At 38.4% G+C, this 72,089-nt stretch overlaps 1 protein-coding gene across 1 annotated transcript; it reads left to right on the top strand.

Annotated features, from left to right (window-relative positions):
- Nucleotides 1–24,630: 24,630 nt before the first annotated feature.
- On the top strand, nt 24,631–58,960 carry LOC120780448 (transmembrane emp24 domain-containing protein bai). Its single transcript, XM_040112722.1, has 5 exons — nt 24,631–24,857; nt 24,917–25,037; nt 25,090–25,160; nt 58,560–58,686; nt 58,756–58,960. Exons 1-5 carry the CDS (start codon nt 24,687–24,689, stop codon nt 58,875–58,877), a joined length of 612 nt encoding a protein of 203 aa, XP_039968656.1. The 5' UTR covers nt 24,631–24,686; the 3' UTR covers nt 58,878–58,960.
- The last annotated feature ends 13,129 nt before the right edge of the window (nt 58,961–72,089 follow it).

Here is a 72,089-nt window from a genome sequence, read left to right as displayed (position 1 = left end):
CCGAAAAGCCTGTAACGCGACAAGAACAGGCGGGAATACTCTTGAACTTAGAGAAACTGGAAACGGCGGTAATGGTTGTTGTGTGGGATGTTTTTTTGGAAAGAATAAACAAAGTGAATATTCAAATTCAGGCTTCCGCCATAGATTTGATCACCGTTGCCGATCTTTACGAATCACTTCATAAGTTTTTCGTAGCTGAACGAGAGAATTTCAACTATTTCGAAGAAAAGGCGATGGAATTAAACGTATCGAAACAGTACACAACAGAAATCGGAAAAAGGAAACCGAAAAAAAAAGATGTGATGAAACATCAGAAGAAGTTATTACAATGACCGCGAGTGAAAGTTTCAGGGTTAACACGTTTCTCGTCCTCGTAGATAGACTGGTGACCGAGTTGGAAAAACGACAAAACGCCTACAATGAATTTAACGAGAAGTTTTCATTTCCAACAAAAATGAGTGAGTTGTTTCCGTCGACCCAGACGGAAAAATCCCTTTTCTTGGAAAAAATGTATCCCAATGATTTAGAAACTTATTTAGTTTAGGAATGCGTACACTTTCAATGTCACCTTTCTTCTGAAAGAATTTTGATAAAACCTGATTCTGGATCATTAAAAAGCCTATCTTTGTTTCTACGAAAACAGAATTTGGAGAACATTTATCCAAACTTGGATATAGCACTTCGCATGGCTCTATGTGACAAATTGTTCAGGTGAGAGAAGCTTTTCTTGCTTAAAGCTACTTTCTCTTTTGTGCATAGCTCTCATACGACGACATAATTAATAATTTAGCGAATTTAAAATCCCGCAAAAAGTTAATGTAAAACTTAATTGATATCATTGTCACCATTAACCTAATTGTTAAAAGATTATTTAATAGATATTGTTCGTGTTGTTTTTATATTGTAAGTGGAATAAAAAATATTTAACAATTAAACGTTTACCGACTACACATTATTTTGTATAAGCTGTGTTCATATGGTGTATAAGAATTTTTAAGGCATACCTTACTCCACCTTATAATTAGTACATCCCTCGAGCTCTGTGGTTTATCCTGCTGTGTTGTAGCTCAACACTAAACACTCTTCACTGAATCGTGGGTTGTAAAAATAATCTAGAAACTGACACAACTATCTCCTAGTCCAAAATCATACTGAAAACAAAAAAAAAAAACCATGTAAAGAGGACAAATCATAAAGTTGCAATTTCATTAACATAATAAATGTAATTAATAATGATTGTGAACTAAAGTAGCGCATGAGGTTAATAGGGACGGCAAAAATTGAATAGCCTAATGGCGGCAAATTTCTAAATCCGCTACTGTGTGATATACATAAGTACAAATCAATTTCAAATCAAGATATTATCATTTATCAATAACTAGCTGACCCCGCAGTCGTTGTCCTGCGTGAAATTATGTGTTTAGAAATGAAAAAGTTGAATTTATCATTTCACTTTTTTTCTATGTATCGCAGCTTGATAAACAACATTTTTTGGTTTCTGTTCCGGTGTATAGAAAAGATGGTTTTCCAACTCGTGAGCAGGCCACGTATATCTGGCCGAGTGAAAAACATAGCATTTCCAAATGTATACCATACACTATGCGACTATCCTTGTGTCTCAAATGCAATTTTCACTGGAAACTGAATACGTTTGAACTGAAATGGCAAATCTTTAGAACTCAGAGGAATTCGTAGAATCAAGCATTCTGCCCCTTTGTATTCGATAGCTGCGTCACAATCAGTCAGGTTCCATTACACAGTTTCGGGGCCTGAAGATTGTGGAACATAATAACGACAGATCCAACTTTGAGACGCAAATAATGAGGTGGCATACCAAGCCTATTCAAAGAATTTAGAAATTCCACGATCGATCAATTTGTATGAGCGCAAGTCTCCCGGAATTTGACTTTCAATCTTCCAGTTTAAGACAACAACATCGGTATTTTTGGCAGCTAACATTGCGCGTGCACTTAAGCAATTGTAGTTACGATAATTTGTCCAATGTCCGAATATTCATGATGAGTTCATCTTTGGTGAATTGGTAAAGGGAAGATGGAATTCATATCAAACGACGGAAGTATCAACTGGAATTTACCCATTTCCAATTTTTAGCGAATACGATGTAAAATGTCTTCGGGAATGTCATTTTCGTTCGTATTCCATAATTAACGCTAATTTGATGGCTGATCATCGCGAAAAGTGTGCGAACTTTATTCCAGTGATTATCATATTCCAGCAATTGTAATTGTATGTATAATATCAAGATATTTCCGAATATAGCAAGTTCTCGCCAACGGTTCACTGACGAAAGTTGAGAAAAAACTCGTAAATGTTAATTTTGTTGCTGGGGGTGTTTTCTCTGTCTGTACTGTATTCTCTGTGTTGAAATGGACTATTTGGCCATTCTCCAAATTAACTGCAAGACGCACAACAGTCGGAAAACGTTCATGAATCGCAAAAGTAAATATCATACAAAGCGCTTTATTGCAGTTCACGTATCGACCGTATCGTTCAAGATCAGTAACCGCCATGTTGCTTCCTTTGGTGACGTATTTACACACGTATTTTATCGATTACACCAAACTGCAATACGCAACATTGACATGACTTTTGAATGTGAGTTAGGCAACAGTGGCGAATATCGTACGATCCATATGTTGTTGACTTCGATGTGTTGTTAACTTCGATATTCACGCCTCTAAATTGAATGCTAAATGTTCTGCCATTGTCATCTGGTGAGCGACGCTGATACATTGGATATCCATCATTTCTAGTTTGTGTTTCCGAAAGAAAAGCACCTGGATAGTGTTTCATACATTTATTGTCAGACACACAAACCGAAGTGGTATTGTGATGTCCATAAGGTAAATGAACCATATTGGTTTCGTATAATTCTGATTCTATCTCTGGATCAGGAATTTCCGCAGAAATTATTTCATCAATTTGATTTGGTGTAACCACCATCCACCATCTAAAGAAGAATATGTGCGTGCGGCAAACCTTTCTTTTGCCACTCAACAGAGTACATCCAGCATATAACAGCACCACATATACGTTGATTTAAGATAAAGTTTACAAAACATCGCAACTGTTGTTTGAAAAGTTGTCCTCTGACATGTTGTTGTTGTTGTTGTTTTAACGGAGATTCAATCCCCGTTGGGATGGTAAATATCATTTGTGTTGTCGTCGAGGTCATCTAACGGTAGGCCCAAGAAACGTGCTGTTTCGACGGGGTCGGACCAAAGGGAGGAGGGTGTTAGATGGGTAGGGTTTGTGGGGCATGCAAAGAGGTGGTCAGTGTCATGCGGAGACTCGTTGCATGCAGGACATACATCGAGTATGTCAGGGTCTATTCTGGATAAGTAGGAGTTTAACCTGCTACAGTATCCAGAACGAAGTTGCGCAAGGGTCACACGCGTTTCTTGCGGCAGCTGGAGCTCTTCGTCTGCGATGGGTGGTGTTTTAACTCCAAGAACGCCATTCACGGGAAGGGAGTCGGTGAAGGTGTTGATGGCTCCACTGTGAATGGCGGTCAGTACCTGTCGAAAGTTAGTTGCGTCCGAAGTCCGGTCGGCGTACTGTACGACGTCGTCGACGTAATCCAGGAATGACCTCTTGATGCTCCTAGGAGGCGGTTCCGCTCCAAGCAGATGGCTGCAGGGGTGATTTCTGCGAAAGCATCCCAGCAGGAACTGCCTGGAGAGGAGTTCGTTATGCTCCTTAACCGGGAGCATGCGCGTCTCACTATGGAGGTGTTCAATCGGAGACATCAAGAGACATCCTGTAGTGGTCCGGAGTGCAGTATTTTGGCAGGTCTGAAGTTTCCTCATCTGCGTGCCACTGCATCCAGGCGACCATATGGGCGCTGCGTAATTGAGGACCGAGGTCCTCTGACATCGTGACGATCGCTTGCTGATTGCCCGCGATCCATAATTTCATTCGTATGTCATCGCATCCTGGGAATACTCGGTCATGTGAAATGGGCTGTCAATATACATATGTACTTATGTTGATGCCAAAACGAACGCGACCTCTTGTGTGAAACACACATTACGTTTTCACGGAATAAATTTCAATAATTTTTTTTTGAATAACCGGAATAAAGAAAGCAAACGACAAATTTGACAATTGAAAAACAAAAGGAAAAAAGTTGAAAAAAAATGTTTATATGAAAAAAAGTTATTTTTTTGGAATTGTCCAACTTTCCGACTTTTGCTCACGAAAAGCAAACGGTTTTTTTATTTCTAAACTTTCCTCGATTCCCAGCGAACAACCTCTGAAAATTTCATCAAGATTAGTTCAGCTGTTCTCGAGCATTAGCGTTACTAACAGCATTCATTCGTTTGTATGGGAAAAAGAAAAGGGCTCTTTTTAGGGGTTTTCCGACAATTATTCGAACTTTTTTCGCCATAAAAACCATCCTTGAGCCCCTACGAACATTTTAAAAAAAAAGATTGGCAGAATTATTTCCTTTTTAAAATCGTATTTGAAAATTTACTTTCTTCATAATTTTTTTTTCGGAAAATTTTCCAGAATTTTCTTAAGTATTCTCCTTTTTTTCGGAAAATTTTCCAGAATTTTCTTAATTTTTGGGCGGAGACCTGTCCGAATTGGTGGTAATCACCGAAATCGGTCCAGGCGTTCTCCAGTTATAAGCGTAGTAACTAACGTCACTTTCTTCTATTTATATAGATGTAATGTGCGCGCGCTGCTATATATGTGCATACACACATAAGTGACAACCTCGCAAATATAAGTATTAAATTATATTAGAATAAAATTGACAACATAGTTTATTTGACGATTTTCAAGTCAAGAAATATTTCAAAGAAAATATTGAATATTTCTCTGATTTATATGTACAGTCAATCCCGGTTAAGTAGTACTCTGCTTAAGTGGCATTCCTTCTTAACTTCATGTATCTTGCTGCATTTCAAGTTTTGTTTTTTGATATACATATAGGGGTTTCATATAGCCTCATAAAGTTATAAGTTATAACGATCTGAAAACATAGCGTTCATAGTAGTATTTGCATAAACTTATTTTAGTATGCAATCCAGCAACAGGAGGATGGAGTCATGTGTAGAAGTTCACGCAAGTGAGGAAAGTTCTCTGATCGCCATTCACTTGGGAGTAGCCAGAAACGATTATTTTACACATGGCTCAAGCAGCTCACAACTTCCGGTCTTTGAGCAAGTATCCTCTGGGTAGCCTAAGAACATCCGTTCGAAGGCGAGCTAAAGTGATAAGGCGAAATATCCCCTACATAGAGATGTGCGCTGGGTTTGGGACCCGCCACGTAAAAAAACACCCCCAATAAATAGTAACAACCAGCCTCGGATGAGAGACCCCCCTTTTGATGACGACCATGGCAAACGAAATAAGGACTACGATTTGAGGGCATGCACCTGGAATGTCCGGACCCTTAATTGGGAAAGTGCCGCTGCCCAGCTGGTTGATGTCCTCGTGAAAATAAAGGCTGACATCACCGCCGTCCAAGAAATGCGGTGGACGGGACAAGGACAAAACGAGTAGGTCCTTGTGGCATTTACTACAGTGGCCACATAAAGGAGCGCAAATTTGGTGTGGGATTCGTGGTGGGAGAAAGACTACGTCGCCGAGTACTATCATTCACTCCGGTGAATGAACGTCTAGCCACAATCCGCATCAAAGCGAGGTTCTTCAACATATCGCTGATTTGCGCCCACAGCGAGTAGGACGATGTGACCAAAGATGCAAAGATGGCTTCTATGAGCGCTTAGAGCACACCTATGAGAGCTGCCCCCGCCACGATGTCAAAATCGTGCTTGGCGACTCTAACGCCAGGGTGGGCAAAGAAGGTATCTTTGGCACTACGGTCGGTAAATTCAGGCCCGATTTATGGTTATCTGTAGTACTAGATTCCAGCTTAAGAAGATTCATCATGCTACCTGGCAGTCTCCGGATCGAAAACCTAACAACCAGATCGATCATGTGATAGACGGAAGACACGTCTCCAGTGTTTTAGATGTGCGTGCGCTCCGAGGTGATAACATCGACTCGGACCACTATCTTGTTGCAGCTAAGATTCGCACCCGCTTCTGTGCAGCAAAAAACGTACGCCAACAAACACAAGGAAGGTTCGAGAAGCTGCAATCACAACAGACAGCCGAGCGATTCGCTACTCGGCTTGCACACCTGCTCTCTGAGAACACTAGTCAACAACTCGGTATAAGGGAACTGTGGGACGGCATTTCAAACTCCTTACGTACAGCTGCAACCGAAACCATTGGTTTTCGGAAAGTGCAAAAGAACAGCTGGTACGACGAAGAGTGCCGTGTAGCAGCGGAGAGATAACTGCCTACCTCGCAACGTTACGATCGACCACTACACGTGCGGGATGGGATAGATACCGAGAGTTGAAGAGGGAAGCGAGACGCATTTGTAGACAGAAGAAGAAAGAGGCCGAAATGCGTGAGTACGAAGAGCTTGATAAGCTGGCCGGCAGGGGTAATGCTCGAAAATTCTACGAAAAAATGCGGCGGCTTACAGAAGGTTTCAAGACCGGGGCATACTCTTGTAGAACCCCCAAAGGTGATCTACTGACCGATGCCCAGAGCATACTTAAATTATGGAGGGAACACTTCTCCAGCCTGCTGAATGGCAGTGAACGCACAACGCCAAGAGAAGGCGAACCCGATTCCCCAATCGATGACGATGGAGCAGACGTTCCATTGCCCGCCTGAAGAACAACAAAGCGGCAGGGGCCGACGGATTGCCGGCCGAGCTATTCAAACACGGCGGCGAAGAGCTGATAAGGAGCATGCATCAGCTTCTTTGTAAAATATGGTCGGACGAAAGCATGCCCAACGATTGGAATTTAAGTGTGCTATGCCCAATCCATAAAAAAGGAGACCCCACAATCTTCGCCAACTACCGTGGGATTAGCCTCCTCAACATCGCATATAAGGTTCTATCGAGCGTATTGTGTGAAAGAATAAAGCCCACCGTCAACAAACTGATTGGACCGTATGAGTGTGGCTTCATACCTGGAAAATCAACAATCGACCAGATATTCACCATGCGCCAAATCATGGAAAAGACCCGTGAAAGATGAATCGACATACACCACCTCTTCGTCGATTTCAAAGCTGCTTTCGACAGCACGAAAAGGAGCTGCCTTTATGCCGCGATGTCTGAATTTTGTATCCCCGCAAAACTAATACGGCTGTGTAAACTGACGTTGAGTAACACCAAAAGCTCCGTCAGGATCGGGAAGGACCTCTCCGAGCCGTTCGATACCAAACGAGGTTTCAGACAAGGCGACTCCCTATCGTGCGACTTCCTCAACCTGCTTCTGAAGAAAATAGTTCGAGCTACAGAACTAAATGGAGAAGGTACCATCTTCTATAAGAGTGTACAGTAGGGTGGGTCGATTCCGGACTTTTTTCGATTCGGGATTTCTAATTGTGCGGAAAAGTAGCCTTGGTATTTCCAGATTCCAATGCAACTTTTTGTTTTAAGATCGGATTGCATCTTCAACCCCAACTCCGGCCTTGAAATTTCGGAAATTCGCCTAAAATCGTGAAATTGTCTACCTAGCGCCTGAAATACGCATCTCATGGCAACATATATAAAACAAAAGTTATTTGTCACGTCATTTGCTACCGAAATGGTAGTAGGACGAACCGTTCCCGAGATACGAGCGAAAAGGCGGCGCGCCACAGCGCAAGGTGAAAATTGTTGCAGCTCTCAGCTAACCTGTATTGGTCACCCAGAACCCACCGCGTGGAGGTGGCTGCTCTTCGGGTTCCTCCCAAACCCAACCCAACCAACCAACCATATGTCAGGCTTGTTTTAGTCTGAATCTGTGTCAAATTTATTGATAAAATCAGATTTTGTACTAAACTTTGGCACTTGTTGCCTAGATTTCGGTGTAGGGCGTATAAAACCATCACGAGATTGGGGGCCAATAACTTTAGAAGATGCCTCTGTCACCAGTTTGACGGTTCTCTCGACTGCCACGGTGTGAGAGGGGAATTCACTAAATTTCCATACCTCTGCAGTGTCTCCCGACAGCCTCTTTAATGAGTTCTTCGTTAGAAACTGAACAAAGAACTGGTGGCACAGTCAAGGTAATAGTCTTCCAGTTAATCATATCGTAATAATTATTAGCTTTGAAATTCAGCTGTGGTACTTTATTACATCTAACCCTTCCATTTACGGTGTCATACTCTACTTCTCTGGCTGCCAGAAGACGGTCAAGGGCCAACTTTCTGACTTCTATCCGTTCGTCAGTCATCATACTGGAAGAGCAAAGAAAGCATTCTGTTGAATGGATGAATCGACAACCTTGCGCAGTTTAGCAGGTAAGTTTCTCGACCTTTGAATTGCAGCATAGAGAGGCGCGAGGCGCGAGCCATCTTTGATTGAACTGTTGAATCTTATTGAGAACCACAAAAGTGAGTAAACTGTAAGTATGTACTTGACAAAAATCTTTATTTCCTTTGTTGGTTTGTCAGTAGAAATGTATAATCTCAGAATTCTATTCGCACAGGTGAGCCAGCGAGATTTGCACATGTTACCTGGATGCATCGACGCTAAATCTGAGGAGCATTGACCGGAAATAACAGCTTCGGATATTTTATAGAGATAAGCTTGGTCTGTGCTAAGCTGGGTCGGATTAATAACCTCAGCTGACCCGGAAGGAGAGGTGACGTGGCCAAAGTAATGACAACCAGGTTGCGCTATAAGAGAAATATGTTCCTCTTTGACAGTGTCGCGGTAGTACTTTTCACCTTCGCTGACTTGTGTAAGTGTATTGTCTTTGCGGCCGTCAAAATACAGCCCATATACAGAGTCAATACTTTCGGTGTTTTGGAGCTTAACTCCAACACTTTTTTTGCCCGACTAATCTTGCATTTGTCAGTGACAAAGCTAGCCTGATCCTCTGTTATCAAACCTGCTTTCTTGGCATCCAGAAAAGCAGATGAAACAATTAAGGCCGCTGCTCTATCACTTACTCCAAATCTTTGGGCAGCTAAAGCAGTGTGTTCTAATACTAGTGTGTTTTGTTTGGTTTTAGAGGATGGAAGAGAAAATTCATCATCAGCATCGTTTTTGGAAGAATCCATGTGCGACGCACCTACATTGTTGTCGTCTGTATGAGAGTCTGGCTGATACTTTTCTGGTAAGTGTTGATGTTGAATAACGTTTTGAAAGCTTTTCTTTACGTTCATTTTTCTTTGTAATCTTTTTTGTTTCAGGTAGATCAACACTTCCAATGCGACCAATTCTTCTGGTTCTCTGGTCCAAGAGAAATGGTTGTTCATTGATAGGAACTTTCCTTTCCTTGGGACAAGTGCAAGAAGAAAAATAAATGCATTTACAAGCAGCGATGTAAAATAATTTTCCGGCAGAAGAGACAAAGTCGTCTCTTTTAGAGCTCAAACCTACTGGGTTCCTTAAAAACATTTGTTTAAGAGTCAGAAATTTCTTATGATATGTGGTGAGCATTTGTACAACTCTGGTGTGTGAAACTATCGAAATAGATGACTTTTTGAAAGTATTTTCAACCTTTTTTGCAACTATTTCTGTAACCTCTTTACTCCTAAGTTCCTAGTTGTCGCCTCGGAGTCGCCCTATACGAAATCTTTCAAACTGATAACACAAAAGAACATCCTGGTAAGTAGATAACTGGGACTCAGAGAGATTGTGAGGATATATGCCAAACACAGGACATTTTTGTCTAAATTGAAATAAAGTTTGAGTTCTGTGTTCTGTTGAGAGAATATAAGTGATAGCACTCGGCGAAATCAACAAAAAGAGTGAAGGAACTCGATGAAAAAATAATTATGTGGAGAACAATCCGAACGTGTCGTTTGGCGCAGGGAAATGAATGTAAGTGATAGAACTCGGCGAAATCACCGACAAGAGTGAAGGAACTCGATGAAAAAATATTTGTGTGGAGACCTATCCGAACGTGTCCTTTGGCGTAGGTGAATGAATGTGAGTGATAGCACTCAGCGAAATCAACGTCAAGAAGTGTGGCCGCAAGCCGATTTGCACCTTGCGCTGTGGCGCGCCGCATTTTCGCTCGTATCTCGGGAACGCTTCGTCCTACGGCCATGATCACATACCATTTCGGTGGCAAATGACGTGACAAATAGCTTTTATTTTATACATTTTGCCATGAGATGTGTATTTCAGGCGCTAGGTAGACAATTTCACGATTTTAGGCGAACTACCGAAATTTCAAGGCCGGAGTTGGGGTTGAAGATGCAATCCGATCTCAAAACAAAAAGTTGCATTGGATGATATTGATATCAGCGGCTTCAACACCAGCGCCGTTAGTTCTGCTTTCTCCAGGCTGGACAAGGAAGCACAGAAAATGGGGCTGGCAGTGAACGAGGGCAAAACGAAATATCTCCTGTCATCAAACAAACAGTCGTCGCACTCGCGACTTGGCTCTCACGTCACTATTGACAGTCATAACTTTGAAGTTGTAGATAATTTCGTCTATTTAGAAACCAGCATTAACACCACCAACAATGTAAGCCTGGAAATCCAACGAAGGACTGCTCTTGCCAACAAGTGCTACTTCGGACTGAGTAGGCAATTGAAAAGTAAAGTCCTCTCTCGACGAACAAAAGCTAAACTCTATAAGTCGCTCATAATTCCCGTTCTGCTATATGGCGCAGAGGCTTTTTGTACAGACGCTGTCAAGAATACAAGTGTTTTTAAGATCTCTTTAATAAATAGTCGTTTTAATATTAAATATGGTGTCGTAATATTTCCACATATATTTATATACAAAGTTGTGTGTACACAAATTTACAAAGATTATGCGAATGATTCTTTCAAATTTGTTTACATGAACAAAAAATTACATACATACATATGTGAATATATGAGCATTATGCGTATGGTTTTTTAAAATCTATTTACAAGTACACATAATTATATGCGTATGACTTGGTCTTTTAAGATTTTATCAAAACTTCTGTAAGAACACCGTACTCGCGTACACTCGTTATAGTTGACAGTCAAACAATTAAAATCTAGAACTTTATTAAAATATATGAAAATATGACAGTTTATGCATTTTTTATAAAACGTTCTCAAACACTGCGTACTTGCTATTTTACGTTGTTCACTCGCTGACGGTTGCTTTTTGACTGTGTCCTTTTGGTTGCTGCCACTTGCTTCATTTCATCGGACACTTGTTGGGCAACGGAGTTGCCATCGCTTACAGTCGGCTTTCCTGACCCATTGTGGCGCCCTTGCCCATGGTGCTCTCATCTTTGTCGTCTATGTCGTCTGGATCATCTGGTGGTAACATGCACCAAGTTTTAAGTTGATCTGATGCAAATACGGCTTTGTATGGACGTTGTGTTCGTTCGGCATGAGGTAAGTCTTCAATTACATAACGATCATTTGGCAGGGCTTTGGTGGTGATGAACGGTTCTCTGAATCGTGGTTCTAATTAACGTGAAGTTTTTGTTTCGTTTGTAGTCAATACGAGACCACCTTCGTTGTAAATTTTCGGTTAATTATGCTTTGCGTCGTATAGCTTCTTGGCTTGTGCTCTTACGTCGTTTATTCGATGAGCGGTGTTGACTCGTAGTTGTTGTAGGTCGGTGTCGTTTATCAGGTCACCATCATCGTCTTGAAGTGCCTGGATAAGTTGATTCTGCAGAATGTCTCGTGGCACGTACCCATAAAGTAGTGGGAATGGTGTACAACCTGTGGTTTCATTCGGGATGGTATTAATCCTCTATTGTATTTGACGTAATTTGTCGTCCCATCGTCTTTCGTCATCAGTAGAAGGTAATAGCATGGATAAGATAACGAGGTTAGCTCGTTCAGCGTGTCCGTTAGCGCGTGGCGTCCGCACTGCGTTGAGAATATGTTGGACGTTGTTTTCATTGCAAAAATTTTGGAACGCTTTTGAAGTGAAGGCCGTTCCTCGGTCGGTTATGATACGTTCAGGCATTCCCAGATAGCTCGTGATCTCTAGCAATACCGGGATTACATGGTCTGTTGCGGTACTCTTGACTGCTCGTAGGATTGTGAATTTGGTAAATGAATCTACAACTACCAATACATGCTCGTTGCGTTTCGAACTTTTTGGAAACGCACCAAAATGATCAATGTGTATTGTCGTAAACGGTATTGGTATAACGTTGTCGTAGTGATATCGACCCTCACGTCGTCCGCCAGGGGTTTTATTTAAAGCACAACCCACACATGAGTAGATGTAGCTCTTTACGTAATTGCCCATTCGAGGAAACCAGAAGAGATTGAGAATTCGTTTTATTGTCTTGTCAACGCCCATATTACCTGCCTTATCGTGGCATTCGTGGAGTATTTGGAACCTTAACTGCTTCGGAACAACCCATAGTAGTCGGTTGTCGTATTTTCGATATAAGCGTCCCAGTTCAACAACGTAGTCGGGATATACTGGTTTCACCTCATTCTGTATTTCGTTAACGATGTTTCTTATTTTCTCATCTTGTAGCTGAACACTAAACAACCAATCTGCCTTGTCGATAATTATCTTGGAGATTTTGAGATCAGCGGTATCTACTTCGTGTGCCTCTTCGTAAGGTGGACGGCTCAACGCATGGGCCATACGAGCTCCTGGTCGATGTTGAATTTCAATGCCGAATTCTTGGATTCTCAACCACCATCGGGCAATGCGTGGTATGAGCTCTCGTTTCTCTATTGTTGTTCGTAAAGCGTTGCAATTGGTGATAACTTTGATTTTTTTTCCTTACGTAATATTTGAATCTTTCCACTGATTCCACAATCGCTAATGCTGCGAGTTCATAGCTATGGAAACGTTTTTCGTTGTCTGTAGTAGAGCGACTAAAGTATGAGATCTGGTGCAGTTGTCCATTCTCGACTTGCAACAAAACGCTTGCAAGGCCGATAGAACTTGCGTCTGTATGTAGTTCGTGTTCGGTTTCGATGCGGTAGCTGACCATGGTTGGTTTCGATGAAAATGCGTTTTTGAGTTCGTTGAATGCTGACTCTTGCTGTTGTCCCCATGCGAATGCGGTGTCGTTGCGTAGCAATTTGCGTAACGGCTCAGAAATAATGGAAGAACCAGCGACGACTTTTCGGAAGTAGCCACTGAGACCTAAGAATTTGCGTACTTCAATGATATTTCTCGGCTGTGGAAAATTTACGATAGCGTTGTTTTACGTTGCCCAGACTGATGCCTTCAGGAGTTAGCTGATGTCCCAAAAATGTTATTGTTTGCGTAAACAACTCACATTTGTTAACGTTCAATGTGAGTCCACATGTGCGTAGTACTTGGAGTATACGATAAAGCTTTGTACACATTTCGTCGAAAGAATTGCTGCCAATTAGGATGTAATCCATTTAATGCAGCATGTCGCCCGTCTCCACTCGTCTTTGGATTTCTGCCATGAGCCTATTAAACACAGCTGGTGCATTCTTTAGACCAAACGGCATGCGTTTGAACTCATATAGGCCATCCGTTGTGATAAAAGCAGTGTATTTCCGACTATCGGGTGCCAATTCGATCTGATAGTAGCCACTATTCAAATCGAGTGACGAAAAGTATCGGAAACGTTTTGCTTCATGTAGCCGTTCTTCAATATTCTTGACTGGAAAATTTTCTTTCTTTGTCATCTTATTAGTTCGTCGGTAATCGATACATATCCGATCACTTCCATTCTGCTTCTTGACTAAGACCACGGGACTTGCGTATTCGGCTGTCGATTTTGTGATAATATCACGCTCAAGTAATTCTTCAATCACCTTGTTGACAATATCACGCTTCGGTTCTGGGATACGATAAGGCGCTTGAAATATGGTGCGATTGCTCTCAAGTTTGATGCTAGCTTGAACTACGTCATTTGTCAATATCTTTCAGCCCACTGGAGAAAACATCGACATAGCTTGCCAGAAGACTTTGCATTTTATTTCGTTCTGCTTCAGTGCTGAAATTGAACATTAGTTTGGAAAAATTGCTCTCAGTTATTACCGTCGTCTGTACTGCTCATCTGCTTCCGAATATTGTGCGACTATTTTCAACTTTCAGCGTAATGTTTGCATTGATGATAACATCTTGACCTATTAAAACGTCTTGTTCTAGTAACTCATCATCAGCAATGTAGGCTTGGGTCTCGATGTTGATTCCGTCGATGGTGATGTCTATGGTAATAGCCTCCGTGAACGTACGCACCCCTCCGCAAATGCCTTTTACTTGTAAGCAGCATTTTACAGCTTCATCGTCGATGCATTTGGCTACTGACCTACGAATGATGCTGCATTGGCTGCCGGTGTCGATGAATGCGATATACGGTTACGCTTTTATGTAGACCAATTTCTTGAAACATTCGTCAAGGTATGTTGCTCCAAGTCGTCGTAACGCTACTGTGGTCTTCTCACAATTTCCTGTGTTTGAATGAACTTTGTTACACGTTGCACAGCAATTGTAGCATTTCAATTGTGCTTTAAATTCATCATTTTATTTCGTTGACCCAGCATATTTTAACGTATACCTAGTGCCGCCACTCGAAAACAATATTCTCTTACGATTTCTTTTGGCTTCTCGTTGCATTGGCCATCACGAAATGAATTTCCGCCTCTTCTCGGTCTGAACCAAATTCGTGTCGTAACGCATTACCTAAATTTTCCGAAGTTGTGTGTAATGTGGGTGATGCATCCAACCACATACGTGCAACTCCTTTTAGTCGTGTATAAATAGCCAACAATAAAAATTTCTCGTCCCATCTATATGCTTCAACTACTCGATCGACTCTGTCAATAAATTGCTCTACCGTAATGCTTGCGTTATTCGTTGAATCAAATTCCGGCAGGGTATTTGCAATTTCTTTTACTGACGCGTGTCGCATATTCCCGTTCGCAGAAATAATTCCGTTGCTTTGAATGCGTGTTGTAACGTTGTTGTTAGTTGCCACCGTGCTGACTTCGTTTGCTAAAATAGCGTCAGTGGCGTGACTGCGCTATCGTTGCTAGCTGCGTTTTGTACCGTTTGTACCTCTTGCGTGCTAGCTGTACCAGTGCCGTTATTTTGTGCTTGTAGTAGCTGTACCATTATTTCGCGTAACTGCTTCATCTCCTGCTGCAGTTGTGCCTCCGTTGATATCTCGGATGACTCCTTCGTAACGTTGATTTCTTGGAAGTCCACCTCGTCGGACTCCTCATATGCGCTAAGACGTTGCAACAACTGATCTCGCGTGCCAGTCGTCGCTAATTGCCTTTCCCGGAGCGACCCCTTTAGTTGCTCCACCTTCAAATCACTAATTTTCGCCATCGTATCGTTTTTATGTATCGTTTATATATGTATATCTGCAGGTGCCTGTAGCCCTTCACCAACGCACATGTACTTACATATGTATGTAGACGTGTAGGGGTTTATCATCCCACTTCTGAACTGTAAGAACACCGTACTCACGTACACTCGTTATAGTTGACAGTCAAATGCTCAATTCAGCTATTTTCTCCCCCTTCATGTTAAATGTTGGTGAAATGCGCTAATAATATTTTTGGGATGAAATCCACTAATAGAAAAGAGTACCCCTTCGAAAAATGAAATATCGCAAAATTCGGCAGCACCGTGAACATTCTCTATAATACAAGTTCTCTGCCCTAACAGAAATTTTAGTAACAAATACTTCTGTTATGTATAACACATAGGTAGACTAATTCACAAACAATAATGTCAGCCACGACTAACCACTTTTCTCAGAAATTTCAATACGATGACACAGTTTTTCTTCATGAAATAAAACCAAAGCACACATTTGGATCATTTTTTTAAACCTATATGTGTTAAAAAAAGATTTGCCGAAAATATTTGAAATTAGATATATAAAATATGTTACTTGTTCTTATTAAATGAGCGCGAATAAGAAAACATAGTTGTCATTAGTGCCAAAAGATAATCCCAAAAAGGAAAATCTTTTCTTTCAGTTATTATTATTATTTTTATTTATTATATTTCTTTTCAGAGTTCATCACTATTTTTAGATAATTAATAATTTTTTTTTTCTTTTAGATATACTAATTCTATATACATATTCTTTATTTTTAGATAATAATAATATATGTATAATAAATATTTAGGTAAGACTATAATTTCGTTAATACTAATTATTAGAAACTATACACTTGTAATTTATTCTGTTAAAATTGTATATTAATAAAGAAGAAATCAAAAAATTTAAATTTTAAATGTTTGCTTAGTATTTTGAAACTACTTTATATTAAGCAACAGAAAATGCAACCCTGCATCAGCTGTCCATATTCTCTAGCAAAAGTATTGGTTACCTTTAGGAAACTGTAAACAGATTTGATAATCAATTCAAGTCATTCTCTTATCCAAACACATAAGATATAACTAATAACAAGACAATTGGTTTGTGAGGTTTATTTGGTGAGGTTTGCTGTAAGGTTTATTTTGTGAGGTTATTCTTGCTCAAACACTCACCACATGAGGTGAGAAGCACTTTGCTGTGAACCAGCTATTTTACAAAAACAAACAACACAAAATAAAGAAATGAACAACCAAGAAAAGTGAGTATTTCTGCAAATCTATAAAAATTGGTGCATATATATAATAATTTTATTTCTTTTTAGGATTTCAAAATGTGATAGAACAACTCAGTAGCAGCTGCAGCATTACAGGGTATAATTTCAAGATAAATATCTTTTTGTCCGCACATGTATTAAATACATATAATACATAAATAATTACAAATAACATCTTGTCCGAATTATTTAAACATTCATATGTTTATGTCCTTTTGTTCATTGCGGGTAAATTTTAGAATAGCATCCCCCGATTTCGGGGTAAAAATGTGTTTGCGCGAATAAAGGGGGTCCCCCAGACCAAGAATATATATTATATAGTGCAAATATATATTTGCCGCTGCTTCAACTATTTCAAATGCGCGTTTCTCGCATTTATAATGAATTTTATAGTTATATGTTTAAATTTTATTTCCCCTTACTCTTCACGAATTCGTTTCTAACCACTTATTTTATATTTAATAATGCAAAAATAAGTTTTATTCAACATATAACTTCTGTTCAATTATTTTTGTTCACACAATAACTAAAGGGTTGCATTCTAACTAATAATCAGTGTTACCTAACGTTCATATTTTACAGAAGAACCAAAAAAAATAAAGAAAACAAAGAGTACCCCAATGTTAGGAAATAACTAACATATTAGTTTTCCACACAGAATTCCTTTCTGCATTGGCGGCCTTCGGCCGCGCTTCAAAGAAATAACTCGGGTCGGACCAACACCTGGACGTGCTCAGTTCTTTCACGTTGAACTTTTTTTCTTGTTTGCACCCCTTTTTTTATTGTATAAATAAAAGGACTTCAATTAAGATTTGATATGGAATTAAAGTTATTTTTGCTCTATTTAATATAAATTAAATGATTAGAAACGAATTAGTGAAGTGCTAGTGGATAGAAAAAATAAAAATATAATTGTAAAATTCATAATAATTTGGAAGAATACTTCCTCCATTCTACTTCAATAAAATAATTGCAATTTCGTTAAAAATATTGGTATTATCAAAACAAACCCAACCGATTATGTATTGTGAGGTTAATAGTGCCCATACACGAGCACACAAGTGCGTTCGATCGGTATGAATTCGTTTGCCCATACACGACACACAAATCCATTTTGCGTTCGTTTTTCACAGAGTTAACATGTGCGACAGGCAAGCGGAACATTTCTTGGAATTTATTTCTAATGTAGCATTTTTATCTATTTCATTGTATTTCGTTAATAAGTTATTCCAACTTTTTTTTTTCTTACACTATGTACATATATGTATGAGCGCTTAGGCAAAAAGCGAAAACTTTGAAGAGTGATTTCTCGGTTTTTCATTTTTACGATTATTCTTAATTGGCGGGCAGGATAGAAAAAAAACTAAACGTCGTATGGAATTAGGGCAAATTTTATTATCATTGACATAAAATTATCTTTTTTAAACAGCATAAAATAAAATTCTTTCGATCAAAAGCCACTATTTATTCAATTTTTAATAAAATTTTAAATTTACACTGTTTTTGGAATTTTCTTAGTTTAACTAAAAGATAAATTAATAAAAAATATGAATCTCTTTGAAGTTTTTGTTTCCGATAGAAATTGCGACCTGCATCCTGCCCGCCGTCCGAAAAATGTACATGCGAGATGCATCGGGTAATTGCTTCCCAAAGGCAGAATATCAAAGATTTCGTATCCAAAAAATTTGTGAATGATGTTCAAACATATAACTATAAACCCTAGAAACTTCGCTTGAATCAATTATTTCTTTCCCTCCCAAAAAAAATCCTCAAAAAAATCGATTTTTTGAAGCCTCGAAAGCAGGCTCTCCCCTTAACACTTGCCATTTTCCGCGATCATCACTGTTCGGCGACACGAGAGAAATGAGATTTTGTGCGCCGACAACGCCATACACGATAAACATGTTCCCCCACCGATCGTAAAAAATCAAATAATTTCGCGAACATGGATCGGTACGCGAACAAGCCCATACACGATAAACCGCAAGCGCACACATACCGATCGAACGCACTTGTGTGCCCGTGTATGGGCGCTTTAACTTTCATACATCACAAATTTGTGAGGTAATTAGGAGTATTTGAGCTTTTGAAATCACCTCAACATACGGAAAACATCACAAATAACAAAAACCTCACAATAGTGACGATGGAGCAGACGTTCCATTTCCCGACTATGAAGAAGTTCGAATAGCAATTACCCGTATGCAGAACAACCGAGCGGCGAGGGGCGATGGATCAGAGAACTTAAAGCATAGAGAAGGTTCAGGTTCGATGTAGAACATTTTGTAGAATTGAAGTACGGAATTCACCTCACAACCACAGAATTCACGCTGTGAAATGTTAACATTTTTAACAGTTCTCCAAAGATCATATTAATACTGCAAACGTTAGGGCGGAGGGAAGTGATTGGACCTCCTCGGAAAAAAAGTCTCTGGAGGTACTAATTACAACGCACTTCCCCGGGAGTCAGCAAACACCTTCAACGAGGGTTCAACCAGAACCACCGTTGAACGCAGCTGATTAACGAAGCCAAATAGTAGACAAAAGCAAAATCAAATATGCCATAAATAGTTTTGCACCATTTAAAGCGGCAGGCCCTGACGGGATTACGTCCATAATGCTGCAAAAACTGGTAGAACCAATGGTTCAAAGGCTTGAAAATATATACAAAGCTAGCATTCAACTATCTTATATCCCAAGAAGTTGGAAAAGAAGTAAAGTTGTGTTTCTTCCAAAACCAGGCAGAAGAACACACGAGAATGCCAAGGATTTTAGACCTATAAGCCTTACCTCCTTTATGTTGAAGGTACTAGAAAGGCTAATAGATTTACACTGAAGAACAAACATGGCGGAGAAGTTATCGAAGACCCAACATGCGTACATAATGGGCCGATCAACCGAAACTGCCCTTCACGAGGTGATAAGTGTAATTGAAAAATCACTACACCACAAACAATACGCCATGGCTGCTTTTCTAGTTATAGAGGGCGCCTTTAATAACATAGAAGTAAATGCTATAATTAATTCTCTGGCACATGATGGCATAGATGACACTGTGTGCAGATGGATACTAGCGATGCTTGAGAATAGGAAGATTATAGCTTCAAACGGCGCTGCAACACAAACAAGTTATGTGAGTAGAGGGACGCCTCAAGGAGGGGTCCTCTCACCGCTTCTATGGGTTGTAGCGCTGAACGAAATACTACTCCAACTAAATGGTGGAGGAGTGAAAGCAGTAGCGTATGCAGACGATATAGTGTGATTGGTATCAGGCATGTTTCCTTCAACAGTCATCGAGATTATGAAAAGAGCACTTCGAAGGTTAAACCTGTGGGCTAAAAACAATGGACTAGGAGTTAACCCGAACAAAACAGAACTGATGCTATTCACAAGCAGAACCAAAATACCTCAGTTTCAACTTCCGGTACTAAACGGTGCAACACTCACTCTATCCCCCACAGCTAAATACTTGGAGGTGGAGATTGACACCAAACTGTCCTGAAAAATAAATATAGAAAAAAGAAAAAACAGAGCATACATGGCCTACTATACTTGTAAGAAAATCGTCAACAAGAATTGGGGCCTCAAACCAAGTATAATAATGAAGATGTATACGGCTGTAATAAGACCTATACTTATATATGGAGCTCTAGTATGGTGGCCAGCGCTAAACAAACAATACAACATTAAAAAATTAAATGGAATACAGAGAGCATGTGTTACTGGTGCAATCAGGTCATATCCGACTGATGCGCTCAATGTGATCCTGCATCAACTACCAACGGACATTTTTATTCACAAAACAGCAGCTATTGCGGCGATAAGAATAAAATAATTGGGAGGTTAGAACCAGCAGAATTATGGACATAGTGTAATCCTAAACAAGCTCACCATTAGTAAGTCAGACTACATTCTAACAAAGCTGGATTTCAATAGACACTTCCAGGTCAGGATACCATCTAGACGAGAATGGAGAAGAGGTTCAATAGGAGAGGCGGATACCATCTCAGTCTATACCGATGGGTCCAAAATGGACTGCGGAGTAGGCACGGGGGTATTCTCTGCTGATCTAGGCATATCTCTCTCTCTACGTCTACCGAACTTGGCTAGCATCTTCCAAGCAGAAGTACTAGGCATAGAAAAAGCCTGAGAAGTTCTATTAGAAAACCACGGGAATATACATAAAACAACTATATTTACGGATAGCCAGGCGACGCTCCTGGCCTTGTCTTCACCCATGACAAATTCCAGCATAGTTGACAACTGCAAGAGAGCACTAAGCTCAATAAAAGACCAGCTCCAACTAGACTTGATCTGGGTTCCCGGCCACAGGAACATTTTCGGTAACGAAAAAGCAGACGAGTTGGCAAAGACAGGAACTTTCCTCAACGAATCCGAGGCGGAGCTAATACCAAGCCCGTCAATAGACAATTTCAACAAGCTGCAAATAACAGGTAGAAAAACATTACAAAATGCGTCATAACTAAGCAATTATGGCCAACATATGGCAGGAAAAGAACCAACGACTTATTAAATAGGTCAAGAAAAAGCATTTGCAGAGTAACAGCTATCACAACAGGGCACTGGCCATTTGGGGAACATGCGTCCAAAATGGGTATGCCCTACAACGACATCTGCCGAGGCTGCGGAGTAGCAGGGAACAAGGAAACAATTTTCCACTTTCACTGCGAATGCCCAGCTCTAGCACAGATCCGACACAAAACACTTGGAATCCATCAAGCACCAAACCTGGAATGGATTTCCACTAAAAGCAAATCAGACATAAGTAGTTTCATCAATCATCAAAATTGTTTGAGAGAGAAGGTGAATTGTAATAGCAGATACAAAAAGAGGTTCTACGAATTGTGTATCAAAATGGCGCATCAAGTGCTAATTGAGCCCGATAGGGCTGCACTCCTACTTACCTACCTAACAGTTCTCCACATACTCAAACAGAATATGAAGAGAAATAAATATATGTATGCATGCTCCTTATGATACTCACAACCACAGCATTGTGATATTTTCATGTCAATTTGTGCTTTGAACCAGGCAATCGCAATGTATGCTTTTGCGTTTTGCCGTCGGCATTTCTATATTGGCATATAAAAATAATTATATGAGTATAATTTTGTATGAATGCATGTTCAATGCAATGTTCTACAAAAACAACAATTGTCTCAAATAGCATAAGCATGGCAAGTCTATATGGCAGTCGAATTGGCACAGCTCAAATGTAGTAAATTTTACAACAAAAACGATTTCATTCATAAACGCAGGCGCATATTCCACAAGCGACCTCGCTTCAATCACAAAAACAGACGCCGTAACATCTCCCCGAGCATGCCTTTGCCAACAAGCCTCTTTGCGATGGCAAAAGCTAAAAATCATAAATTGAACATCTTTCTGGTGTTTGTTCTAAGAAAGAAGTGAGAAACGTGGCAACATAGCTGTTGTCGATTTACAATATTTGTCAATTATAAAATATTTTTCCGTGGCTCGCAAAAATCAGCGTCGATATGTATGCAAGCTCGTACAAAATTAAAATATTTACACTAGCTTGTTGGCGAAGCTGTTAGAGCAGCAGGGAAGCGGTAACAATCGGCGATCGTTTGTTAGTTTCGTTCGGCACAGCTCGGATTTTCTACCTACCAACAACACAATGTTTCTGCCATTGAGCGTGCCGATTTCTGCTAAATAGCAGCAAGAATGGTGAATTCCGTACTACAATTCTATCCCGTCCGATCGAACATCATACAGAATTCAATTTGCACCTTTTCTATGTTTTAAGTTTTCTGGTTGAAATGCCCGCCCGGTATATTCAAACACGGCAACGAATAACTGATAAGGAAAATATGGTCGAACTAAAGCATGCCCAACGATTGGAATTTAAGTACGCTCTACCCAATCCACAAAAAGGGAGACCCCACAATCTGCGACAGCCACCGTGGGATAAGCCTTCTCAACATCGCGTATAAAGTTCTATCAAGCGTATTGTGTCAAAGAGTAAAGCCCAGCCTCAACAAACTAATTGGACCTGGAAAATCTACAACCGCCCAGATATCCGCCATGTCCACTAAGTGGACCTTATCAGTGTGGTTTTGTGCCCGAAAAAATAACAACTGACCAGCCTCACAATAGCGAGGCTGGTGATTTATGTGAGGGCATTAGAATAGGGTTAATAGCTTAAGGTATACAAAAGTGATCAGAAACAAGTCGTCTACACGTTTTCTTACAAATACCCTCCTTGCAAAGTTGGCATGTACATGTGCCTCTTTTACTTTATTAGGACCGACATTGAAAACATTTTGAAAAAACATTTGTATGTTGTGGAATCTAAGTCGTTCGGACCGACAATGTGTGTTTTCGATGAGTTTTCACTGACAGCTATCAATAGCGGCATTCTCTTGCTCTTGCAAGATTGCACGATGACACAAAATGCAAAAATTCTATACCGAAATATGCGAAGCCAAGGGGACACCCATTGCAGAATCTAGTGCTATATATGACACATTTATGGCCATTGCAAATAATTTTCTGCTTGTGTTTGTTGTTGTGCCGTTGCACCAAGAAGAAAATTCTGCAATTTCTGCACCGTGCAAGGTTTTGCAAGAGAAGGAGAATTCCCCGAATATGAGAATATCAAGCGACAGCTGTTTTTGTATATGGAATGTAAACAAATATCAAGTGACAATTTAGGGCCGGCAAAAGAAGTCTTCCAAAAATATCTATTAAACTAGAGCAGGCAGCGATTACAATGAGTAGAATGTAAGTTTTCAAGTAGTTTTCACTGAAAACTTTGATTTCGTTTGACAGATTTTACATGGACGAAAACACAAGTTTTCGTGCGGAAATCAATTTTTCCCAGGAAAACATGTTTTCGTTGTCGGTCCGAATATAGTATGTAATAATTGTGCGGAAATCTGCATTTGCACAATAAGAAAAGGGTTGCCATGGTTTTTTTTCGCGCCGCGCCTCAAAAAAAAATAACCGTGGCAATCCTTTTCTTATTGTGCAAATGCAGAGAATTGTAACTAAAATAAAATAATTAAAATAAAGCTTTATTTACAACAAATATTAAAAAAATTAATATACAGAAACGTTATATTGAAGTGTTAGTAAGTGAAAAGTGCATAATATAAGTGAAAAAGTTATTCACAATATACAAATTATCAATGTAAAAGTTGTAAATTTTTCAACTTTAAAAGCAAATATCTTTAAAACTCTAAGTCAGTATTTTAGCATTTCATTCCTTTCTGCATTGGCGGCTTTCGGCCGCGCTTAAAAAAAATAACTCTGGCCGGTCCAACACCGGCTACGCCATCCACAGCATTTTAGCATTGAACACCTTTTCGCGTTCACTTCATACATTTGTTGCTAAGTGGGTTTAATGTATTCCCTTTTGTTCGTGCTTTCTCGGTAATTTGACAGTTCAAATTAGGCATTTTGGTTTTTCGCATTATTGAACTCAATGCAGAAAAAGGTGTATTTTATTTAAAGATTTACAAAGAAATTAACCGTCAAAAACTTTACTAGTGATTTTTATAATTCATAGGTAATATATGTGCGTGAAAATGTATCCATAATTGGCTTGGTACAATGCACAACAGATGAAAATACACTAGCATATATTTAGAAATTGGCAAAAAATAGCATATTTAAAGTGAATTTGTGGAAAAATTTGTGAACCGATTTTTATAAAATATGTTTTAAAATAAAGTTTGATAATTTAAGCATACATGCGTGTTTAAAATTTTCAATTTGGTTCTTTCGTTTAGGTACAGTGAACCAACATTAACCGGCGCGATACTAAACCCGACCGATCAATTGCACCGCAAGACGTTGCGCCCGGGGCGACGGCCCCAATACTTGCACCGTGCAAGGGTTTTGCAAGAGCAAGAGAATACCCCTAGTATCAACATTTGCATATTGCAGTCTCTCATTGGCAATATTAATAGCAATACACTCTTTCAGCAATCTAAAACTGACTGCCAAAATTATAGTAACCGATTGCTGCCGTCTTTGGGTGGCCTTATCGAATTTCCACTAATCGATAGATTTTGACTATCTCATATTTGTAACGCCAACTCACTAAACTCCTTTAATTTTTAGCAAACATGTTTTTAAGGTTATTTATTTTACTTAGCACTTATAATCTTGTTATAGGTGTGATGTTTAATATAAAGCCAAACGGTCAAAAGTGTTTAAAGGAAGATATACAGCCAAACCAGTTGGTTAAAGGAGATTATGAGGTGACCACTGTCCCTGGACAGTTGATTGACTACATTGTAAGTCGATTGCTAGCAAATATTGTCTGTTTCTTTGTGTATAAATTCTAATTTTTAAGGCTAGAGATACCAAAGGACACATATTGTCGAAAGGTGAACACATTACGAAAGGAAAGTTCACCTTCATGTCTGAGGTCTATGAAACTTACGAGATCTGCTTCATTTCAAAAGTTCCGCCACGTAAGAAGTATTAGTATCCTACGTACATTATGCTAATATGAACATTTTTTAGATCAAAGAGGAATTGAGCAGGAAATTAAGTTAGTTACTAAAAAAGGAGTAGAGACAAGAAGCTATGAAGGGGTAAGTATACATTTGGGGCACGCTTACGATTCTTTTACCGCCGCGTTTTGAGGGTATAATAGGAAAGAGGATGATCTCTGGATTAAAAAATGTATACACATATACCCTTCTCATAGTTTTCAAGATATTTGTATTTAAAGTTCCACAATTTTATATGCAATTCATGGTCGGTCCAACACCGTGGTGTTCATAGTTCTTTTGTGTCGAACTACTTTCTGCACTGGTGGCCTTCGGCCGCGCTTCAAAAAAAATAATACTCATCGATCGAACACCTATGTATATCAAAAAGAGAGAAATATTGAAAAACTTTGCATTCTATAATAAGTTTTGGTAAAGGTTCAGGAGAGCGGCTTTTCCGAAAACGTGCACCAATTTTCACGGGAAATGTCTTAAAATTCGTGTTTTTAATTCCAATTTACGAATATGTATGGCGCGTTATCTATTTTTATGTTTTTTTGTAGTAAAAACAAAAAGAAAAATTATGATTTTGCACGATATTTACGCTATAAATGGCATCACTGTTCGAAATTCAATTTGATACTAGTGATACAAGCAGCGATCGGTTTCGAAATATCGATACTCTCGATATTAGAGACTAAACAAGAATTGATAAAAATGAGAGAAACATAATAGAAAAACAAGAAAAAACGTTAACTTCGGTTGCAGCGAAGCTAAATACCCTTCACAGGTGCATTTCTGTTAGTAACTATGTGTTCAGTTTGTATGGAAGCTATATGCTATAGTAATCCGTTCTAAAGATTACATTGTTGCCTTAAAAAATAACATATATCAAATTTCGTCAATATATTTTGTCAAATGTGAAAGTGGTCCATACAAGAACTTTATTCCGATCGTTCAGTTTGTATGGCAGTTATATGCTATAGTTAACCGATCTGAACAATTTCTTCGGAGATTACATTGTTACCTTAGAAAATAACATATATCAAATTTCGTGAATATATCTTGTCAAATGTGAAAGTTGTCCATACAAGAACTTTATTCCGATCGTTCAGTTTGTATGGCAGTTATATGCTATAGTTAACCGATCTGAACAATTTCTTCGGAGATTACATTGTTACCTTAGAAAATAACATATATCAAATTTCGTGAATATATCTTGTCAAATGTGAAAGTTGTCCATACAAGAACTTGATTCCGATCGTTCAGTTTATATGGCAGCTATATGCTATAGTTAACCGATCGGAACAATTTCTTCGGAGATTACATTGTTGCCTTAGAAAATAACATATACCAAATTTCGTGAATATATCTTGTCAAATGTGAAAGTTTTCCATACAAGCATTTGATTCCGATCGTTCAGTTTGTATGGCAGCTATATGTTATAGTGGTCCGATATCCGTTCCGACAAATGAGCAGCTTCTTGAGGAGAAAATGACGTTTGCAAAATTTCAAAACGATATCTTAAAAACTGAGAGACTAGTTCGTATATATACAGACAAACGGACAAACGGACAGACAGACGGACATGGCTAAATCGACTCAGCTCGACATACAGATCATTTATATATATACTTTATAGGGTCTCCGACGATGGGGAATGTTTAGTTTAGTATCTCATTTTGAAGAGGTTTTGCGCAAAGGGGGAGGGGGCTGGGGGCTTGCTACCCCCCTCATTTGAAAGGTAATGAATGGAGCTTTTGAATAATAGCACCCTTCCCCCCCTAGGACCACGGGGGGCTCTAGGGCAGCCTCCTGAAAATGGTGTAAAATCGCAGTTTTTCCCTACAATTTTCGCTAATTATTATAAAATGTATGTATTTTTACGCATAGAGTGACTCTATGTTTATTATTATTATTATTTTTTCAATGAATTAAAGTGGAAATCCACTTTATTTAAATAACAAAAACACTGAAAATTAAAAATTGTATATGTATCGGTAATACCAAGATAACCCAACCAACCATTTATACAAGACCCTGAAAAGTGGGCAATATATTACGTCCATATAACGAAAATTTGGAATAAAAAATCGCGCGATTTTTTATTCAAAATTTTCATTATATTTTCAGTATAATATATTACATTGAAACAAGCGCCGCAGGCGAAAATTTGGAATAAAAAATCGCGCGATTTTTTATTCCAAATTTTCATTATATTTTCAGTATAATCTATTACATTGAAAAAAGCGCCGCAGGCGAAAATTTGGAATAAAAAATCGCGCAATTTTTTATTCCAAATTTTCGTTATATGGACGTATTTTGTTAATACTTTCAACCTTCGATCCGAAATGAGTCCTATGTAAAGTAACCCAAATGTAACCTACCATTTTGATTTGTTGGGTTATTACTGTATTCCTTTTGTGTTTATTTTCTTCGCCGTTTGACAGTTCATATTCAGTAATTTTGCTTACATTTCAAGGAACAGTATAACACGTAATTGAAAGCTGTTTTATTTATTAAATTGTACATAAAATTCCAACTTAAAATTCATAATTTATCATTAATTCAATTAAATATATTTCAAAGAATGTGTGTGTGTTAAATTGGTTAAATTTTTTGCAAGCAGTGTAACAAAAACCTCAAAAGAAGAGAGCCATTATTTGAGCAAATGTGAAAATGTGCGTTTTTTGCTTACTTATATCTAAAAAACAAATTAACATTTAACAATAAATTTACATTTAAACCAAAGTTTAATTCATTGGCTATCCGTGCTATATAAATTTAAAAAAATCCGTGCACGCATTTAAGAGGAATAAGCAATGAAAATGAGATACTAAAGTAAACCCAACCCGTTGGAAAAATAGAAAGAAATTAAAATATCGATATTCTCAATATTCGGGTCTGTACGAGAATTGGTTAAAAGGAGAAACACATAATAGAAAAATTTATAATTCATTATTATTGCAGAAAGAAGAAGTTGGACACAGAAGCGCTCGAAAAAAAATAACCCTGGTCGGTCCAACACCCCGGCGTTCATAATTCTTCTGTGTCCAACTTCTTCTTCTTTCTGCAATAATAATGAATTATAAATTTTTCTATTATGTATTTCTCATTTTTACCAATTCTCTTTCAAACTCAAATATCGAGAGTATCGATAATTCGAAAACGATCAGTGCATAAATCAATAGATTCGAATTTACAACAGCGATGCCATAATTTCGAACATAACCTTGCCATTTTCGTTGAAGTGAAGTGATTGTGAAGTTTTACATATTTTTATAAAAATAACAATAAAAACCATTTCTCTAATTAATTAATTAAAGAACATCAATAATTACGTGTATATAATTGATAGAAAATATATTTTTAATATCTAAAGGCTTGTAAAGTGCAAAAGTGAATTTTTGATTTCGGGAAATACGATGTTTTTCTATTAAAACAAAGAAAATATTGTTTTTAAAAGCACGCGCCTAACATATTCGTAAAGTAGAACTAAAAACGAGTATTTTAAGACATTTCCCGTGAAAATTGGTGCACGTTTTCAGAAAAGCCGCTCTCCTGAACCTTTACCTAAGTTTTTTCTATTTATTATTGAATATAATCCATATAAATATATGAAACAATAGTTCATTTCGAATCATTTATTTCTCTAAATATGAAACATAAAAATTTTTGATTATATTTTCAGGACACAAAGTATGGCAACACTGCTATTTGTCATAAATGTAAACACACAAATCTTTTAAAAGTTTGAATGTGCAAAATAATTTTTATACTCTCGCAACAATGTTGCTAACGAGAGTATTATAGTTTTGTTCACATAACGGTTGTTTGTAAGTCCTAAAACTAAAGGAGTCAGATATAGGGTTATATATACCAAAGTGATCAGGGCGACGAGTAGAGTCGAAATCCGGATGTCTGTCTGTCCGTCCGTCTGTCCGTCCGTCCGTTCGTCTCTCCGTCCGTCCATGCAAGCTGTAACTTGAGTAAAAATTGAGATATCATGATGAAACTTGGTACACGTATTCCTTGGCTCCATACGAAGGTTAAGTTCGAAGATGGGCAAAATCGGCCAACTGCCACGCCCACAAAATGGCGGAAACCGAAAACCTATAAAGTGTCATAACTAAGCCATAAATAAAGATATTAAAGTGAAATTTGGCACAAAGGATCGCATTAGGGAGGGGCATATTTGGACGCAATTGTTTTGGAAAAGTGGGAAACTACTATAGCTATGTCAACCAAAGTCTACAGAGTCGTTTTCTTCAGGTATTTCCATATAAATTTCAAAAACGGAAGAAATCGGATAATAACCGCGCCCACCTCCCATACAAAGGTTATGTTGAAAATCACTAAAAGTGCGTTAACCGACTAACAAAAAACGTCAGAAACACTAAATTTTACGAAAAAAATTGCAGAAGGAAGCTGCACCCAGGCTTTTTTTTAAAATTGAAAATGGGCGTGGCCTCGCCCACTTATGGACCAAAAACCATATCTCGGGAACTACTAGACCGATTTCAATGAAACTCGGTATGTAACATTTTCTTAACACCCTGATGACATGTACAAAATATGGGTGAAATCGGTTAAGAACCACGCCTTTTTTCAATATAACGCTATTTTGAATTCCATCTGATGCCTTCTCTGTATAATACGAGTATATACATTAGGAACGAATGATGATAGCGGAATAAAACTTTACACAAATACGGTATTTGAAAAATATGTAAATGACGGATAATGAAATCTCGATTATCATTTTATCGTGCGAGAGTATAAAATGTTCGGTGAGACCCGAACTTAGCCCTTCCTTACTTGTTAAAGTATATTTATTTTCTTAAAAAATACACAATTGGTATAAATTTTTGATATAAATACTAAAATGTGTACAGTTTAAGTAAATATATAATAATTGAAAAATGAAAAGTGGGTTATATCTCGAAAGCTATGAGTCTGAGGAGGGTATATGCGTATACATTTTTTAATCTGGAACACCTCCTCTATCCATCCGTACCATCAAATCGTGGCGCCAAAAGAATCTTAATATTGCTATATTTAGAATAGCATCCCCCGATTTCGGGGTTAAAATGGATACAAACGAAAATAGGAAGTTCCAGATTAAGTAAATGTATAATATATATATATTATATATTGGAGATATTTGTGGTCGGTTTTAGTATACCATCCCACGGTTTCAGGGTTAAAAGTTTATGGTTGGTATAGCCGCCGCAAACTTATAGTTTTCGAGATAAGAGATTAAAGTTGAAAATTTCGCAAATTTGATTTTGCAATTTCTCGATTTATAGTAACTTTTTCTTTCATATTATGCACTACATATATATATACACTTACACTTCACTACAATATTTCTACATATTTACTTTTCATTAATATTTTAGATATTTGCTTAAAATAAGCATTTTATATTTTACGTAGATATTATTACACGCACAATAACAATAAGTGTTCCGTGATGTCAAATAATAAGTATTGCCATATCTACACTTTTATCAAACGAATGAAAAATAGGTTTATACGCCAAATACATAAATCATTATCCCTTTTCTTGCTATATCATGAGTAAAAAGCCCAGGGTAATTTTTTTCCTGCATTTGATTTTTTTTTATTTATTTTTATTGCTTTCAATCGTTTGGGATATGGTAACACTTATTATTTGGCAACACGGATCATTTATTGTTATTGGGCGTGTAATAATATTTATGTAAAATATGAAATGCTTATTTTAAGCAAATATCTAAATAATAAATATAAAATAAATATGTAGAAATATTGCAGGGAAGTGTAAGTGTATAAAAAGTGCATAATATGAAAGAAAAAGTTACTATAAATCGAGAAATTGCAAATTTTCAACTTAAAATGCAAATATCTCGAAAACTAAAAGTTTGGGGCGGCTATAATTATATATTTTCTTAGTCTGGAGCATCAGCCCTATCCAACCATACCACTTTTAAACCTGAAATCGTCGGAAGGTATACTAAAGTTTCCCCGATATTTGCATTTAGAGTTCAAAAATTCAGCTAAAGGGCCAAAAAAAGTGGTGAAACAATGAGAAATAGTATATGCTATTAATACACATTTTTGAATTTAATCGGGAATATTTTGAAAAAATAGAAGCAACATAATTTTTGCATATTCCTCTGGAGAATCCCCCTCATTAGCACATACCCTAATTATCTCGATCAAGTTACCTCTTGATTTTATTTCCGTGGACATCCGCTCCTTAGTTAACTTTAACAAAGCTAACTGTATCGGCTTCACAGATTTTACTTTCATCGCTTTACCCATTACTACGGACGTAATTGTTAGAGACTGCTAATGAACGCGACACCTTACCCCATACCGATCCCTGTGAACCCCGAATAAGTGATCTCAATTTGGAGATTCGGCAAATGGTAAACCAACACAAGCGGACAAAATGCATTCAGCACCAGAAGTCCTGCAACCTCTCCACCGGATGATGACGGAGTTGAAATCCAATTCAATGGCTATGCCTCTTTGGACCCGAAGAAGTTCGCGAGCTATTTGTATATACACTGTACCTTACCCTAGACAAAGCCAGACGATGTGTTATCCGGCGGCTGCGCAAAATGCGAAAAGACTGCGCATCACTTACCGATGAGAAAGCTCACAGTGTCATCAACAAGGCAAAATCAGCCAAAACCATAAGCCCTTATTTAATTAACATGCTGATGATAAAGCTCCTAGGCTTAACGTGTGTAAGCCACCTCACCAAGGTCCTCAACCTGTCGCTGACCACTCTTTAAATACACTACTGAAATCTGGGAAACCCGCCAACGAAGGAGATTCCGTCTTAACCAAAAACCACACCTTGTAGCGTTTTTGTCAAAATCTTCTGACACAGTCAATCACACAAAGATACATAGATAGAGGTGGACTATAAACTACCTGAGCGCTATCAATCATCTTCTTTACTGGCGTAGAAACCGCTCACGCGAGCGTTCCAAGCGCTTATTTCGTCATAAAAGCATTCAAAATACGTTAAGCCAGCCAGCATTGGGCCTGGACCTTAAGACATCGGAACACCTAATACATACAAAGTTCGATTCATTTCATAATGTACATACATCTCACATAACGTACAACTGTGTTCGAAATAATAGCAGTGGCTTGAAGAGCACCTGCATTAGTCAGTCGAAAACTGGCGCAACATATTGTGGTCCGATGAAACAAAAATTGTTTTATTTGGTTCCCGAGGATGCCGACAGTATGTGCGAAGGCCAGTAAACGCCTCATTTGATCCTAAATATGTTTCACGGACGGTAAAACATGGAGGGACCAAAATCAATGTATGGAGGTGCTTGTCTTACTATGGTATATAGTAGGTCCGTTATTTTGGATTAAAGAAAACATGGATGCCAAATTGTACGTTGAGATAATGGAGTCGACTATGCTACCACACGCTGAATGGAAAAAGCCATTGAAATGGGTATATCAACAAGATAACGACCCCAAACATACCAGCAGGTTGGCAAAAAATTGGTTTGCTCTAAATAGAGTTGAGGTTATGGGTTGGCCGGCGCAGTCACCGGACCTTAATCCAATTGAGAACCTTTGGGCAGAGGTCAAAGAAGCTGTATGGAAAGAAAATACGAAGCAATTATGTAGTGCTGTGAAAAAGGCGTGGAAGGCCATTCCTCGAGAAATGCAAGCGTTTGGTGGATTCCATGCCTAGGAAATGCGTAGCTGTGTTATCTAACAACGGTCATTCGACGAAATACTAAATTTTTAAACTTTATTTTATATTATTATGATTAATTAACTGATTTTTGATGTAAAATCCTCAATACCGCTATTATTAATCACAGCTGAAATTTTCATTTACAAACTTCTTTTTTTTATTTAAAGAAGAACTTTATCTTATTCTTTAAAGAAATCATATTTCTTTTAAGCTTGAATATGAGCGAATTAAATATAATAATAATAATCGATAACAAAAATCAATTACACGATTTTTTTGATTCATTTTTGAATTCTTGGTTATTCCACTGCTTTATTTCGAACACAGTTGTACATACATGTCATATTGTATATGCTAGAACATTCGGAACAATGTTGCCACAAAGCAAAGTTTCCGTACCAAAATGGCTTCCAAATCTTGCAAAACTACCAAATTTTCTTTGCATCGAAACATTGGTTTTTTTTCAATTCACATTTGAGAAAATTTGTTTATACAAATAAACCTTAGAGTAAATCAAATTTTGCCACATATGCATTTTCTTTTCTTCAAACCAATCGAATTCTTTAAGAAATGATTACCCTACGATATTGTCACTTTTGAATTCAGGTCTGAATTCATCGAATACTCTTCGGATGATTCGGTACTGTTACAGGATGCCTCTTAAACTATATAGTGAGGCCTGCTTCCTTTCGGTCAAGGAAACTGTAGCGGCTTAAGGTCCTATTTATCCAGAATCGACGTAACAAATAAATGTCCTTCGTACAATGACATGAATCTAACCAACTTTTTGAATCCCACTCATCCAACACCCCTCTTATAGTTCGATCCGTCGAAACAGCATGGCCCTACCGTTAGGTGACTTGAACCTTGCCACTTAAGCGAGGCTACAAAAATAATAATATTGTCAAGTTTTCATTTGATATGTATGTCTCATTTACCTTACGTCCATATCATACAGCGGAAGTTTTAGGTACATTATATTATTGTTATACCTAAAAAATCAATTGAAGTACATGACTGACATATTACGTGACGATGAATACCTTTTTTTTAATTTGACATTCTCAGTTGGATTCTGAGCAATTTTGAAACCCTCGTGCACTCTGCTACGGGATAGGCAACCATCGCCATAAACTTAATTCATCAATTTAAACGTTTCGGTAAAAGTTTTACCAATTTTAAAACAAAATTTAATGTTGGCTCTTTGTTCGAAGCTCATTTTCGCACCGATAACACAAACATACTGAGGCAATAACTTCACTTCCAATAGATGAAATTCTCACTGGACAATCGATAAAAAGCAGATTCTAACGCACCAGTCGACACATAGATGGCGCTACAAAGGACTCTAGGTTCAAAGAGTTTTGGAACGCACCATTTGAACACATTGAATAGGTTCCCACTTATTACTATTTATAAGCTAGCTAGAAATTTTAAACAACCAAATCTTAAGAATACCTATCATTCTCAAACCTCAAACTAAACTATCAAAGGCAAATGGAACTACCATTTTTGGTGCGTTTCCGTTTCTTTACCCACGACGGTCGGGTCTATGTAACAGGAACGAACCCGGATTTGTATCCGCCCAAGGACAGTCAACTCGACAGAATACTGCCGCTACAAGAACAACAACGAATAATTTTGGTCCGAACCGATTCACTTGTGAGCCTCCGAAGAATCACAAAGTTTCGCGATTTTTTTATCGTTGAAATGAAAATTAATGGGTCAAATTTTTTAATAAATTAATACATTCATGACGAATACAAAATTAATTTTTCTATGTTTAAGACTTAAATAGTTATGGATAATAGTTAAATAAATTCCTGAAATGACATGTAAAAAAAGGTTATATACGATGTCCATGAGTTATACCATATTTTGCAAACTAATAAGAATAATAAAAACATAAATGAACGAAATTCTGAAAGATTTTGTGTTACTCATAACAAAATTATGAATTTTATTTTGACGGTATAACAATATAAAATTAATAATTTTGCGATTAGTAACACGAAATCTTTAAGAATTTCGTTTCTCTCGATAAATTAGGATGTTAGACCGTGGATGTTTTTTTTATTACTCTTAAAAAGGAGTTCTACGCGAAAGAACTGAAGAAATCGGTGCTGCACCGGTGCTGCAGCGACCACGGTTGTTTCTATAAAACGCAGCCGAAAACTAATCCACATAGACATACTTCAGTAAAATTTATATTTATTCATCATGTTTAGTTTGTTTTTGGTTTGCGAACTTTGACTTCGATTTTTTTATTATTTATTTTTAACAGGTAATTAATAATGATATTTAATAACAAAAATATTTACAGCAATTTTAATTATTTTATTCATTCAGAATTAATTTGAAACTTTTCTTTAACGAAATTTGATATTTGTGCAAAAGAAGGATTGTTAAATAAGAGAAACGAAATGAATTTGTATTTACATTCAACGTTTAAGCTGTTGATTAGTCACCGAATTTATTAAATTTTCAAACACGCTTATGTCGATAGCTGCCCAGTTCTCAACAATGGCTTCTTTTAATTCTTTTGAGCTATAAAATTGTCGCCCACCTTCGTAAATTTTAAGGAAATAATTTGGAAATATCCTCCAGCTGACCAATCCAATAACGGGATACTTTTTGATTCGAGAAATTATTTCGTATACCTTGAAAAGTGTATAGAGGCATTATCTTGTTAAAATATCCAGTCTTCGCCATGAAACATTTCCACAAATGATATAAGATCGGTTTCAAGGAGATCCATATACCTTTAATCAATCGGGCCAAAGAAAATCGGAAACTTTCCCAGTGTGCTAAAAGCTACCCATACCATGAGAGAGTCACCACCACGATTATACTTTTATATAGCAAGTCTGCCGAGGATACCTTGGAGCACGCCAGTATTTCTGATTTCCATCTGCCCCATTAAAATTAAATTTTTTCTAATCACTGAAGATCACTTTTTTAAACTAATTTTCTCAAAAATTATATTTTTCGAAAAATGCAATTCTTATGGTGTCATCGATCAAGTGGGGCGAGTTTAACGCATTTGGTTTGCTTTCCGAATGGCTTCAAATGAAACAATGTTCAAATGGTTCCAAATGGTTTTTTTCTAAATAACAATGTATAATAATAGGCATTTATAAATAATTACATTAGTGATTATTACTTACCGCAGTATGTCCTTCCACTTTCCTGGCTGATCGATGAATAAGGTCAAACACGTTATGCAGTGGCATATATGCACAAAGGCACTAGCATTTACCGTGCAGATCAGCACAGCTAGGATAGGAGAAAAACAAACTGCAGCTTACAAACAACAAGTATATAAGCCCAAAACTAATTAGAGCTTGCGCCTACCTGCTTATGCTTATGCGAAGAAGGGGAAATGACAAATATACAAATTGCACAAACAAATACGCAGAAGCTTTACAGTTGGAATTATGTATATAATATGAAGCTCGCGACAATTTAAAGAGAAATGAAAATGAAACATTCAACTGTAAAATAAACATAGAAATTGAATATTACATATTTATATGTATATGAGCAAGGGTTGCCAACATCCCCACCCCCGTGAATCAACCTGATTCACCACCATCAATGTCCAGAACGGCTAGTTTTGAGACTGCTCGTTGCTTAACTCCTGTGGAAGTTCGTATGTCTGCTCGTCGTGCTTCGCCATCAGTCCCAGGGTATACTTTCTCCACTCTACCGCGGCACCATTCTCGTCGTGGAATGTTAGGATCGCATATAAACACCAATTCTCCTTCTTTCAGTGGCTTCGTTCGACGGCACCATTTCACACGGCGAGTCAAGGTAGGTAGATATTCAGAAATCCACCTCTTCCAAAAATGATCCCTCAATTGACGAGCGATGCGCCACTGCTTGCGTAGCATACAAGTGTTTCCCAAGTCAGCGTCTGCTAGAGGAGTCTGGGTCGTGTTTTCTGCTCCCAGAATGAAATCGTTAGGAGTTAGAGGCTGTTCTTGGTCGGCAGTGATAGGCAAATGCGTCAGTGGGCGAGAGTTAACGACATTCTCAGCTTCAATCAGAAAACTAATCAGAGTATGCTCTCTTGGTGAAACTTCTTTTAAAGTGTGACGTAGAACTCGCTTAACGCACTGTACCATTCTCTCCCATGCGCCACCTTCCGAAGGGTTAAATGGGGAATTAAACACCCACTGGATATTTTTCTGTGATAATTCACTTTGTAAGCGACCGCAGTCGAACATTTCTGCGAAGCGTTTTGCTTCTCGGTCGGCGCCAACGAAATTCTTTCCACTGTCGGACCTAATTCTTACGGGCGCACCACGTCTATTCACAAAATTACGTAAGGCAATAATACAGGAATCAGTATTCAAATCGTGAGTCAGTTCTAGGTGTACAGCTCTCACTGTAAGGCACGTAAAGAGCGCAACCCATCTCTTCTCGGTGCTGCGTCGAACAGTCACAGTGACTGGGCCAAAGTAATCAAGGCCAGTGTAGCTAAACGGGCGTACGTAAGGAGTAAGTCTGTCTGACGGAAGCGGACCCATCCAAGGCGCTGACGGAGTAGCTTTATTCAAACGGCATACATTGCAGCTGACAATTACGTTGCGCAACACACTTCTTAGTCGTGGCACCCAATAATTGCGGCGGATGTCACCAATAGTAGCTTCTATGTTCTGGTGACACATGATGTTATGGTGATGTAACACCAATAATTTTGTAAAGGCATGATCTGGTGGTAAAATAATAGGACGTCGTGTGCTGGTTGGAAGCCAGCTGGCGGCGTCGATGCGTCCCTGTACTCGAAGAAGACCTTCTTCGTCTATATATGGTGAGAGTTGCAACAGTGTCATGGGCAATGTCGTGGCCATTTTTAATGGACTGGAACTTTGCTCCATACACTTCGCGTTGCACTATGCGGCATAAAAGGCGTTTGGCATCGTCTACTTCTTTGGCAGTTAAGCCATAACATTGATTTGGCTGTGTACGACGACGGCAGTGATCGACAAAGCGTAAGACCCAGGCAACGGTTCTTACTAACCTTTGAAAAGAAGAAAATCTATTAAAATCTATAATATTACAACTCACGATGACTAAAGCGTATTTGGACCGAAGCTCTTCATCAGATTCATCATTTCCAGAAACTGTTACGTCTTCAGAAGGCCAAGCCTGCTCGTCCTGGCGGAAGAACGGGGGCCACCGTGACCAACGTGCTGTTGGATTAAAATTGGTGCAATCATTTGCTCGCGTGGCTTCATCGGCTACGTTGTGCTTAGTGGGTATCCATCTCCAATTTGATATGCTTGTTTAAGCCAATATCTCGGCTATCCTATGCTGAACGAAAGGCTTGTAACGACGATGTTCACTCTGTATCCATTTGATGACCGTTTTTGAGTCACTCCACAGAATACAATCTTTGATGTTTAGAGAATGTTCGTCGCGGATACACTGCATAAGGCGAGTGCCCAAAATCGCTGCCTGAAGTTCGAGGCGTGGCACGGTGAGGGTTTTCATTGGCGCACATTTTGTCTTGGCACAAACGAATGCAACATCAAATTCACCAGATAAAGATTGAGATCGTATATAAGCAACGGCGGCAAAGGCATTCTCACTAGCATCAACAAATATGTGGAGTTGAAGTAGCTGAGGTGCACCATTTCTGAAATAGTAACGAGGTATGGCATAGTTGACAATCTCGGGTAGTTGTTTACGCCACTTCGCCCAAACAGCATTTACATCGTTTGGCAATGGGTCGTTCCAGTGGATATCGTGTTTCCAAAGCTCACGCATAAGCAACTTTTCTCCGATGACGAAATTGCTCAGAAACCCTAGAGGGTCAAATATCGACATGACGATACTTAAAAGTTCCCTTTTAGTAGGGCGTCTCTTCCCATTTATCACCGCTTCAGAAACGTTATGGGATTTCAGTTTGAAGCCGAAACAATCTGATGATGGCTGCCAAAACAAGCCTAGTACCTTCTCACCAGAGATCTGCAACGGACACACAATTTCCGTGCACACTCGAACACTTACCCAAAACCGGCTTGTATCGCTTTCTTTGAACGAGCAGAAGGATTGCTCGTTAGCGACTATGCGCAGGCGAACGTGCTGATCACAACACTCGAGTGTCGTTCATACGTGTTTGGGTTCGGGTGTTTTGCGAATCAATATGTTCGAGTGTCCGAGTGTAGGCTCGAGTGTCCGAGTTTAGGCTCGAGTGTGCAAAGCATTTTTTGTTTATGTGTAATCGTCAGTACAGTTGATTAATTTGCTTTGTGAGTGTTAAGAATTTTATATGATACATATTACATGATATATATTGAAAATAATGGCCGAAAAAGAAGATTCTATTGGTTGCAAAATTGCGAATGGCAGTTACAGCTTGTCTGGTAAGCGCAAAGGCCGAAGTTTCGTATGGAATATTTTATCAGAAATTTTGAAACCGGACGGAACTTTACTGGAAGGTTTTGTTTACTGCCGCACTTGCTTAAAAGTATTGAAACATTATAATGGTCAGACGTCTAACCTAATTCGTCACCCATGCTGCAGAAATATTAAAACATCACAAGAATTAAGAACCGTCACGGTGGAAGACAAGAATGAAGCTGTAAAAAAATTTACATCCTGGGTTGTTGAAGACTGCCGACCATTTTCGGTTGTGCAAGGCTCAGGCTTTATAAAACTTGTGAAATTCTTCATAAAGATAGGTGCATCGTATGGCGAACACGTCGATGTGGAGGATTTGTTACCGAGCGCAACAATTTCCCGCAATGTTCAAAAATGTGCAAATGAAAAAAAAGAAGAACTTAAAGAAGAAATAAATAATATTGTGAGCAGCGGTGGAGCTACAGCCACAATCGACATGTGGACGGATAACTATGTGAAGCGGAACTTTTTAGGAGTTACCTTCCACTACCAAAAAGACTTGAAATTCTTCGACTTGGTTTTGGGAATGAAATCTATGAATTATGAAAGTTCTTCGGGTGACAATGTTCTTAATAAACTTAGCAGTATGTTTAAAGAATATGGTGTTCAAAATATGAGCCAAAATTAATTCATTACTGACAGAGGAAGTAATATGGTTAAAGCTTTAAAACAAAATATACGTCTTAACTGCAGTAGCCATCTATTTTCCAATGTATTGGACAAATCATTCGAGGAGACAGAAGAGCTTACAGATGTGTTAGCTTCTTGTAAAAAAATTGTTAAATATTTTAAGAAAGCAAATTTACAGCATCTTCTACCCACTTCATTGAAATCCCAATGTCCTACTCGGTGGAATTCTAATTATAGAATGATTAAATCCATAATTGACAATTGGTTTGAAATTAACAATATAATGACTGATAATGAACAAAGCCAACGATTATTACACGTAAATGTATCCATTCTTAAAGTTTTGGTTTCAATGTGCAAAGATTTTGAAACTGTATTCAATAAATTACAACTTTGCAGTTCTCCATCGCTATGCTACGTTCTTCCGTCCATTTTAAAAATAAAAAACATTTGTGAATTTAATAATGGTGATATAGCTGCAATTTCAGTCTTAAAGGAGAATATAAGAAAAAAAATTGAGGAAATATGGGTTGTCAATTTAAGTATATGGCATAAGGTTGCAACTTTTTTATACCCACCTGCTATAAATATGCAGCCAAATGATTTGGATAATATAAAAAATTTTTGCATCTCTCAAATTTAAAATAATGCAATATCAGCACCAACTTCAGCAACATCTGCGGGAAACGATTCCTTAAGCCCAACCGCCATCTCACCTACTTTGACAACGCATTTTTCTTTCAATGAAAGTAACCAAATAGATCAAAGCCATTCTTCTTCTTTATGTTCAAAAACTGGAGGCGATACATTCTTTTTCACTTATTTGGTTAAACGAACCACCCCACAAGCCACAGAAAAGCCTGAAGATGAAGTTGAGAGATATAGCAGAGAAGAGGTAGAGATGACTGAAAATTTTAATTTGATGGAGTGGTGGCAAAGTAATCAGGGTAAATACCCCCATTTATCAAAGTTTGCATTGCAGATTCATGCAATCCCAGCCAGCAGTGCAGCTGCGGAGAGATCTTTTTCTTTAGCTGGCAACTTAATTACTGAAAAACGTAACAGAATAGCGCCAGGCTCTGTTGACAGTTTGCTGTTCTTAAATACATATTATAAAAACTATAATGCTTAATGGTTGGGAGTTATATCTAAAGTATGCGTGCAATGATAGTTTTATAAACATATTTTCCTTTATTTATATTTAATTTCAAGAGTGATAAAAAGCATGGAATGCGTTTTTTTTAATGATTGAATGATTGAAATATCTTTTGTTTATGCGAAGACTGATTTAATAAAAGTATATTGAAGAATGAAAACAGAAGTTTTTATAATTATATAAGCATATTTGTCGCCAAGAGGTTTGGCGGGACAGGTTATTGAAAACGTGGTCAATGCCCCCAAAAGTGGGACGTATGGGCATCCTACTCTAGGTTGGATATTTTCATTCATTTAAAAAGTATTATAATCTGCAATAATTCAGAATCACGATCGCGCAAACAAACAAAGAGTGTGAAACTTTGCATTATACACTTCAGAACTCAAACGCATTTTATACGGACATTCATCTTAAAATTATTTTAGTTTCGTATGACACTTTTATCAAGCTTAGGCAGCTAAGATATATACATTTATATATTTACATATATATTCCTTGTGCTCGCTATGATTAGGAATAAGCGAAATCTTAAATTTAATAAACTTATACTAGCAAAAATCAAAATATCATTGCTCATATAAATTCGTATATAAAATGTATGCTACAATTACTATATAGTAGTCCAAAAATATGAATTCTTATTTTTCACAGAAATACTTTTGCTAAAAAAGGATCTTTTTCTTTTCTTATTTTTCCCAGAAATACATTTGTAAAAGGATCGTAATCCTTTTTTTTATTTTCCTCATAAAAGATTTAAACAGTTCAAGAGCTCAAAACATGCGCTACATCAGCTACCTACTAAATTTTCCAATAGCTCAAAGCATGCGCTACATCAGCTCGAACCTACCTACCCTACGCCTTTGCGCAAATGATTATCTTATGATAACAAATGCCCACATATAGATTTGGCAATGGCAATAGCAATAGATTTGACAGTTAGCAAGACATAGATTTTATCCTGTCGAGATGCCCCGTAATAGCGCCCATACACGAGCACACAAGTGCGTTCGATCGGTATGAATTCGTTTGCCCATACACGACACACAAATCCATTTTGCGTCCGTTCTTCACAGAGTTAACATGTGCGACAGGCAAGCGGAACATTTCTTGGAATTTATTTCTAATGTAGCGTTTTTATCTATTTCATTGTATTTCGTTAATAAGTTATTCCAACTTTTATTTTTCTTACACTATGTATGAGCGCTTAGGCAAAAAGCGAAAACTTTGAAGCGTGATTTCTCGGTTTTTCATTTTTACGATTATTCTTAATTGGCGGGCAGGATAGAAAAAAAAACTAAATCGTATGGAATTATTATCATTGACATAAAATTATCTTATATTTAAACTAAAAAAATATTAAGAAAAGTCAAGTTTTAATTGTATATTTTTAAACAGCATAAAATAAAATTCTTTTGAAAAGCCACTACTTATTCAATTTTTAATAAAATTTTAAATTTTACACTTTTTTTGGGATTTTCTTAGTTTAACTAGAAGATAAATTAATAAAAAATATGAATCTCTTTGAATTTTTTGTTTCCGTTAGAAATTGCGACCTACATCCTGCCCGCCGTCCGAAAAATGTACATGCGAGATGCATCGGGTAATTGCTTCCTAAAGGCAGAATATCAAAGATTTCGTATCCAAAAAATTTGTGAAAGATGTTCAAATATAGAACTATAAAGCCTAGAAATTTCGCTTGAATCAATTATTTCTTTCCCTCCCAAAAAAATCCTCAAAAAAATCGATTTTTTGCAGCCTCGAAAGCAGGCTCTCCCACTAACACTTGGCATTGTCCGCGATCTTCACTGTTCGGCGACACGAGAGAAATGAGATTTTGTGCGCCGACAACGCCATACACGATAAACATGTTCGCGCACCGATCGTAAAAAATCAAACATTTTCGCGAACATGGATCGGTACGCGAACAAGCCCATACACGATAAACCGCAAGCGCACACATACCGATCGAACGCACTTGTGTGCTCGTGTATGGGCGCTTTAAGTAAGTATGAATGTACATATATCTAGACTAGCCACTCTCTTTATTGATTGGTTTTTCCCAAAACACAAAATGCAGTTGCAGTCAAGTCACACTGCTTGGAAACACACGTATGCATGTAAAAAAGCAACTATCATTATTCTTCTCTGATTCTTAACTGGGTCTTATGTTATGGTTATGCAAATATATTTTTAATTTTAAAATGCGTCATTCCTTTGATACATGCATACATATAGTTTAAATGCTGTATTTCAAAAATATTGGCTGTTAAAGTGTATACAGCATTAATAATTTCTCATATTTTTGCTCAGAAAAATGTGATACACTTCTTCTACATCCGTGTTCTGTCCGAGTATTCGTGCAATAGTTGAACAAATTTCGGGTTAGCTTCGGGTGTCGAGTGTGGACACTCGCTTGTGATCGTTTTGAAGAGAGTATGATCGAACAGACTCGAACACACAGAAAGCAGCTGCCGGGTGTGCCACTCGATCGAACCCATTGCTGCCGAGTGTGGCGCTCGCTCGTGCTCGATTTTTAATGAGGGTGATCGAACATGTTCGAACACACCCAATGCAGCTCTCTGCTTCTCACCAACGAAACCTTCTTTCTTGCCAATCGATCGTGTAACATCAGTACCACCAAGCGCGGTTAACACCTTCGAAGAATTGGATGTGAAATTGCGAAGCTCGAACCCAGCATCCATATGAATCGCTCGGACCTGTTCTGACACGGAAATTGCTTCCACTTCCGAACTGAAGCTATCAACGAAGTCATCGACATAATCGTGGTCCAATATTGCTTTTACTGCGCGGGCCGTGGTTCCTTGCTTATTTTGGTGCTCCAGCGCGTTAACTTTTTTTACATAATTTGCAGCACATCGTGAACAAGCAGCACCAAACTTCATCACGCACATTTCGTAAACATCCGGCGCGCCGGCGGTTGCGAAGCATCACCATCACGCCAGAGGAACCGCTGTGCACATTTGTCATCTTCTCGTATAAGGACTTGGTGGAACATCTCCTTAATGTCTCCACCTACGGCAACTGCGCCCTCACGAAAACGAAATAATACCGACGGCAATGGGCGATATTCTTGTAGACCCTTCAAGAGCTGTGAGTTGAGGGAGATTCCACTTACCTCAGCAGCGGCGTCGAAAAACATACGTAGTTTTCAGGGTTTGTTGGGATTAGCAACGGCAAAGTGTGGCAAATACCAAGTTGTAGGTGTACACACAGCAGCTTTTGCTGGCGGCAGTTTTTGTGCGTACTTCTTTGTGGCGTAAGAGTCCATGATGTTCTTGTATTCGGCGGCAAAATATGCATCACGACTCATCTTTCACTCTACATTGATTAATCGTTTCAACGCCATATTGTAGCTATCAGGTAAATTAACTTTGTCACTTTTCCATATAAGACCCGTTTTAAAACGTCCGTCTACGCGGCATGTGGTAGACTTCAATACATCTCTGGCACGGATGTCCTCCTCACTTTCTATCGGCGGTGCAGCTCTAACACCAAAACTCTCAATTTCGAAAGACACCATATTGTGAAGTCTCTGATCAGCTCGACTATTCACGCATAAACACGATACTGTAGACGGTTATGGAGAAGATGTTGGGCCGAATACAACCCAACCCAACTCTGTATTAGCAATGAATGGTCTGTGCTCCTTTACCTTCACAGTCGTCGATGGTAATCCCAAATGGCAGTGGTCGATACCAATTAATAGCTTAGGCCTGACTTGGGGGTAAGATTGTACCGGAAGTTGGCTTACGTGTCTATACTCATGACCCAAATCGTCTCTGCTTAAACTCTGTACAGGAAGCTGTAGGTTCGACACAGCATACACGTTACGGAGTTTGTGTTGTTTCTGCATACCGGCGCCACTGATGAATAAGTCCACTGCAAACGTTGATTCCTGCGCTGCACGTCCTCCGAACCACTGTACATTTAAAGATTGCTCAATTCCACGCATTCCCAAGTCTCGAACAAGAGCACTGTCAATCATCGTGATGGATGAACCTTCGTCCAGCAGTGCGTATGTATCTACACGTCTGTGATTCCCGTATACGGTGACCGGTAAAATACGGAAGAGGAGCTTGCTCTCAGTGGAACAGCAACTCAGAACTGCTGATCTTGCTTCCTGTGATGTCTGCTGGTTGTTGAGTGAACGACTTGGTGATGTAGGCTTACGATTAGCTTGTATATTCGCAGAAGAGAAAGGCGGAGTTGGCTGTCCTGGCGAGTTGGAAACGTTCTCCCCGACTTCATGTAAGAGTTTATGATGCACTCTCCGGCAACCATCAATTAAACATAACCTGCGCCGATGGCAATTGCTTGTACAGTGGCCTAAATTGAGACAAGCAAAACACAAACGACGTCGTTTCACCTCTGCCCATCTTCTTGGCACTGAATATTCAGTAAAACTCGCACACTCTGGTATCTTGTGTTGCTCCTGACAAATTGGACATCTCACTGATCGTTGTGGCTCAACTGTATGTAAAACCATGCGGCACTTCGAATCCTTGTAAGGGTCTTCACAAACAGTACAAATTATATTAGCTAATTTTGATAGCCAATCACTAAAATGTTTTACTGTTGCATGTGGCTGCACAAGAGCTGCAAAGCTGGCCCATTCGACACGTTTGCTTAAAGGCAATTTTGAGAAAAGTTCGTCGAGTAATGTAGGATTTGACAAATGCAATTCGCCACCATGAACAGATTGACAAATATTACATACCTTTGTTGCAAATGGTATTATTTTCGTAATGGCATTTTAGGAGCGATTTCTCTCACTTGACACAGCTGGCTGCGGATCAACTGCTCAGGGCGCCCAAATCTAAATTTTAATAAATCAATTATATTACCGACATTGTCCGGGTGGATTAGCAGTGACTTGACTGCTTCACGCGCGTATCCTTTCAGGCACTTTAATAAACGTTGATTATTCTCGTAATTGCTATATCCATAAATTGCAGTTGACTCTATATAAGCCGTATAAAATATTGGCCAATCTTCCGTCTTTCCACAAAAATCTGGCAATTCCTGCAATTTTCTCGGCAAACTCGATGACTGTGTAGATGTGGCACTTGTATTAACAAACGTAGGCATTGTCGTTGAATTAGAGTGGGTCGAAGGCGTATCAATCCCTAAAATAGTTTAACTGTACATGTGGTTTGCATAAGCGGTACTTGCTGCAAATAACGGCGGGGTGTAACGGATATCGGTAGGCTGTGACAACGGTACTGTACAGGCAATAGCTGGCTGCTGCGATTCTGGCAATTGTGTTGCTATCCTCGAAGGAACTTCGGCGGCGACATTATTGTTGGATGTACCCACGCTGAGCGTTTCACCACGTGACTGGGGCTGACAGGCCGATAAACTGATCTCAAACATGGCTATTCGTTTTTGTAGAGTCGCAATCACGTTTTCCTGACGCGCAATGGCAGCGGCTGATGATGATCGAGTGGTGGCTCCGGTGGCTGTAGGGGCGGCTGATAAATCACTGGCTATATTGACGGCGGCTGATGCACTGCTACCCTGGCTGGGTATTGATGCTGATGACGTAGAAGCACCGGTGTCCATATTTGGCGAATTAACTGAAGTTTGGCGGCGAGGTGATTTACCCATTGAATCTTGAAATTTCACAAACCAAATAGGCAAACAATTGGAGTGCGAAATAAAGATATGTCATCGATCAAGTGGGGCGAGTTTAACGCATTTGGTTTGTTTTCCGAATGGCTTCAAATGAAACAATGTTCAAATGGTTTCAAATGGTTTATTTTTAAATAACAATGTATAATAATAGGCATTTATAAATAATTACATTAGTGATTATTACTTACCGCAGTATGTCCTTCCACTTTCCTGGCTGATCGATGAATAAGGTCAAACACGTTTTGCAGTAGCATATATGCACAAAGGCACTAGCATTTACCGTGCAGATCAGCACAGCTAGGATAGGAGAAAAACAAACTGCAGCTTACAAACACCAAGTATATAAGCCCAAAACTAATTAGAGCTTGCGCCTACCTGCTTATGCTTATGCGAAGAAGGGGAAATGACAAATATACAAATTGCACAAACAAGTAGGCAGAAGTTTTACAGTTGGAATTATGTATATAATATGAAGTTCGCGACAATTTAAAGAGCAATGAAAATGAAACATTCAACTGTAAAATAAACATAGAAATTGAATATTACATATTTATATGTATATGGGCAAGAGTTGCCAACGTATGGCGAAGTAAAAGTTTTGGAACCCGAACTTTGGCATCATATTTGAAGTGCAACTCTTTTCGGCAAATCTGTTGCACCCTTTTGCGACTTAATTCGGCAGAAATAGGCATTTTCGTGAAAAACTAAAAATATAGCCTGCAAATTGCAACAAATTAAATATCATCGCCATAAGATTTGGCACTAATAACTCCAGAATATGTTTTAGAGTCCCCGTCACCCATATAATTTTAGTACCTTAGGCCGTATTTTTCAAAAGAGCGTTGAAACATTGCAACGATTGATGAAACTTTCATATTACCAGCTAGTCCTTGGTGATTGGCACTACATTAGTTTTTTTCCCCAAGCTTCACATAATTTACAATATGAGGATTTTACAAAAATATCTACAACTTGTCCGTTGTAATATCCAATTAACGAAGACACTCCGTACAATGATGAAAAACTGCGCTTTTTTCAATTGCCATCACCTGATACAGTTACATCTGTCGTATCATCAATATTATTTTCATCACACGTTAATTGTTTTTCTTTTCTTGAAGCCGATGAAAACAGTGTTTCAGCAACCGTCTGAACACATTCATAAATTTTATCAACATAAAATTGTATGTTGACTTATTTAGAAAAGAGCAACATATGTATGTAGGTCCATCAAGCCACAGAAATTTTTACATCCAGCAAGTCCTAAGCCTTATACTCGCATCACAAAAATAAATCTACGATTTATTTCATAAGATTTTCCAATTTTGTGACACGATAAAATCTATCTTGGCTGACATTTTTCACATTCCACGACAATTTTAAAACCAAGGCCAAATTTCACACACGATTTAAAATCCACTTTGCCATTACATATTTTTTCCTTTCCATTTTCATTTATTATATCGAACACATAAGAAGATAGTGTTCAAAAAACTAAAAAAAAATTCGATGATTTCATACTGCAAAGTACCGTCTTCTGGCACGTGTTTTTCATCTTGGGTTTTGAGTTCTTTCGCCGACGCCCTGGTGAAAGATTAATCGTTTATCTCAGCAGTTTTTGGATTAAATGATAGTTTTCTTTTTTTTCTATCTCTTAGGATTTTACTCGGCTTGATTTAAAATTTTCGGAGAATATTTTAAACATATTGTACTATTTAATAAGACAAACAAAGAAATAAATTTTTTGAAATTTTTAAACCCACCTAACCCCTTAAAATCCTAACGGGACAACAGATTGAAAGCAGATAAGAAGTAATTATATGGAAAAATATTACAAAGCATATGTGAGAAAACGTGTTTAGTCAAAACAATAATAGTAGAGTTAGAAAAAACTGTACCATCAATAACAATGTTTGCACAAATATCAATTTTACTGAGGTACACACACCGTCAAAATAATAAGTACATATTGTATGGCTTTCAATGACTAATAAATAAAATTTTATTCATGTTTGCGGCGATATACTTCTTCTTCTTAATTGGCGTAGACACCGCTTACGCGATTATAGCCGAGTTAACAACAGCGCGCCAGTCGTTTCTTCTTTTCGCTACGTGGCGCCAATTGGATATTCCAAGCGAAGGCAGGTCTTTCTCCACTTGGTCCTTCCAACGGAGTGGAGGTCTTCCTCTTCCTCTGCTTCCCCCGGTGGGTATTGCGTCGAATACTTTCAGAGCTGGAGGTTTTCATCCATCCGGACAACATGACCTAGCCAGCGTAGCCGCTGTCTTTTAATTCGCTGAACTATGTCAATGTCGTCATATATCTCGTACAGCTCATCGTTCCATCGAATGCGATATTCGCCGTGGCCAATGCGCAAAGGACCATAAATCTTTCGCAGAATTTTTCTCTCGAAAACTCGTAACGTCGACTCATCGGTTGCTGTCATTGCCCAAGCCTCTGCACCATGTAGCAGAACGGGAATTATGAGCGACTTATAGAGTTTAGCTTTTGTTCGTCGAGAGAGGACTTTACTTTTCAATTGCCTACTCAGTCCGAAGTAGCACCTGTTGGCAAGAGCAATCCTGCGTTGGATTTCCAGGCTGACATTGTTGGTGGTGTATACGCTGGTTCCAAGATAGACGAAATTATCCACAACTTCAAAGTTATGACTGTCAACAGTGACGTGAAAGCCAAGTCGCGAGTGCGACGACTGTTTGTTTGATGACAGGAGATATTTCGTTTTGCCCTCGTTCACTGCCAGACCCATTTTCTGTGCTTCCTTGTCCAGCCTAGAGAAAGCAGAACTAACGGCGCGGGTGTTGAGGCCGATGATATCAATATCATCGCCATACGCCAGTAGCTGTACACTCTTATAGAAGATGGTATCTTCTCTATTTAGTTCTGCAGCTCGAACTATTTTCTCCAGAAGCAGGTTGAAGAAGTCGCACGATAGGGAGTCGCCTTGTCTGAAACCTCGTTTGGTATCGAACGGCTCGGAGAGGTCCTTCCCGATCCTGACGGAGCTTTTGTTGTTACTCAACGTCAGTTTGCACAGCCGTATTAGTTTTGCAGGGATACCAAATTCAGACATCGCGGCATAAAGGCAGCTCCTTTTCGTGCTGTCGAAAGCAGCTTTGAAATCGACGAAGAGGTGGTGCGTGTCGATTCCTCTTTCACGGGTCTTTTCCAAGATTTGGCGCATGGTGAATATCTGGTCGGTTGTTGATTTTCCAGGTCTGAAGCCACACTGATAAGGTCCAATCAGTTTGTTGACGGTGGGCTTTAATCTTTCACACAATACGCTCGATAGAGCCTTATATGCGATGTTGAGGAGGCTAATACCACGGTAGTTGGCGCAGATTGTGGTATTTTACAAAGAAGCTGATGCATGCTCCTTATCAGTTCTTCGCCGCCGTATTTGAATAGCTCGGCCGGCAATCCGTCGGCCCCTGCCGCTTTGTTGTTCTTCAGGCGGGCAATTGCTATTCGAACTTCTTCATGGTCGGGCAATGGAACGTCTGCTCCATCGTCATCGATTGGGGAATCGGGTTCGCCTTCTCTTGGCGTTGTGCGTTCACTGCCATTCAGCAGGCTGGAGAAGTGTTCCCTCCATAATTTAAGTATGCTTTAGGCATCGGTCACTAGATCACCTTTGGGGGTTCTACAAGAGTATGCTCCGGTCTTGAAACCTTCTGTAAGCCGCCGCATTTTTTCGTAGATTTTTCGAGCATTACCCCTGTCGGCCAGCTTATCAAGCTCTTCATACTCACGCATTTCGGCCTCTTTCTTCTTTTGTCGCTTCCCTCTTCAACTCTCGGTATCTATCCCATCCCGCACGTGTAGTGGTCGATCGTAACGTTGCGAGGTAGGCAGCCTGTTTTCTCTCCGCTGCGACACGGCACTCCTCGTCGTACCAGCTATTCTTTTGCACTTTCCGAAAACCAATGGTTTCGGTTGCAGCTGTACGTAAGGAGTTTGAAATGCCGTCCCACAGTTCCCTTATACCGAGTTGTTGACGAGTGCTCTCAGGGCGCAGGAGTGCAAGCCGAGTAGAAAATCGTTCGGCTGTCTGTTGTGATTGCAGCTTCTCGACGTCGAACCTTCCTTGTGTTTGTTGGCGTGCGTTTTTTGCTGCACAGGCGGGTGCGAATCTTGGCTGCAACAAGATAGTGGTCCGAGTGGATGTTAGGACCACGCACATCTAAAACACTGGAGACGTGTCTTCCGTCTATCACAACATGATCGATCGGGTTGGTAGTTTTTCGATCCGGAGACAGCCAGGTAGCTTGATGAATCTTTTTATGCTGGAATCTAGTACTACAGATAACCATATTTCGGGCCCGGGCGAAGTCAATCAGCCTCAACCCATTTGGGGATGTTTCCTCGTGGAGGCTGAATTTACCGACCGTAGTGCCAAAGATACCTTCTTTGCCCACCCTGGCGTTGAAGTCGCCAAGCACGATTTTGACATCGTGGCGGGGGCATCTCTCATAAGTGCGCTCCAAGCACTCATAAAAGACATCTTTGGTCACATCGTCCTTCTCTTCCGTCGGGGCGTGGGCGTAAATCAGCGATATATTGAAGAACCTCGCTTTGATGCGGATTGTGACTAGACGTTCATTCACCGGAGTGAATGATAGCACTCGGCGACGGAGTCTCTCTCCCACCACGAATCCAACACCAAACTTGCGCTCCTTTATATGGCCACTGTAGTAAATGTCACAAGGACCTACTCGTCTCTGTCCTTGTCCCGTCCATCGCATTTCTTGGACGGCGGTGATGTCAGCCTTTATTTTTGCGAGGACATCAACCAGCTGGGCAGCGGCACCTTCCCAATTAAGGGTCCGGACATTCCAGGTGCATGCCCTCAAATCGTAGTCCTTATTTCGTTTGCCATGGTCGTCATCATTGGGGTGTTTTTTACGTGGCGGGTCAAACCCAGCACACAACTAAGAACTAAAGTGACACCGGAAGGCGTGAGCTGCTTAAGCCATATGAAAAAGAATCGTTTCTGGCCACTCCCAAGTGAATGGCGATCAGAGAACTTTCCTCACTTGCATGAACTTCTACACATGACTCGTCCGATTTGCTGAAAATATTAGAATAATTATAAATGTACTTATTAATTTGACTACTTAAAAATCGCATTTCAACAATACATTGGCACCCTTACTTCACTCCAGACGATTGCAGGTAAAGCAATGTACTTATTATTTTGATTATGTGTCAAGTCATTCGTTCGTTTAACATAACACTGCAAGGTTTCCTCTTTTTTTCACATTTTTTTCAAGCTTTGTTGTTTCAAAATTACATTTGATCTCTTTTTGTACGAATATTTTTTAGACGGTTTTTTGTTCCCCTCCTATTTACTTTTTCTTTACAAGTTTTTACTTATTTTGCACGGGGTTTTTATTTTAATCATGTACTTTTTTTGCAATAAACTCTAAATTCCATACATAAATACAGATTTCTTTTAGAACATGTTATCGTAATATGAGTTTGAAACTGACGACGGAACTTGAAGATAATTTCCTCAAATTGGACCCAAGTGTGAAACTTAATAATACTATTTTATTATTACGAATAGATAGATTTACGCGTAAAAGGCGATTTCTTACGGGGTTTTCTTTTTTTGCACGGGTTATTTTTTAAATTGGTCCTAATAGTGAATTTTGTATGAAAATCGGATTTTTTTGCACTAGTATTTTACTGTCCTTGTTAACCGTGCAAAAGGGATATCCAAGTGTATAATGCAGGAGAAGACAATAAAGGCAATCAAGTCACATGGCAATGAGTGCAACAAAACATTTTTCATACTCTAATATATTTGTGCGTATTGTTATTATTAATTATTGGTTTACTTATCAAATTTAAGTTCAAGATATGCTATTTTATAAAAAATTCCATGGTAAGAACCATTTTACACATTGCTATAAATATATAATCAAGTTTGTGCTAATAGATTCATTCACTCGTTATATGTAAATATACACGTCATTTTAATAAACATCAAATATGTTGGATGTTTGTGTTATTATAAATATAACATTTTTCAAAAAAGTACTAAGTACTTTCATAAAATTATAAATATGTATGTAAGCGTATTTTATTATACTATCATTATATATTATAGTTTTGTATAAATTTTTAAGTGCACTTCGATTGTAAAAATTTAAATCGAAATGCTTTTCTAACATTTCATCAGAGTATGTACAGTTTGCTATGTTGAAAGAACCGAACAAGGCGGGTTTGTTTGTGTATTTTGCCTTCGTTGCTATTCAAGTTCAACATTTACATTGTTGTAAATGTTATTAACCAAAGTTAAAGCAAAATGTGTCTTGTTGCTTCGGTGATTTCAAGTGCACTTGTGCAGCAATCTAGTGTATATTAAAATAACGAATCGAGTCCAATCCGGAGAGTGACAGTCAGTCTTCCATGTAAACTTGAGTAAAAACACAAAAAAACCAAACCCCAGGTTCCTTCAAATTCCAGATATGGAGTTTGGTATTGCGGATGGGAAGAAGCAGATCATCGCCTTGCTCACAAAAAAACCGTTAATCGAAGTAGGGGATGGCATCTATAGTTTGACAATGTTTAAAAATGGTCGTGACTATGCCCATAAAAGGTTTAATCTGTATATCTCACAAACCACTAAAGCTTTAATTCTGCCACGCCCGCTGCCCATATAATGGTTCTGTTGAAAACTGAAGGCCGTGCCATAAATTAATGCGGTGGAATAATATTTAGAAAACGCGCTCTTAATCTAAAAGCAAAGTACGCGCGAAATTCAGCACTGAATCTCACATTTACTCTGCGGTACCTAAAATCGATCAGCGCTGATCGAAATCAACTTTGCATTCGGCTCGTCGTTATCGCACCTCTATCAGCTTTCGACATGCATTATATGGGTAGTGGGCGTGGTTATCCTTTGATTTTATCCATTTTCACACTGTCTGAGAATGTGCTGGCAGAATTAAAGCTCTATTGGTTCGTGAGATAATATATATCTCTTTGTAAAAATTAGAATGTGGGCGTAACGTAATTTCATCGGTAATTTAGTGCATATATTACAAATATTTAGTACAAAAATTGGCGAAATCATCAATCAAAATATTAATTTTTCACCCAAATTAAAAAAATAATTTTATAGTTAAAAATGCGCCTAATTTATATCAAAAAAGTTTACATATACTATTGATTATTTATATAAATCTAAAATAATTACAATAATTTTAGATGCATTTATTATTTTCTTGGCCTTCATTTTGTTGCAATTATTACCTCCAGAGACATGGCTAGGTCATGTTGTCCGAATGGACGGAAACACTCCGGCTCTGAAAGTATTCAACGTATTACCCGCTGGAGGAAGCAGAGGAAGAAGAAGAAATCCACTCCGTTGAAAGGACCAAATGGAGAAGGACCTGGCTTCGCTTCGAATATCCAATTGGCGCCACGTAGCGAAAAGAAGAAACGACTGGCGCGCTGTTAACTCGGCTATAATCACGTAAGCGGTGTCTACGCCAATTAAGAAGAAGAAGATTACCGCCAGATGTCGTGTCATGCTGTCCACTCAATTTCTAGTATTTTTTCCGTATATTTTGACCCACTAAGTCCATAAAGCAGTTTTTAAACACTCTTTTGATGAAATTCGATGTTTTCGAATACGGTTTTCCAATAAGTTCCAGATATGTTGAATAGGATTAATGTCTGGTGATTGCGGGGCATATGAAGTTATTTTCAATTCCATTACAACCTTCACGTACAAGATAGAGTAATTTAGGGTATTATGATATGGGCATACTTTTTTCGATGACTAATCAACATTTTGAAGAGGATACTAGTATAATTTCTATTATTATCTATTGATGCTATTAATTAATTTCCCAACATATTCCGAAATAGTATTGCATTTTGTTCAGTTTTGAGGAAGATATTTGTTTAAAACTATAAAAAGTCGGAAACGTCGGTTTGTAAAAATGGGGTGGTAATGTGATATACCCCATCGGCTAATATGATATACCATACCAAATTACCCAAACCATTACCAAAAAATTATGGTTTTTATTTAATTAAATTAATTCATTTATTTAAAGCAAATTTCATATATTATATTTTATACAAAAAATAAAACAAAATGATATTATAAAAGAAACAAATAAAAATTCAATAAAGTATGTAAGCATTTGTAATAGTTGGTATACATAGTAAAATATTTGAAAAGTCATTCACAAGACTCGCAAACGAATATTGCCTGACGTTTAGGTAGGCATTTGCTATGTGCCCAAACTAAGTCGCATTGCAAGCATGGAGTCCAAGTCATGACTTCCCCATCTGCCCCAAAGGTTTTATTGCAAAAAGCGCAGACGGTATCCTTAGTAGAAGGAATTTCTGCCCAACATTCCTCGTCTGAACTGGGTAATATCAAACTTTTATCCGACTCGCTTGATGCACTTTTCCTAGTCTGCTTTAACCGTTGTATTTTCCCAGCTACTTTACCCGGCATTAATGCCCGCTTCACGCTTTTCTTGTTTTTGCGGTTTTCAGCATTTTTGATGCTTACTTCCAACGCTGCCTTATATGGTGATGTTGTAAGTATTGTCGCTTCTGAACGCTTACCTCTCGAGCTAGTTTTCTGTATCAGCTTAGGTGGAGGTGAGATCTCCCATGGCGTGATTAAGTGCTGCATGGCTGCTTTACTTGTGCTAGCGATCGGTTCTTTTAAATCGCTTTCATCTCTGATTTGTGCGTCTTCCGCTTGATGTTTTTCATGAATAAAATCGCTTTCCTGAAACTTGTTCTTATCAAATGGATAAATCCCAGTACATTTGAACCCATTAATCGCTATTTGCGCAGTTTGAACTTTAAGATAAGCTTTTGCAAAGAGTTCTACAACATCGAATTGTATCACCTTTCGGCCTTCTTCACGCATAAATCGTCTTATTTCCTCATTATAGTAAGTTTTAAGAGGTCCCATAAAGGATTTGTCCAAAGGTTGCATTTTATGCGTACAATGGGGTGGCAAGGATAAAATTATAACGCCATTTTCACGAGCTTTATCAAGAACTTCAATATTTCTTGTATGCCTATAGTGACCATCTAAGATCAAAAGGACTGGGTTCTCCTTAGAAGGATGTGTAAACCGCATAAAATGGTCAAACCACATTGTAAATATTGGAATTTGTATCCATCCGGATATGTGACAGGCAGAATCGGAGCCAGGTGGAGCATGTTTCATTAAAAGCGGAGAAGGTTTCTTTCTTGGAAAAATGAAGTACGGTGGAACAAAGGCACCACCTGCACTCATGCAGCTTACAACTGTTATGAGAGATCCTCTCTCAGCTGCTGTCATGCATCCAATTTGTCTTTTGCCTTTTGCAGACTCTTGGCTGCCTACTTTGCACAATAGACACTCCTGTCTCATCCACGTTCCAAATCCTGTTTGGAGGAAATTTAAACTTTTCATACTCGTTTTCCAGTAAACTGTAAAACTTGTTTACGTTCTCCTCATTGAAGCCTTTTATTCTGTCTAATGAAGTTCCAGTAGCACTGCGTATGCTTATTTCAGTCTTATGTCTTTTAAGAAATGCGCGCAACCAATCTTTTCCAGCACATTCCTTCGTTATAGAAAATGGATTCACAATATTGTTGCGCTTTGCTATTTGAAAAGCAAGCGAGCGGACATCGCTACAAGTAAGCCCCCAAAATTTTGCCTCCATATCTTTTAAATATCTTACCAGCTCTAATTCTACATCTCTGCTAAAGACCGGTCTCCGGCCTAATGGCGTAGCTAAAACATCATCGACTTTTTTTTATCACTACGAGCAGCTCTTTGCAAAGTTGCAAATGAAACACCGTACGTTTTCGACGCCAACAATATTCCCATTTTGTCACCTCTAACAGCTTGGATTGCTTTTTTCATGTTTTCTGCATTCCACTTACGAATTTCCCCCTTTTTCGCATTACCTATGGTTTTAATTTATGTTATTACTTCATTGTTTTTATTAAATACGTTATTTGTTTAATATAATATAATGTGTTTTTAATGTGATATACTATATCACATTGAAAAACTATTACCATATCACATTACCCAAACTAGAGCTTTTATGAATTAAAAATTTTTTCATAGTAATTAATTACATAAAAATATATAAATACTTGAAAATTTGTTAAATATATTTACCAGTAACCAAATTAAAATATAAGAAGTTAAAAATCTACACAAATTTTGGAATTATCTTCTTTTGAAGAGCACGCTAAATTATTGACGACTGTAAAGCTGAAAATGTTTTTGCACACTGATGGTAATCTAAGCGCTGTGTGTCATCCGCTACTTTGCAGTAACACTTTTTTACCGTTGCCATATGACTCATGACAATATTCTTGTGCAGACGTGCATAGTTTAGAAAATACGCTGGTATATCACTTTACCAACCCATATCACAATACCCTAAATTACTCTACGATGTGCAATTTGGGTCGTTATCCTGTTGGAAATTGATATTGCTACTATTAACAGTCGATTTAAACACACTTAAAATTTAAATTATTTTGTTAAAATATTCAGATACATACAAGTACTTCTATTTAGCGTTATACCGTATATATCTGCAAATATGTATCATATTTTTATAAAATTAAGTGAACGTATAATGTTGAATACATTATAGTTTAGTAATGAAAATGTATGCAATCGATCTACGAATTAACCCCGCCCTACCTGTAATTATTATTTTTATTCTCTATATGCTAAATATAACAACTAAATATAATTGAGCGGAAAATGTGCTCAAATATACTACAGTATAATTTCAATTGTAAATGTCCTCGCACAATCCCAATATACAATGTGGCACAAAAGTACCCGGAAATTGTAAATAAAATGATTTAATTATTAATCAATATTTATTTTGTCGCCTTCAAAATTCAACGATTTTCAGTTCTCGAAACTCTTTTCATAATAACTTTTTTGAATGGCCTTCAGCTTTGTTGTTTTATCTCTTCGGTAGACTGAAAACGGGTCCCACGGAGAAGCAATTTCAGTTTGGAGAACAAGACAAAATCATACAGAGTCAAACCTGGTGAATACGGTGGTTGATCGATGGTATTCATTGCGTTTTTGGCTTTAAATTCGGTCTCAATCGTATTCTTTTTGAAAGAATTTCAGCCTTATCACTACGAGTTGAAGAAGAACTCGTTTCATATAAGAAAAACGATTATCAAGTACCATACATATATATTTTGATGAGGTCGAAGGTCTTCCACAATGAGGCATGTCTTCAACGATCTCTCGACCATCTTTGAAGAATTTGTACTACTCGTAGGCTTCTGCTTTTGAATCACCTTGAGCCTTTCGAACATTCGCAACGATTCCGCACACGAAATTTTGTTAGAAATACAAAATTTTAAACCAATTCTTTGTTCAATATTTTAATAAATTTTAAAAATCACACTATTGTGGTGTACCGATTTAAGCAACTGATGTAAACAAACTGGTTGACAAATCGCGCTCATACTATTTGGCATAGTCAATAAGGACAGTCCTACCAACTTATCAAAATACATTTAAATATAATTTGGTATTTTTGGTCCCAATGTAAGTGTCTTTAAATATGCCCGTTTTTGCTAATCAATATGTGTTTTATTTTAATGAAGGCTAATGCACATTTCCTGAACATGATATGGTTTGGCGCTGAATAAGAGTGAAATCGATTTAAATGCCGTACTTTTAATGTAAAATATTCTTTTTAAATCTTGAATTTTACCTCATAAATCCCAATATATAAAATTTTGTCCATTTAATCATTATAAGAATTTAATTTATTATTACACATTTTCCTTCGTTTAAAACTTATATCCAATTGTTATTTAACGCTTTTAATTGAATAAAGCCAATAATAATAACGGGCTATTTTAATTATTTAGATACAAGAAGCTGCAAAGCTCAAACCGATGGAAGTGGAACTAAAACGATTGGAATACTTATCAGACTCAATTGTCAGAGATTTTGCGTTAATGAGAAAACGGGAGGAAGAAATGAGGGATACAAATGGTAAATTCAAATGTTTTTTTTATTACTAGTTCACACTTGTTTTGACATCCAATTTTCGAATATTTCCAGAGAAAACCAATAGTCGTGTACTATTTTTCAGCATATTTAGCATGTGTTGCTTACTTGGTCTAGCTACATGGCAAGTTTTATATTTACGCAGATATTTTAAAGCCAAAAAGCTTATTGAGTAATGAAACTGAGTATTTTTTAAGTTCCAGTGTATTAAGTTGAAATTTACTCAAAAATAAAATACTACCTTCGTAATAATATCATATTTCGTAGTGTAATTTTTAATATTTCGAGAAGATGAGATGTAAGTACATATGTATGTTGGTTTTAATAATAATTGGCATAGCGTTATAATTTCTTTATTATTTCGCATATATGTAGATGTGCTACTTTGTAGTAGCTAGTAGTCTAGTCGATATAATTTTCTATGTCGTCGACTTAAGAATATGACATCTTGAGGTCCTAACATCGACTCTGACCACTGTCTTGTCGCAGCGAACCCACCCGTGTGCAGCAAAAAAGACACGTCAACAGTTAAAACAAAGGTTCGACGTCGACAAGCTGCAATTACAACAGACAACCGACCGATTTTCTATTCGACTCGACTACCCCTGCTATCTAATAGCACTCGTCAGCAACTCGGTATAAAAGAACTGTGGAACGGCACTTCAAGCACCTTACGTACAGCTGCAAACAAAACCACTGTTTTTCGGAAAAGGCAAAGGAAAAGTTGGTACGATGAGATATGTCGTGTCGCAGCGGCGAGAAAACAGAGGACCTATGAGTTGATGTGTGGGGTTGGCGGGGCATGCAAAGAGGTGGCCAGTGTCATGTGGATACTCATTGCATGCAGGACATACATATATTGGATATGTAGAGATATATTCTCGACAAGTAGGAGTTTAACCTGCTACAGTAACCACAACGAAGGGGTCACTCGCGGTAACTCGAGCTCTTCGTCTGCAATGGGTAGTGATTTGACTCCAAGAACGCCATTCACTGGAAGGGAGTCGGTGAAGGTGTTGATACCTCCACTGTGAATGTCGGTCAGTACCTCTCGGAAGTTAGTTGGGCCAAAGTCCGGTCGGCGTACTGTTCGATGTCGTCGACGTAGTTATGGAAAAACCACTTGATGTTCCTAGGAGGCGGTTCCGCTCCAAGCAGGTGGCTGCAAGGGCGGCTGGGTTGGCGGCCTTCGGCCGCGCTTTAAAAAAAAACCCCTGGTCTAGCGAATACCCCGGGGTGACCGAAGTACTATCTGTACTCCTTTCTGCGTTAAAAATAAAAAAATATATTGAGTTTTCGTTATAAAGTGGTTAAAGTGGTTATAGTTTTTGGTTATCATGCACTCATATAGAAACAAAATTTCAGTTTTCGTTATAAAATGGTTAAATTTTGGTTATTATATCTGTCAGCGATTTCCATTAATTTTTGATAGTACGTTGTTTTGTATTTTAGGTGGCAATAATATATAATATTACAATATAATATTAGTTATTTGTTTATTAAAATAAATAAAGAACATATCCATATGCATGGAAAGAGTGTTTATACTGTAAACGGTATACATTACTTATTTGATTAACAAATTAAAAAAAAAATATCCATATGCATGGATAGAGAAATTTTTGCGAAAAGGAGGAATTTCAGCGAATTGCCTTATCATCACATGGCAGCGCTCCATTTCGTCGTAATTTTTAGCACACAAATGATGTTCACTACGAGTGTAAAATTTAATTTTAAAATAAAGATTTCTTAAGTAAAAAACTTTCTAAAATTGTAAAATGCGGATTTATTTAAAAGTTTATAGTTTAGTTTAATTAATTTGAGGTGAAAAATTTGAGTAAGGTGTGTTTAACGTGGTGAAATAGCTTCTTATAATGTTGGAATTTTGGGAATTTTTGAACTTTAAGGTCGAATATCTCGTAAACTAAGCGTTTGCGGTACCTATAACCCTGTATATTTTTTAATCAGGAGGACTTCGCGGCGCCAAAGAAATCGGAATTGTGCCTCTATGAACAATAACTCATACCAAATTTCGTGCAGATATAGTATATCGTCAAATGAGAAAGTTTGCCATGCAAGCATTTGATTTCGATCATTCAGTTTGTGTGGAAGCTATATGCTATAGTTAACCGATCTGAACAATTTCTTCGGTGATTACATAGATTATACTGATCATTTAAATATATACTTTATAGGGTCTCCGACGCTTCTTTCTGGGTGTTACAAACTTAGTGGAAAACTTAATATACCCTGTTCAGGGTATAAATATACATATGTGAACGGAGGGATTTGTGCCGCAAGATCGCTAATAAAAAATGTGAACCAATGAAAAGTAAAGAAAATACAATATGTAAATGTATTTGATGAAATGTTTTGCAAACTGATTCATAGTAGTATTAATTTTCAATGAAAAAGGATTATAAGTATTTAATTCGGATCTAAAAGGCTTAATTCACTTCATTAACTATTTAAAGCTTAAAAGTTAATTGTTGTAATATACCTTAAAATCATAGAAAAGATTTAAATAGTTTCGCCATATATTAAAAGTGCAATATTTGATAATTTTCAATCGTAATATATGTTGGCTGTTTTAATTTAAATGCCCAAAAATTATTATTTAGTCCAATCTGGCTACAATGGAATATTATCTTAAAAGAGCTAATTTTGAGGAGTTCCACACTGCAATATTCCTATTCCTAGTTCAATTTTAAATCTACCCTGCAGGGATAATGGGTTGCCCAGCTTATTCCAGTGTGAGAGCGCCTCAAAATAAGCGTTTTTTATAACATTTTCCATTATGGCCAGATCGAAGAAAGTAACAATTTTTGGGCATTTAAATTAAAATACCGAACATTTACTACGATTGTAAATTATTATACATCGGTTTTTTTAATATATGGCGAAACTACTTAAGTCTTGTTTTATGCTCTTATAGTATATTAAAACAACTGACTTTTGATCTTTCAATACTTAATAAGGTGAATTAAGCCTGTTAGTTCTCAATTATTAAATGTTTTTAATCATTGGTAACTGAAAATTAATGCTACTATGCATCAAATTGCAAATTTCATTGTTTCACATTTTTCATTAGTGATCTTGAAAGGCGGAAACAAATTCCTCCGTTTACATACATTTTGGTATAATTTCAATCTGGCCGTTGCAGTCATTCCAATTGCAAAATGTCAAAACCTACCCAATCCAGTCAACTGTCAAAGTTCGGTAGGTGAGCGGCTCTCACATTTCCAGTGACAGGAGAGTTGGGCAGCTCTTTATCTCTACTACCCTGCAAGACGGGTATCTATTAGCAAATGTGTAAGTGGCTTATTATTGTTCACTTTTGCATATGTTAAAATATTTGTTACTTTTGTTCAGAGAGTGGAAAAAAGTAACACATAGCCATTTGATGTTAAATCGTTTTCTTGCTCTAACCAACGGCAAATATCGGATGCTGTCTTGTTCCTACAAAATACATACATTTCTTATCAAATCTTTTTACAGTCTGTTAAGGGTAACAAATACTTTTGTTAGCGCATAGCTTACCTATGTGTTATGCATAACAAAAATTATTCGTTACCCAAATTCCTGTTAGTATTATTTAGTTAGCAGTTTCTCACCTTTTTACGTATAAACATGTTAGCGTGTTTGTTAGCAGTAAAAAGGATATCTGTTACCTCGATATGTTAGTATATTTGTTATCCTTTCGTTACTTCTAAAAAAAATCACCTATTTTAAATCATTTTCAATTTGTGTCAATTTAGATTTTAAATTTTTTACATATACACATGTATATATATATATGTAACTGCATTTCTTTTATGTAAAATTAATTTATAACTTACCCACATGAATTGTTGGTAATTCGCATTGTTATGTTTGAATTCTACAAAACTTCCAAATGCTCCAACAGTTTTTCTGTAATATTAAAAATTTAATTATGCAGACAACATACATACAAATCATAATGCTTACGTTTTCTTTCAGCTTTTCCGTTTTCTATATATAAAAGAAATTAATTATATATATATGTATATATAAAATAAATTAATTATAAAATATGAAATTATTAAGTTAAAATCCAAAAGAAACTGCGCTTACCGCTTTGAAAAATTGGGTATTCGTCTTTCCTATTCTAGCAAGTTAATATTACAGATAGGTTTTCTCTATCTTACTTACGCGTTCAATTGAAAATTTCAGCAAATGTAACAGTGTTGGTGAACAGCTGAAAATGTTTCAGTGTGTTTATGCAATCTGTTACCTCCGTCTTGCAAGGTACTTCCTTTTCGCTGGTTTAAATTAAGAGACTTATTTTAATGAAATAATCCTTGATTTATTTACAACGGAAACACCCACAAAAATTAATAAAGTTACATAAAAAATGTTGCATGTTACTATATAAACAGCTTTCAGAATTGGCAAGTGATAAAAGTGTAAATTTTTTATGTATTCGACCATATACTCTTGCAATTACAATTTGCAATTGCTCTTATTACGGTTTTCAACCCAACTTCATTTTGGTAGGAGTTTTAAAATTCAAATTCTTTCAAAAAAAATTTGGTCAGTGAAATTGACTTCTACTTTATTGGCGTAGATATCGCTTACACGGTTAGCCGAACTTAAAACAGCGCGCCAGTCGTTCCTTCTTTTCGCTGTTTGGCGCCAATTAGGGATTCCAAGTGTATCCAGGTTCTTCTCCACCTGGTCTTTCCAATAGAGTGGAGGTCTTTTTCTGTTTCCCTCAGCCGATACTAGCCCGAATACTCTCAAAGCTAGAGTATTTTCATCCAATGATCTAACCAGCGTAGTTGTTCCTCGTCTTCCTCTGCTTCCCCCGGCGGGTATTGTGCTGAATACTTTCAGAGCTGGAGTGTTTTCGTCCATTCGGACGACATGAACGAGCCTGCGTATCCTCTGTCTTTTAATTCGCTGAACTATGTCAATGTCGTCATATATCTCATACAGCTCATCGTTCCATCAAATGCGATATTCGCCGTAGCCAACGCGCAAAAGATCGTAAATCTTTCGCAGAACTTTTCTCTCGAAAACTCGCAGCGTCAACTCGTCAGATGTTGTCATCATCCATGCCTCTCCACCATATACCAGGACGGGAATAATAAATGACTTATAGAGTTTTGTTTTTGTTCGTCGAAGGAGACTTTACTTCTCAATTGACTACTTACTCCGAAGAAGCACCTGCTGACAAGAGATATTCTGCGTTGGATTTCGAGGCTGACGTTGTTGTTGGTGTTGATGCTGGTTCCCAGATAGACGAAATTATCTACAACTTCGAAGTTATGGCTAACAAAACTGACGTGGTTGCTTAGTCGCGAGTGCGACGACTGTTTGTTTGTTGACAGGAGATATTTCGTCTTGCCTCGTTCCCCACCAGACCCTTGCTTGCTGCCTTATTCATTATGGAGAAAGCAGAACTAACGGCGCGGTTGTTAAGACCAATGATAACAATATCATCGGCATACGCCAGCAGCTGTACGCTCTTATAGAAGATGGTACCTTCTCGGTTTAGTTCTGCAGTTCGAATTATTTCCTCCAAAACTAGGTTGAAGAAGTCACACAAAAGAAAGTAGCCTTGTATGAAACCTCGTTTGGTATCGAACGGCTCCGAGAGGTTCTTTCTAATTCTGATGAAGCTTTTGGAATTGATCTATGTCAGTTTATATGATTAGTTTTGCGAAAATATAAAATTCAGACATCTCGGCATAAGGCAGCTCATTTTCGTGCTGTCAAAAGTAGCTTTGAAAGCGACGAAGAAGTGGTGTGTGTCATTTCTCTTCTCAGGAGGTCTTTCCAAGATATGATGCAAGGTGAATATCTGGTGAGTTGTAGGTTTTCCAGGCCTAAAGCCACACTGATAGAGTCCAATCAGTTTGTTGACGGTAAGCTTTCATCTTTCGCACAATACGCACGGTAGAACCTTATACGTGATGTTGACGAGGTTTATCCCCACGGTAGTTGAATGCTCCTTATCAGTTCTTCGCCGCCGTGTTTGAATAACTCGGTCGGAAATTCGTCAGTTCCCGCCGCTTTGTTAATTGTAATTGATATTCGAACTTCTGCATGGTCGGGCAATGGAACGTCCGCTCCATCATCATCGATTTGGGAATCAGGTTCAACAACCCTTGGTGTTACGCTTTCAATGCCATAAAGCAGGCTAGAGAAGTGTTCGCTGTATAATTTTATGCTTTGGGCATCAGTTACTAGATCACATTTGGAGGTTCTACAAGAACCTTCCTTAAAACCTTCTGATAATCGCCGCATCTTTTCGTAGAATTTTCGAGTAATACCCTTGTCGGCCAGCTTAACAAGCTCTTCATACTCACGCATTTCAGCCCCTCTCTTTTTCTGTCTACAAATGCGTCTGGATTCCCTCTCTAACTCTCGGTATATATCCCATCCCGCACGTGTTGTGATCGATTGTAACGTTGCGAGATAGGCAGTCTACTTTCTCACCGTTGCGATTCAGCACTCCTCATGGTAACAGCTTTTCTTTTGCATTTTCCAAAAACCAATGGTTTCGGTTGCAGCTATACGTAATGAGCTTGAAATGTTCTTCCCAGAGTTCCCTTATACCAAGTTGTTGACGAGTGCTCTCAGAGAGCATTAGTCCAAGTCGAGTAGAAAATCGTTCGGCTATCTGTTGTGATTGCAGCTTCTCGACGTCGGATCATCCTTGTGTTTGTTGACGTGCGGTTTTTGCTGCGCAGAGCGGGTGCGTATCTTGGCTGCAACAAGATAGCGGTCCGAGTCGATGCTAAGACCTCGGGGTCGGCTTTAGAATATCGTTTCAGGATAGTGTAAAAAAATGTGTACAAACGATTTAATGAAGTGTTAGTGAACATAAAAATTAAAAATATAAGTGTAAAATTAATTCTAAATCGAAAAATATGTAAAAAAAAATATACTATAACTATATATATGCTTGATCTGGAGAACCTCCTCTATCCCACCAAACCAATTTTATTCCCGAAATTCTGGGACGGTATACTAAAATTTTCCCGGACCTCGGAGCGTACACACGTCTAAAATACTATAGACGTATCTTCCGTCTATCACAACATGGTCGATCTGGTTGCTGGCTTTTCGATCCGGAGACAGCCAAGTAGCTTGCTAATCTTTCTATGCTGGAATATAATACCACAGATAACCATAATTCGGGTCCCGGCGAAGGCGATCAGCCTTTGGGAATGATTCCTTGTGGAGGCTGAATTTACCGACTGTTGTGCCAAAGATACCTTCCTTGCTCACCCTGGCGTTAAAGTCGTTAAGCACGATTTTGACATGGCGGGGGCAGCTCTCCAAGGTACGCTCCAAGCATTCATAGAAGGCATCTATGGTTACATCGTCCTTCTCTTCCCGCGGGGCGTTGGCGCAATTCAGCAGATATGTTGAAGAAGGCGTTCATCCACCGGGGTGAATGACAGGATTCGGCGACGCAATCTCTTTCCCATCATGAATCCTACATCGAACTTTTGCTCCTTTATATGGCCACTGTAGTAAATACCACAAGGACCTACTTGCCTCAGGCATCCATGGCATTTTTTGGTCGGCGGTGATGTCAGCCTTCACTCTAGCGAGGACATCAACCAGCTGGGCAGCGGCACCTTTCCAATTAAGGGACTGGACCCAGTTGCATACCCTCAAATCGTGATCCTTTTTCCATGGTCGTCATCAAAAAGGGGGTCACTTAACCGAAGCTTTTTTCTTCTTTTCCTTGATAGTGTTTCTTACGTGGCGAGTCCCAAAGTCCCTATCCTGTGGATGTGTTTCGCCTTCTCACTTGTGAGCTGCTTGAGCCATATGTAAAAGAATAATTTGTGGCCACTCCCAAGTGAATGACGATCAGAGAACTTTCGTCGCTTCCGTGAACTTCTACACATGACTCTATTTTCCATGTATCCAATGAATAACATGCAAAAATTCTTCATGTGCTGTTACATTGTAGTGCGACATACAACGCGATATACCAAAGATGGATAAGCAAGAACAAACGCATGGCATATTAGACAGTGCAGCTAGTAATCTCAATAGGAAAATGCGCTTAGACTCCATGTAGACTTTATGTTAAAACTTAGTGTAAGTGAAAAATGAGTGCAAAGATTAACAGTACCATTATTATTGATTGTGGCTTTATATATGTACTTTATATAACCAGAAAATGGATTTCAAATGGTTGATTGGTGATACACGTGTACAGCAGGCATGAGGAGCCTTGGCGAAAAGGTCGTGCAGAGTTTGCGTGAACCTGCTACACAGATAAGCATTGCTGCGTAGTGCCTAAGTTTTCTATTTATTTATTTACCTAGTGTTTTTTTATGTGCTTTAAATGACACTCAACACTTTCCAATTTTCTGATGTGTCGTCAAATAATGTAACATTCATGTAAATACTTGATTATCCGACATGTGCTGCAATTCGTTTTCGCATGAAATGGTCATCGAAAGCGTGACACCATTGAACGAATTTCAGTGTTCCCTTTTCAACATGAAATCGCATCGATCGAAATTACCATTTTTCCCTTAGAAATCGGTCGGTTGTGTCCACATGAAAAATTTATTTCATATTGAAAAAGTTGGAAAAATGTATGTACTATGTACTTGTTGAAATGTATATATACATATATATTTCTTAAAATGTATAAAAAAATCGCTTACTTTTAGGGCAAGCATAAAACACAAATGATGAAATATTTATAAATTTCTTGGAACAGCACTCTCATTTAGCAAAAAATTGTGTTAAGTTCATCCGAGCCGGCAATGGAGTCGATTTGGGCAGATCTGGTGAAGAAGCTTAAGTGTCCCCCACAAAAAGATGTAAATTACTGGAAGAAAGTAAGTATAAATATTGTAGTAATTCTTCTTCTTCTTTATTGTCGTAGACACCGCTTACGCGATTATAGCCGAGTTAACAACAGCGCGCCAGTCGTTTCTTCTTTTCGCTACGTGGTGCCAATTAGATATTCCAAGCGTAGCCAGGTCCTTCTCCACCAGGTCCTTCCAAGGAGTGGAGGTCTTCCTCTTCCTCTGCGGGTACTGCGTCGAATACTTTCAGAGCTGGAGTGTTTTCGTCCATTCGGAAAACATGAACTAGCCAGCGTAGCCGCTGTGTTTTAATTCGCTGAACTATGTCAATGTCGTCATATATCTCATACAGCTCATCGTTCCATCGAATGCGATATTTGCCGTGGCCAACGCGCAAAGGACCATAAATCTTTCGCAGAACTTTTCTCTCGAAAACTCGCAACGTCGACTCATCAGTTGTTGTCATCGTCCAGGCCTCTGCACCATATAGCAGGACGGGAATTATGAGTGACTTATAGAGTTTGGTTATTGTTCGTCGAGAGAGGACTTTGCTTCTCAGTTGCCTACTTAGTCCGAAGTAGCACCTGTTGGCAAAACTTATCCTGCGTTGGATTTCAAAAGATTGTACCTTCTCTATTTAGTTCTGCAGCTCGAATTATTTTCTCCAGCAGCAGGTTGAAGAAGTCGCACGATAGGGAGTCGCCTTGTCTGAAACCTCGTTTGGTATCGAACGGCTCGGAGAGGTCCTTTCTAATTCTGATGAAGCTTTTCGTATTGCTCAACGTCAGTTTACACAGCCGTATTAGTTTTGCGGGGATACCAAATTCAGACATCGCGGCATAAAGGCAGCTTCTTTCTCGTGCTGTCGAAAGCAGCTTTGAAATCGACGAAGAGGTGGTGCGTGTCGATTCCTCTTTCACGAGTCTTTTCCAAGATTTGGCGCATGGTGAATATCTGGTGGGTTGTTGATTTGCCAGGTCTAAAGCCACACTGATAAGGTCCGATCAGTTTGTTGACATTGGGCTTTAATCTTTCACACAATACGCACGATAGAACCTTATACGCGATGTTGAGGAGGCTTATCCCACCGTAGTTGGCGCAGATTGTGGGGTCTCCCTTTTATGGATTGGGCATAGCACACTTAAATTCCAATCGTTGAGCATGCTTTCGTCCGACCATATTTTACAAAGAAGCTTACGCATGCTCCTTATAAGTTCTTCGCCGCCGTGTTTGAATAGCTCGGCCGGTAATTCATCAGCCCCAGCCGCTTTGTTGTTCTCCAGGCGGGTGATTGCTTTTCCAACTTTTTCATGGTCGGGCAATGGAACGTCTGCTCCATCATCATCGATTGTGGAATCGGGTTCGCCTTCTCCTGGTGTTGTACGTTCACTGCCATTCAGCAAGCTGGAGAAGTGTTCCCTCCATACTTTAAGTATCTTCTGGGCATCGGTGACTAGATCACCTTTGGGGTTTCTACAAGAGTATGCTCCGGTTTTGAAACCTTCTGTAAGCTGCCGCATTTTTTTCCAGAGTTTTCGAGCAATACCCCTGTCGGGCCGGTTTATCAAGCTCTTCGTACTCTCGCATTTCGACCTCTTTGTTTTCCTGTCTACAAATGCGTCTCGCTTCCCTCGTCAACTCTCGGTATCTATCCCATCCAGCACGTGTTGTGGTCGATCGTAATGTTGCGAGGTAGGCAGTCTGTTTTATCTCCGCTCCGACACGGCACTCCTCGTCGTACCAGCTGTTCTTTTGCATTTTCCGAAAACCAATGGTTTCGGTTACAGCTGCACGTAAGGAGTTTGAAATGCCGTCCACGGTTCCCTTATACCGAGTTGTTGACGAGTGGTCTCAGAGAGCAGGAGTGCAAGCCGAGTAGCAAATCGTTCGGCTGTTTGTTGTGATTGCAGTTTCTCGACGTCGAACATTCCTTGTGTTTGTTGACGTTCGTTTTTTGCTGCACAGAGGCGGTTGCGAATCTTGGCTGCAACAAAATAGTGGTCCGAGTCGATGTTAGGACCTCGGAGCGTACGCACGTCAGAACACTGGAGACGTGTCTTCCGTGCCTCAAGCCATTTGGTGATGTTTCGTCGTGGAGGCTGAATTTACCGACCGTAGGGCCAAAGATGCCTTCTTTGCCCACCCCGGCGTTAAAGTCGCCAAGCACGATTTTGAAACACACCAGCGCACAACCCTGCGGAGGGGATGTTTCGCCCTCTCACTTTAACTCGCCTTCAAACGGATGTTCTTAGGCTACCCAGAGAATACTTGGTCAAAGACCGGAAGTCGTGAGCTGCTTGAGTCATATGTAAAAGAATCGTTTCTGGCCACTCCCAAGTGAATGGCGATCAGAGAACTTTCCTCACTTGCGTGAACTTCCACACATGACTTACATCTTAATATTTACGAGCGTGGAGGAATTCGATGTAAACGAAAACCAAGATGAAGAAAATATGCCGAGTACGTCATAGAGTACGTCAATACCCCGAAAATGTCCTCGGCGAGACTCGATTCAAGATTGCTTAAGGCAACACATCGTAAAGGATGCAGGTACGGTTAAAGAGTTGTCTGGGGCATTCGGGAATTTCATTAAAAGTTTCAAAGAAACTTCAATAAATTTAAAATAAACGAATGACAACTTGGGAAAAGTCTACAAATAATTTGTATACCCATATTGCCAAATCAAAACAGATTCTTCTTCAGAAAGAATAGCTAAAAGAAAAATTTGAATAAAAATAGAAATGCTTCGAATGAAAAAAGAAAAGATGGAGGCTATGAGCAACATAAAAACTAGCATATATTACTAAATGAAGACTGATTTTGAAATGATGATTATTTAAATTTGTGATAGTGTGAAACATTTTAGTTATTAATTTCCAACTTTTTTCCTTTTATAAACATACATATGTACTTAACTTTTATATAATGTCTAAACATGTGCAACCAAATTTTTAATGAAATGGTATTTATGTGATATTTAGTTATTAAAGCATAGTTAGTTTTATTAGTATTTATAATTAATAAACTGAATCATCATCAGGCTCATCTTGAATATTTTGTTCATTAAGTTCTTCCGTGGCAAAATCCAAATTGTGAAGAGCACAACATATATTAATAATGGTAACAACTTTCTAATCAGTATAAGGCAAAACATTTTGCAAATACTTGAAACGACTTTAAGTATCCAAATCACTTCTTCAAAATGTTACGAGCTTTTGAATGTACGAAATTGAATATACATATACTCCGATGTTCCCTGGATGCGATATGGTGTGAGCTTGTATGGTTCTAAAGCATAGCTGGAGTCCCCCAACAACCACGAGTAGTAAAAACTGTCTTCATATTTAGATGATTTTTTATTTATTTAAATTGATTACAATTGAAATTATAATTAATTAAGCACTAGCTGCCAGGGCTATCGGCTTAAAGTGTATAACAGTTTAAATTAAGTTATCAATATGTATTGTTTTACAAAATTCAAATAACAGTTTAATATTTTTCTCACTTGGAGTACTTAGCACGTCTAACGGGTTGAGGTTCGGAAAAAAGCAAGATCTGTAATGTGTCAGATGGGAACAGTCTTTGAGGATATGGGAAATGGTTAAGGGAGCATTGCGACAAAATTGACAGGCTGGTTGAGATTCGTTTTCCAGTAGCTGAGCGTGAGTTAGACTAGTGTGCCCTAATCTGAAGCGGATGAAACATTTGTTCATGTGTGTTGTAGTCGTCATGGTTAGCCTGATCCTCGATCTGTTTGGATTATAGGTCTTATACGTGTGGGAATAGTTTGCCCATTTGATAGCACATCGTTGGTACGCTGTATTAGAAATACTTTTTGCCACTGCTTTGGTTGAGAATGGCATGAAAGTGAAAACTGGAGCTTTTATAGCTGATTTGGCAGCTTAATCTGCATGCTCATTTCCATTGATTCCGGCGTAGCCAGGCACCCACATCAGTTTGACTCTTTTCTCTAGTTGAATGATGAGTTCCTGTATGGCGGCAATAGGTTCCGCAGAGTTCCGTGCGGATTTAGTGGCTTCAAACGCCGAGAGGCTGTCTGTGCATATAATAAATTCGTTTTTAGAAGCTCTAACTAGAAGAAGAGCAGACAGTATGCCCTGCACTTCTGCGTCCAAAACTGTTGCAAACATTGGCAAGATTCCTTGTGCTAATAAGATTCTGTTAGCGTTGACGACTGCAAAACCGGTTCCGTCTGTTGATTTTGAACCATCTGTGAAAAGAAGTATCCAGTTTTCCTTCAAGAATCGGTCAGTAATTTCGTAGAACAATTGCTTATAGGTAACTACGTTGGTGTTTTTCTAAATGCTCTGAGGCTGCATCTTATGGCTGCATGATATGGTCCCTTAATACGAAGGAGTTTGGTTTTGGAGCATTGGCCATAAATTGCCAATCCATAGTTAATTTTGGAGAGCAATGTGAGCTGCGTGATATTGAGGAGGGAGTTGGTATGTATGTGACTTTTGTTGGAGGAAAAGTATTTTATGAGGTTGAGTCTGGCAACTAGGCTAGATCTTAAATTAATACAGTGTACCTTAAAATTATGCTTACAATCAA

Source organism: Bactrocera tryoni, unplaced genomic scaffold, assembly GCF_016617805.1.
Source record: "Bactrocera tryoni isolate S06 unplaced genomic scaffold, CSIRO_BtryS06_freeze2 scaffold_25, whole genome shotgun sequence".
In the NCBI taxonomy this organism is placed as follows: Eukaryota; Metazoa; Arthropoda; class Insecta; order Diptera; family Tephritidae; genus Bactrocera; species Bactrocera tryoni.
Note: the sequence above shows the minus strand (reverse complement) of the source record. Positions and strands in the feature narration are given on the sequence as shown.

What these genes read in the sequence shown, in the direction of transcription:
- LOC120780448 (XM_040112722.1), top strand. Translation starts at nt 24,687, where the DNA reads ATGTTTTTAAGGTTATTTATTTTACTTAGCACTTATAATCTTGTTATA. An exon ending in GACAGTTGATTGACTACATT is followed by an intron (nt 24,858 to 24,916) that starts GTAAGTCGATTG and finishes CTAATTTTTAAG; the next exon opens with GCTAGAGATACCAAAGGACA. An exon ending in CATTTCAAAAGTTCCGCCAC is followed by an intron (nt 25,038 to 25,089) that starts GTAAGAAGTATT and finishes AACATTTTTTAG; the next exon opens with ATCAAAGAGGAATTGAGCAG.